Source organism: Pinus tabuliformis, chromosome J, assembly GCF_031772625.1.
Source record: "Pinus tabuliformis cultivar Carrire ecotype Pingquan chromosome J, CPIR1, whole genome shotgun sequence".
NCBI classification, from domain to species: Eukaryota; Viridiplantae; Streptophyta; class Pinopsida; order Pinales; family Pinaceae; genus Pinus; species Pinus tabuliformis.
In genome coordinates this window covers 231,375,940-231,448,028 of record NC_142295.1, presented here as the reverse complement: position 1 = coordinate 231,448,028, position 72,089 = coordinate 231,375,940, and the positions used below count along the sequence as shown (strand labels likewise).

At 37.9% G+C, this 72,089-nt stretch overlaps 2 protein-coding genes and 3 pseudogenes across 3 annotated transcripts; 4 read left to right on the top strand and 1 right to left on the bottom strand.

Annotated features, from left to right (window-relative positions):
- Nucleotides 1-685, top strand: part of LOC149226580 (aquaporin PIP2-1-like) — an 8,794-nt pseudogene extending 8,109 nt beyond the window's left edge.
- A 14,785-nt stretch (nucleotides 686-15,470) lies between these two features.
- Nucleotides 15,471-20,079, top strand: LOC149226579 (aquaporin PIP2-1-like; annotated as a pseudogene).
- A 19,488-nt stretch (nucleotides 20,080-39,567) lies between these two features.
- LOC149226578 (uncharacterized) lies at nucleotides 39,568-40,635 on the top strand. Its single transcript, XM_089380237.1, has 3 exons — nucleotides 39,568-39,682; nucleotides 39,836-39,939; nucleotides 40,024-40,635. Exons 1-3 carry the CDS (start codon nucleotides 39,568-39,570, stop codon nucleotides 40,633-40,635), a joined length of 831 nt encoding a protein of 276 aa, XP_089236363.1.
- A 6,222-nt stretch (nucleotides 40,636-46,857) lies between these two features.
- Nucleotides 46,858-48,282, top strand: LOC149226577 (putative aquaporin PIP2-8; annotated as a pseudogene). Its single transcript, XR_016247059.1, has 4 exons — nucleotides 46,858-47,131; nucleotides 47,237-47,532; nucleotides 47,657-47,797; nucleotides 47,932-48,282. The product of XR_016247059.1 is annotated as a putative aquaporin PIP2-8 (transcript).
- Nucleotides 48,283-50,289: 2,007 nt separating this feature from the next.
- On the bottom strand, nucleotides 50,290-51,747 carry LOC149226576 (uncharacterized). Its single transcript, XM_089380236.1, has one exon. The coding sequence runs from the start codon at nucleotides 51,745-51,747 to the stop codon at nucleotides 50,290-50,292; it is 1,458 nt and encodes a 485-aa protein (XP_089236362.1).
- Between the last annotated feature and the right edge of the window lie 20,342 nt (nucleotides 51,748-72,089).

The window sequence follows — 72,089 nt, the reverse complement described above, 5'->3', positions numbered from 1 at the left end:
ATTATTCCAATTTTTTTTTTAAATGACAAAAATCAATTTTTAAATTTTTTTTGACTGGTAAAATTTTCTCCCTACTTCCTTGACGTGCCAGAGACCCTTTGAAGGGCTCTGATGTGTTCAATTTTGATCCCTGCACCACTCCCACATCCCTGTACATAACACAAATCATACTCTGCCACCCTTGAAACTCTCTCTCTCTATATATATATATGAACCAATTGGTGTTATTAAATATTCATTCACTGTTGGAAATTACTAATATGACTAATTGGTTAATGCAGGTTTTGGCTCCCACTCCAATTGGGTTAGCGGTATTCTTGGTCCATTTGGCAACCATTCCCATCATAGGCACAGGAATCAACCCTGCCAGGAGCCTTGGCCCCGCTGTGATATACGGCCATCAAAAATCATGGGACGACCTTGTAAGATTTATCTATAATTCTCTGTTTGGAAGCATTGCATTTTACTGATCTAAATAACTTCAAAGAGGAGATTTATATTAATAGAAATGAAATTTGATGGTGACTTATCGTTTAATGGATTGAATGCATCAGTGGATATTCTGGGTTGGTCCGCTGATTGGAGCTGCGGTTGCTACGGCGTATCACCAGTACCTTCTAAGGGCGGGTCGTTTGGCCTGAAAAACTCGGGATCGTTGCGTAGCCACCCCACCAGTGCAATATAGAATGAAAACTTCACAGGACCTCTCTTACTATCCCACATTGCAGTTCAATAAGTGGACGTTTATATTGTAAGGTCTACACTTTGGAGCTTTAGTAAGAATATAAATAATAAATAATGCCATGAATATCGTGCTGTTATTGTTTACAACTCCCTCTCGCAAATCTCTGATTTCAAGTCGAACTCTGTCTTGTAAAATGAGTTTCATACCATGAATTTATTCTTTAATTTAACTCCTGTAAACATAGTGTTTGCGTTGTAAATGGCTTCATTCTTTAATTTAACTCTAGTAATTTCTTGTCAAATTAGTTAACTCTAATCATTTCTTGTCAAATTAGTTTCAAACTATGAATATTGTGTGTTACTGTTGTTTAAGGTTTCATTCTATTAAACGTAATTGTGGATTAATACTTATTTTTAATACTAAATTTAACTCTGATCGGTTTTTTTAAAATTAGTTTCATATTATGAATATGGCGCTGGTGTTGCTTAACGCTTCATTCTATTAAATTTAATTGTGGAATAATGTTTATCTTTGAAAATTTAACTCTGATCAGTTCTTGCCAAATTAGTTTCATGCTATGAATATTGAATTGGTGCTGTCTAAGGCTTCACTGTTTTAAGTTTAAATGTAGATGAATGCTTATCTTTGACTACTATGACTCCGAAGGAACAGACAAGAGTTGCGCTTAACATCAATCCAAATTAAACTGCTGATTACTGCGTGAACATGCATAAAATTAAATAATCCTGTCACTATAAGTGTTAGGGAAACTTCTTAAAGCCTCCCACTAGAGCAAAGATTCACTACTAACATTCATGAAATCTATATCCAAGTATTTAGATAACAAATGGAATTCCAAATAATTTTAATATGATAATTACACAATATTTGAAATTTATATCCAAGTATTTAAATAACAAATAGAATTCAAAATAATTATAATATGATAATGGCACAATATAACTTGACATGTCTAAACCAACTTAACGATACACTTTTACTCTCAACCCTTTTTTTTTAACATTTAAATATAAAATTTAATAAAAAGTAAATTCTACACAAATTAATTAATCAAGGCCTTACTAAAATTAAAATATATTATTATTTATTAATGGTTATTAAAATATATTATTATTTATTAATGATTTAATTAATTTGTCTTTCTACATAGAAAGTTTAATATGGAAGAAATGTTATCACGTAACATTACATTTAAAAATAATAAAATACTATTTTAATTTAACAAATTAACAAATAGTAATAATAAAAAAATTGATTTGTCATAACTAAAATACTTCAAGTTGCACCTTAATTTCACATAAATCTACATAGAGATATAAAATAACAAAAAATAAAAAATAAAAAATATATCTTTTAATATAAGAAAGAAATGTAGTTTATTCACTACTTGAAAAAAAAAATAAAAAATTAATATGAAGAAATAGTATAATTGATGTTATATGATCTATAATTCTATATTCAGTTTACATGTGATATTTAAAACAAGAATATATTAATAATAATCAAATATTATACTATTAATCGTAACTAAAATATTTCAATATCTATATTAAATACTAGCACAATCACATTAATAAATATAGTTAATATACATGCGCCAACTTAATATATCTTATATTATAAATCTAATATGCTAAATTAATGTATTAATATTAATATTACACAACTAAAAATAAAATTAATATTAATATTAATACTGTTAATATATTAATATTATAAGTCTAGTATGCTAAATTAATATATTAATATTAAATATTGTTATTAATATTGTTAATTATTTAAATAATAAATAATTCATTTAATTATTAAATACTTAAGTTATTCATTATTAATAATTAAATATAAATAAAGAATTTATTAATTATTAAAAATTAAACACTAAAATAATCATGGTTGACTATAATTGACGATGGTTGGCCATGATTGATATTATAAACCGAATGGATTGTTATTATAAACCCAAGGAAATAATAAACCCAACGGATTGGACCCTCATTGACCATGGTTGACCATGATCGACGATGGTTCATGATGGTTGATTTTCATATTGAGACAATATGTGTCAGAATGTGATGTTGGACCAAGTTTGACCATGGTTGTCACAATGTGACGTTGGACCATAGGACAATCTTTGACACAATGTCACCATGGTTATTGACCATAGTTGACCATGGCTGATTTTCATGTTGAGACAATCTTTCTCAAAACACAACATTTGACCATAGTTGACGATTGTTGAACATGGTTGGCTATGATTAACCATGGTTGACCATGATAGATATTATAAACGAAAGGGAATAATAAACCCAAGGGATTGATATTATAAACCGAAGGGAATAATAAACCCAAGGGATTATGAACCCAAGCGAATAATATTAAACCCAAGGTATATAAAACCTAAGATGAATATTGTAAATACTAAAATAAATGTGGCTGACCATGATTCACCAAGGTTGCCTATGATTTACCATGGTTGACCATGATTCACCAAGGTTGCCTATGATTTACCATGGTTGACCATGATTGATATTATAAACCCAAGGGATTGTTATTATGAACCCAAGGGATAATAAACCCAAGGAGTTAATACTAAAATCTCAAGGGATTATAAACCCAAGGGAATATTATTAAACCTAAGGGACTAATATTATAAATCCAAGGTATATAAACCCTAAGATAAATATTGTAAACACTAAAATAAACATGGTTGACTGTTATAGACATTTTTGTGCCTTACAGCTCTGAGCATGAAATGTCCATAAACCAAGGGCTCCTAAGTCCTTAAAAGCGTTGTTATTACTCCTAAAGGAACAAGGTCAACAAATTACAGCTTCTCCCAGAAGTTCTCCACCAGAAACTGCTCAGAACTAGTCAAATCAGGATCATTTCAGCTACTCCACTAGCTAGCTGCGTTGCAAAGCACCCAAATACACTAGCTAGGTGCGTTGCAACGCACCTAAATGCACTACCAGGGTGCGTTGAGCGGGAAATGACAAGTGGCAGAGTCATTCCACGAGGTGGAGAGATAATGGAAGCTTCCAGAATCTTCTCCAATGACACTTGCCTCACTGAATTCGACCAGTGATGAGTAAGACGCTCTCAGTCTCCAAGTGGAAGCAAGAACTGACAGAGAAAAGCCACTAATCAATTCATGAGCTGACTCATCCTCTTTGCATACATCTATATATGGATCCCTCACCAAGAGATCCAGAGGCTGGAATATTGTACATTGCAGAGAATTGCTGTTGGTTTTGAGATAGATATTAGAGTATTGGGTGATTTATGCTTTGTTGGAGGTGAAGAGGGGCTTCTCTCTGCTGGGAGGTTGATGTTGGATCAGGAATCATTGGTTGTAACTCCTCCTGGACCTTCTTGTTATATCAATAAAACTATTTGAGTTTCTCCTACATGCTTGTGTATCAGTGATGTTTGTTACATTTGTATGTTTAGCTTAAATCTAATCCTAAGCTTTTTATGAGTATGAACCCATGTCTTTGTATAGTTTCCTTCTTCTGTGATCTTGCAGGTATTTGGTGAAGCTAGGCAAGTAAGAGAGCAGGTAGCTGGGAGCTGTCAAAGAGAAGAGAGATTGGATCAAAGGACTAGCGCAAGACACAGGTTGGTTCATTCTATTTCTCTTCGTTTATAGTTCATAAAGGAGAATACAAGAGTAGTTTTCTCTGTTTGTTTCTAAGGTCACTGTCACACCTAGGTGGCATAGGGTCGTTCTGAATAGACACTTTTCCCGTTAACAAAATGGCGACTCCGCTGGGGACGATCGTCTAGTTGGTTTGTTTGTGTTTCTCTTGTTGTTTGTTTCATAAACTTAGAAGTAGCGAATCGAACTGCATTTGCCATTAACAAATGCAAAGTAGACATCTGCTGCTTCAATCCATTCATTAGATCTGTTTATGATTTGAACAGCTGAATCACAAATGATCTGATTGCCCTCTGTGATAGCTCTTAAAACTTCATTAAATCTACCCTCTGATTGTGCATTACTGATTGCTTTTACTCGGCCAAAAACCATAGATTAAACTGCAAACCGTGACCCAGAACCCGGATAGAATTCTCGTTTCTGCCCCAGCGCAGGTACTGTGAAGAGTTCCTGCATTTCAGCGCAGTTCCCGAGAGGGCAACCTGCGTTGCAATCCAGTTTCTCTGTGTACCAGGTGCGTTGATCAGCCTAGCCCTGTGCAGCTGAGGTTCTTTGCTCATTTTTTCCAGTTTTGCCTCTGATTTTTGCAGCCTGTGATCAGTGTGTGTGTCTGTTTAAGAACCCCTTTTCTTTTCTGATATTTCGCCTCAGTTGTATAAAAGAAACTGTGGACGTTCTTTGTGTGTTTGTTACGTCATTTACAGTTTTCCATTGCAAAAGTAGAATAGTCATACTGTCATCCTTTGATTTAGATCTGTCACAAGTGTCAATTTTGATCATAGGAGAAAGTTTATTTGCTGTTGACAGTCGATTATGCTTTTACTTTTGCCTTTGGTTTGAATTTGTCACTTTCTAGTGTCGAAACGAGTGTTTATTTCAAAATCATAAAGTGTCGTAATCGTCTCCACCTTTTTTATTTCGAAAAGAAATTTGTTTGTGTTTTTCACTTGAAAGCGAATTCAGATTTGTACAACAACTTTCTTTTTAGGCATCAATATTAAGAAAGTGAAAAACAAAACACATGCATGTGCATTTGCATATTGACAGTCTGTTTGGCTTGATTTAGGAAAAGTGCATTTACAGTGTGCTCTTTGCTCTTTGCGAAAAGATTGTCTCTTTCTTTTCCCTTGTAGCTAGGATTTTCATTGCTGAAAAGAGATAAAAGCTTGCTTATCATCTTTAGATTGCATTTTAGGAATTACATCTACATCTCGTGGTGAACCCAAAAGGCAAACTTCATAAGAAAGATCAACTTAAAATAAATTCAATGAACTTAACAACGCTTTGTAACTTAACGCACAACATTTAGAGGTCTAGGCTAGAGACGTATTCCGGCGTCATAAAGCCTGGTAACTGTTGTCCTCACTGATGGTTGGGTGATTCCTTCACTTTGAGACGATAAGTGCCAGTACGGACTTGTGCTCCCACGTACCGTCGAGTATATATTGGGAGAACCCTATAGGCTTAAAACCTTTTATCCATAGGAAGCCGTGTCGGCCGCCCTACTGATTGCAATGCACCGAACACAGCATTCGGGAAGATTGACTGCCATACCGTAAAAAGTATTCTGCAGTTTTGCGATTAGTTTGGTACTCCCTCTACCTAGACCTCTAGAGCAGTCCCTTTCGTTCCTTTTCAGACTCCTTAACGGAAAAGGTCCATCTGAGCACTTGTCACTTCAAGCTCATTAAAAATCGAAGGAGACTAGAGTCATCTTTTGTTTTTTCTCGACTCTTTAAAACTGAGAAAACAAGTTGTGTCAAAGCGTGTTAAAATTTATTTTAAACGGAATATTCATACCCTTTTCCTACGTTGATCTTTGGGTTGAGAAAATGGAGCCTACCAACCAAGGAATTCCCCTTGGTGGAAATCCTAGTCCCTTCTCCTCTTGGGGAGATGTTGGTGCGCCCCATATGGCCACATTGTTGCTTCCAGGACTGACAATTGGCTTTCCAGTATGGCTCTGCTCAACCAATGTCGTTCAGAACACCATTATTCCTGAATAATCGAATCAACAATTAGACGAGTCCAGAGTTACCCACCAGCCTTCTACTTCCTATAATTCTTCCTCTCCTCCTTCCTCTTCGCTTGATGGAACTGGTAAAGCTAAAAACCAAGTTCCTAAGGAGAAGAAGGGAAAGAAGAAGAAAGAGAAAAAGAAGAAGGAGCCAAAGGCGGATGGGGGAAAACGAGTGTCGTCTAACGAAAATCTAGACAGAGCACCGACCAGGCCTAAATCGCCATGTGTCATTTGCAAAGGAGACCACTTTCACAGAGATTGTGCTTGCATCCCTCGGATACTAAGGGACTGGTCTCCTCGTTTGCACAATCCGGTGTCATCAACCTCTGGAGATCATGTTGAAAGAACACCGTCAACTAGTGAAAGTGAAGCCCCAGGACAAAAAGGGAAAGCTAGATTTCCTTGTAAACTGTGCGAAGGTGACCATGCCCTCCACCGTTGTCCCTTCTTAGACGAAGCTAAAAGAGTTTTGGATGATCGTTCGGTTTCACCGTTACGACTTCCTCCTGGATATAAAAAACTCTTGCCGGGTCCGTCACTAGTTGAGAACCCAGCTGGCCCGCTCAAGTGGTCGGCTGAAGCGCTTATCATTGAAGATAAACCAACTGAATCCATACCAGATGAAAGTCAAAAGGTCGAGGCGGCAGTTGACCCGGTCTTGCCTTCAGAGGTTTTATCTTCGAATGATACAGTCACTGAAGAGAACAAGGATGACACCATCCAAATTCTCTTCATCAACACTGACTCCGACGAACATGGGGGCAATCCACCCATTCCTTTACCGCAGGAAGGAAGTTCGTCAGAGCCATACCCGGACGTCTACTCGGTCCCACCTCCAAGCAACCTAGTTGTCTCCTTCAACTGGAATCAACTAGGCAGACCCCGTTTTCCAGCAAGCATACCATTCCGAATTATCGTTCAAATATATAGAATGGTCATGGCTGGTACCATCATAGATGAGGGGGTTTCTGTGAGTATCCTTTCCTCTATTGCTTTGAAAGCGCTTGGTTCGCCATCGCTGTTGCCTGAGATGAGAAATCTGATAGGCTTTGATAAAGGAACCAGACGACCTTTAGGGATCCTTCCCGACGTGCCCATAACATTGAGAAGGAAGACAGTTCGCATGAACGTCATGGTCGTTCAAGGACCCTTGGATTATAACCTACTCCTTGGACGAGACTATATTTATTACATGGGAGCCATCGTCTCCTCACTCTTTATAGTAATGTGTTTTCCGCACGAAGGAAGAGTGGTCAAGCTCGTAGACCAGCTTTCATTTCCCGAATCACGCATAGCAAATAGTCATATACCATCCCTAAATGGTCTCTTCATGCAAGAAATGTCTCAAGTCCCAATCCGTCATCCCGATGAGCGTGAGTAATTCAGAGGGATATGACTGAAACCCAGGGGGCATGCGTCCTGGTCTGCTTCGGCAGGAAAACTTCAGGTATAGGGTAGGTTTCCGCGGGAGAATATGACTAGTTTGTACCCCGTCCGTCGGTGGAAGAGGGGTTAGTCTAGAATAAGATTCTCTTGTTAAAGTTATGTGAGTTGACAGACGGAGTCACTCACCGTTGTTTATTTCGGTAGACATCGCCGAAGAAGTGTTTTGTTTACGCCGTAAATAGAACAATCTTTGGGTAACCTGTAAGAGGTAGGCCTCTCCCGGGAAAACAAATGTTTTAACGGACTGAAGTAGAGGTAACTTTGAAACTCTGTTTTATACCTGGGGGAATGCAAACCTTTTGGAGTGCAAGCAAGGGGCAGTTATTTATTTTTTAAAATTTTTAGGTCCTCCCTTTAAACCCGTAGGCTAACCCTTTAGACTCGTAGGATTAGTCGTCACCAAACTTGCATAAAGAAAGGATGTGGGGCAAAAATCTAAAAGTTGTCGTTTTTATATGAGACATTCTTATCATATGACTGGATTAATCGAGTATTTTTAGCACATAGTTCAAGCTCGTTAAAAAATAAATATAAGACCGAGCAAATGTTTCCACCCGCGTTTAAGCTTGTTAAAAAATGAACTATCCTCCCGGTAAATAACCACCGTGAATGAAACATTTCAGCCATTAAAGCCTTGGTCGTGTTTGCACCGTCACCTCCACTTTTCCATTGGCCGATCATTCACCTCCATTTGATTGTTTACCCATTTTGAGGAACAGCTGCGAAGAGTGATTTCACTAGCCATCCTTGTGACACTGTCATGATTGGAAAATTCCAAACCTTTTCTGGAATCAGCTGCTACCCATTTTATCACTCGTTCCTCAAAAGACGAGTCTTCTTTAAGCTCTTTTCATCTAACTCGTAAAATATGAAAAGATTGACGAGTTTTGGCCTTCCAGCTCGTTAAAGCGACAGGAAGTGCTATCCCTCCTCTAGATTTTAATCTTTTTGGACCTGAGGGATTATTGCACAAAAAGATCGAGCGTTTGTTTTGTTCGACTCATTAAAACTATTGAAAATTCATCCCTTCTGTATTGTTTTATACTTTTTCGGACTTAAGGGATTAGATGACGAAAAAGGAATTTCGGAGTTACCTTTACGTACCTTTTCAGACTCTCTAAAAATGAAAAGGACCGAGTTATCTTTGTCGTTAGACTCGTTAAAAAGATTAATAGCGACAAACTTGTCTTTAGACGAGAACGAGTTTCACTATCGCTAGGATCGTTAAAACATAGCGATGGGTTTGCCCGAAGGGCAAATTATAGAACAAGCATATGTTATCCTCCTCAAGCTTGACAAAAATAAAGAGGTACTGGTCAGCAATGACTGGGGAAAAATTGGGAAGAAAACTCAAAGAAACTTTGTTGGTAGCAAGTCACTCTTGAACATGACACTTCCACTCCGTGCCTGAATCGGGTTGGGTTGTTTCATTCACCGGTCACATCACCATGGTCACGCCATACCATCCACATTTGGGGTAAATGCTACCAATCCATCACATAAGTGTCACCGACATGTTCAAGAGAAGTCATCCAGAGAAGTCACCCGTGTCCCATCCACTACCATACATTATACTTCATTCCTTCATGACCGCCACCATGAACCATATATCATCAGATCGTTTTCACCTCCATCAAAATCATTTGCTCCGTTCCGTGTCATTGATGTGGGATTCATTAAGGCCCTCCTTTGACGGATTGCTTCTTGTCGACATCAGCTCATTATCCAAGAAGTTGATCTAGGAACACCCCATTCAGTACTTTGAAGCTTGCATGCCTCAATGGCAAGTTTCTCACTTCCGGCGACAGGTATACATCAATGACCTTCGACCGAAAGATTTTGCGTGGTGTTTGACGCCAAGTCCTTTATTCACACCACGTGAATTGTACTGCAGTACCTTGAGGGTCATTATCATTATCGGTGATTCCTCTCGCGCTTGTTAACGGTTTACATCATTGACTGGTAATCAAGCGATGTCTTTCCATGTTCGACTTCAAAACATTTCTCACATGGATCGACTTGTACTTCGAGTGAAGATCGGACGAGATTGAAGACCCCGGATCTAGTTTCATCCATCCGGGCTGCGATATATATTCAGGAAAATAAAGACATTGAAATGTACACCATTGCAGCACAGATAATCATCCTACCAAAAGGATGATGACTCTATCAGAATCATCAGTCTACCGTCAGACGATTATCTGTCCTATGTACATGAAAATGAATTTATAAAGTTGACCATGGGAATGCCTGCCTCAGCTAGATCATGAAAACAGTATGAAGATAATGTATTGTATTGTATCTTATTACAGGTCTCCTCCCAGCATTGAAAGAACTTCGGATCCTCCTAATAAAGCATTTCACCCGATAAACAGCCTCATACTTTAGGGGGCAACTGTTATAGACATTTTTGTGCCTTACAGCTCTGAGCATGAAATGTCCATAAACCAAGGGCTCCTAAGTCCTTAAAAGTTTTCTTATTACTCCTAAAGGAACAAGGTCAACAAATTACAGCTTCTCCCAGAAGTTCTCCACCAGAAACTGCTCAGAACTAGTCAAATCAGGATCATTTCAGCTGCTCCACTAGCTAGCTGCGTTGCAAAGCACCCAAATACACTAGCTAGGTGCGTTGCAACGCACCTAAATGCACTACCAAGGTGCGTTGAGCGGGAAATGACAAGTGGCAGAGTCATTCCACGAGGTGGAGAGACAATGGAAGCTTCCAGAATCTTCTCCAATGACACTTGCCTCACTGAATTCGACTAGTGATGAGTAAGAGGCTCTCAGTCTCCAAGTGGAAGCAAGAACTGACAGAGAAAAGCCACTAATAAATTCATGAGCTGACTCATCCTCTTTGCATACATCTATATATGGATCCCTCACCAAGAGATCCAGAGGCTAGAATATTGTACATTGCAGAGAATTGTTGTTGGTTTTGAGATAGATATCAGAGTGTTGGGTGATTTATGCTTTGTTGGAGGTGAAGAGGGGCTTCTCTCTGTTGGGAGGTTGATGCTGGATCAGGAATCATCGGTTGTAACTCCTCCTGGACCTTCTTGTTATATCAATAAAACTATTTGAGTTTCTCCTACATGCTTGTGTATCAGTGATGTTTGTTACATTTGTATGTTTAGCTTAAATCTGATCCTAAGCTTTTTATGAGTATGAACCCATGTCTTTGTATAGTTTCCTTCTTCTGTGATCTTGCAGGTATTTGGTGAAGCTGGGCAAGTAAGAGAGCAGGTAGCTGGGAGTTGTCAAAGATAAGAGAGATTGGATCAAAGGACTAGCGCAAGACACAAGTTGGTTCATTCTATTTCTCTTCGTTTATAGTTCATAAAGGAGAATACAATAGTAGTTTTCTCTGTTTGTTTCTAAGGTCATTGTCACACCTTAGTGGGATAGGGTCGTTCTGAATAGACACTTTTCCCGTTAACATTGACCATGGTTGATTTTCGTAGAGAGACAATCCTTGTGAAAATGTGATGTTGGACCACAGTTGACCATGCTTAACCATGGTTGATTTTCATATCAAGGAAATTTTTGTCACAATGTGACATTCGACCATGGTTGAGCATGATTGACCATTTTTGAATTTATAAAACATGGTTGACCATGATGGGCCATCGCTGACCATGATTATCATATTGAGACAATCTTTGTCATAATGCGACATTGGACCATGGTTGAGACAATGATTGATTTTCATATTGAAACAATCTTTGTCACAATGCGACATTGGCCAATGGTTGACCCTAATTAACCATGGTTGACCACAATTGATTTTATAAAACATGGTTGACCTTCATTGAATAATATTAAACCAAAGGGACTAATATTATAAAGCTAAGGTATATAAACCCTAAGATAAATATTATAAACACTAAAATAAACATGGTTGACCATGGTTGATTTTCATATTGAGACAATCCTTGTCACAATGTGACATTAGACCATGCTTGACCATGATTGATTTTCAAATCAGACAAATCTTTCTCACAATGCGACATTGGACCCTAGTTTACCATGATCGACGATGCTTCACAATGGTTGATTTTTATATTGAGACAATTTGTGTGAGAATGCGACGTTGGACCAAGGTTGACCATGATTTTCAAAATGTGACGTTGGACCATAGGGACTAATATTATAAACCATTGGTATATAAACCCTAAGATAAATATTGTAAACACTAAAATAAACATTGTTGACCATGTTTGACCATGGTTGGCTATGATTGACCATGGTTGACCATGATTGATATTATAAACCCAAGGGAATATTAAACCCAAAGGATTATACTAAAGCCCCAAGGGATTATGAACCCAAGGGACTAATATTATAAACCCAAGGTATATAAACCCTAAGATAAATATTGTAAACACTAAAATAAGAATGGTTGACCATGGTTGATTTTCATATAGAAACAATCCTTTTCACAATGTGATGCTAGACCACGGTTGACCAAACTTAACCATGGTTGATTTTATATTAAGACATTTTTTGTCAAAATGTGACATTCGACCATGGTTGAGCATGATTGACCATGGATGACCATGATTGACATCGTTGACCATAATTATCATATTGAGGAAATTTTTGTCATAATGAAATGTTGGACCATGGTTGAAACAATGGTTGATTTTAATATTGGAACAATCATTGTCACAATGCAGCGTTGGCCAATGGTTAACCCTGATTAACCATGGTTGACCACAATTGATTTTATAAAACATGGTTGACCTTCATTGAATAATATTAAACCAAAGTGACTAATATTATAAAGACAATGTATATAAACCCTAAGATAAATATTATAAACACTAAAATAAACACGGTTGACCATGGTTAACCGTCACAATGTAAAGTTGTATCATGTTTTACTATGCTTGACCATGATTGATGTTCAAATTGAGAGAATATTTCTCACAATGCAACATTGGACCCTGGTTGACCATGGTTTTCCATGTTGACAATATGTGTCAGAATGTGACGTTGGACCAAGATTGACCATGGATGTCACAATGTGACATTGGACCATGAGACAATCTTTGAAACAATGTCACCATGGTTATTGATCATGGTTGACCATGGATGATTTTCATATTGAGACAATCTTTGTCGAAATGTGACATTTGACCATGGTTGGCTATGATTGACCATGGTTGACCTTGATAGATATTATATACATAAGGGAATAATAAACCCAAAGGATTGATATTATAAACCCAAGGGATTAATACTAAAACCCCAAGGGATTATGAACCCAAGCGAATAATATCAAACCCAAGGGACTAATATTATAAACCCAAGGTATATTAACGCTAAGATAAATATTGTAAACACTAAAATAAACATGGTTTCCCATTTTTGATGATGGTAGGCTATGATTGACCATGGTTGACCATGATTGATATTATAAACCTAATGGATTGTTATTATAAACCCAAGGGATTAATACTAAAACTACAAGGGATTATGAACCCAAGGGAATATTATTAAACCCAAGGAACTAATATTATAAACCCAAGGTATATAAAGCCTAAGATAAATATTGTAAACACTAAAATAAACATGGTTGACCTTAGATTATCTTCATATAGAGACAATCCTTGTCACAATGTGACGTTGGACCATAGTTGACCATGCTTAACCATGGTTGATTTTCATATCAAGACAATTTTTGTCACAATGCGACGTTTGACCATGGTTGAGCATGGATGACAATGTTTGTATATAGACAATCCTTGTCACAATGTGACGTTGGACCATAGTTGACCATGCTTAACCATGGTTGATTTTCATATCAAGACAATTTTTGTCACAATGCAACATTTGACCATGGTTGAGCATGACTGAGCATGGATGACCATTTTTGACTTTATAAAACATGGTTGACCATACTTGATAAAGGTTGACCATGATTAATCATTGTTGACCATGATTATCATATTGAGACAATATTTGTCATAATGCGACGTTGGACCATGGTTGAGACAATGATTGATTTTCATATTGAAACAATCTTTGTCACAATGTGACGTTGGCCAATGGTTGACCCTGATTAACCATGGTTGAACACAATTGATTTTATAAAACATGGTTGACCTTCATTGAATAATATTAAACCAAAGGGACTAATATTATAAAGCCAAGGTATATAAACCCTAAGATAAATATTATACACACTAAAATAAACATGGTTGACCATGGTTGATTTTCATATTGAGACAATCCTTGTCATAATGTGACGTTGGACCATGGTTGACCATGGTTGACCATGATTGATTTTCAAATCGAGAGAATATTTGCCACAATGTGACATTGGACCATGGTTGACCATGTTTGATTCTCATATTGAGACAATATTTGTCACAATGTGACGTTGGACCATGGTTGACCATGATTGAATTTATAAAACATGGTAGACAATGGTTGGCCATGGTTGACCATGATTGACCATGATTAACCATGGTTGACTATGGTTTACCATAGTTGACCATGATTGATAATAAACCTAAAGGAATAATATTAAACCCTAGGAATATGAACCCTTATATCAATAAACCCTACGAATATGGACCATGGTTGACCATGATTGATGATGGTTCATGATGGTTGATTTTCATATTGAGACAATCTGTGTCAGAATTTGATGTTGGACCAAGGTTGACCATGGTTGTCACAATGTGACGTTGGACCATAGGGACTAATATTATAAACCCAAGGTATATAAACCCTAAGATAAATATTGTAAACACTAAAATAAACATGGTTGACCATGATTGACCATGGTTGGCTATGATTGACCATGGTTGACCATGATTGATATTATAAACTCAAGGGATTGTTATTATAAATCCAAGGGAATATTATTAAACCCAAGGGACTAATATTATAAACCCAAGGTATATAAACCCTAAGATAAATATTGTAAAAACTAAAATAAACATGATTGAGCATGGTTGACCATCGTTGATTTTCATATAGAGACAATCCATGTGACAATGTGACGTTGGAACGCGGTTGACGCTAGACCAGGGTTGACCATAAGGACTAATATTATAAACCAAAAGGTATATAAACCCTAAGATAAATATTGTAAAGAATAAAATAAACATGGTTGACCATGATTAACCATGGTTGGCTATCATTGACCATTGTTGACCATGATTGATATTATACACCCAAGTGATTGTTATTATAAACATGTTGATGGTGCTAGAAATCCATCAACCAAGGGGATCTCCCCGATATTAAGTCCCAACTAGACCTCACACCATTTGGTGTAGGAGTCCCATCCAGTATAAAGACGTGGTTTCCATACACTTATAGATTTGCCTTGGCTCTAGCTGTCAGCACATGAGAGTGTTACGCTAGTATCTTCAATCATCAAGGTATGTGTGCCTCATGAGTGCATAATGTAACTCATGTCTAGGTTCTGTAGGTTCTTGTGAAACTGGTCCCCTGACTGTTACAGCAAATCCAGCTCGCTTATTCTCTACAGTCATCTGACGGCTACGGTACGTTAGGTCTCCTCAGTACTATATAACCGACCGTCTTAGTCTGTAAAATCCACACAGTGGAGTATCCGTTATTAGCAGTACAGTTTTTGCTGTTAAGCTAAGGAGAAGAGCAGGATGGCAGCGATGCAAGTAGAAGGCGGAGAGAAACCGACAAGGGATTACGAAGATCATCACCCCACCCCTTTTTTGGATTCGCTAGAATTGAAGTTGTGGTCGTTCTACAAAGTCGCCATAGCTAAGTTCGTTGCTACGCTGCTTTTCCTCTACATAACACTCACAACTGTTGTTGAAAACAAAGCAACCAAACGCACATGTGGCAGAGTGGGGTTGTTGGGAGAAGCCTTCGCTTTCGGAGGAATGATTTACGTTCTCATATACTGCATATCGAGAATTTCAAGTATAAGAAGCCAAGCATATTCGGCAGCCCTGATCATAATCTGATTCCATATTTCATGTAAATATACTGAAATATCACGTTAATCATCAATGCGTGTGTGCAGGGGGTCACGTCAACCCGACAGTCACGTTTGCACTGTTTCTTGCCCGGAGGGTCTCTTTTCCTCGCGCCCTGTTGTACATTGTAGCTCAATGCCTGGGTGCCCTATGTGGAACTGCCCTTGTGAAGGGCATTCAGGGGAGTTTATATGCCTCCAACGCAGGTGGATCCAACTCTGTATCTTTCGGTTATTCCAAGGAAACTGCCCTTCTTACGGAGATAATTGGCACGTTCGTCTTGGTTTACACCGTCTTCTCTGCAGCAGACCCCAAGCGCAAAGCCCGCCACTCCCACATCCCTGTACATAACAAAAATCATACTTTGCCACCCTTCAAACTCTTTCTCTATATATATAATCCATGTGGATGTTGGTGGCCACCCACCTATCCCATTTGGACCCCCACAACTGTCTCTTTCAGTTCTTCAGTTTCCTTAATTATAGCATAGTTTACTATTTTTAGCAGTTTTTCGGGTCCTAAACTTCCGAAGCCATTTTGAGGCCCTAAACGATGTTTTTTGGGAAATCCACCGCCAGCAATTTTTCTGATAAAAATCGTCTTTTCCGTCGTAGTCCTCGGAGAGATCTTTCCAACGGGCTATCATGCGCGTCAAACGGAGATAGTACGACCAATTCGCGACCCTAGGAAGTTGATGTACCAACTTACCCAAAAACGGGGCCCACAATCTGGCGTTTCATCTTCTAGGGTTAGGTTTTGGAATGTGAAGGGTTTTCCATTGTTTCTCAACAATAAATAGGCCCTCGAGCCTCATTGTAACACAATTCGAAATAGTTCAGAGGCATGTAGCCGACACATCTCTTCTCAGAGATAAGCTACCATCGCCCTAGCTGGTTTATTTCTATTTGTAAGCATATTTCAATATTCTCCATTAATGAAATGAAGTATTATTTCCGCTGCATCTCTATTTTTATGGTTATCACATCTCTATATTTATGGTTATCTCTATAATCTATTGCGTTCTTGCTTAAATCCGGATCAGTGGTATCAGAGCGGTCTACTTTTTCTCTGTTTTTCTTTGCATGTCCCCAACAAGGTCAGGATATAAGGAGTTAGGGCTTGAATTGGTCAAATCTTTGCAAGACCAGCCTCACAAATCTCGACGACCTCCCATGGTAGATGAGAAGAAAGACGAGGGGGCAGGAGATCCTATCAGAATATTGCTCGAAGAAGCCCTCGAGCGACAAAGGAATGCGATGATGGACAGCTTTGCCCAAATCCTTCAGCGGCTACCTAGAGGCGATGCATTAGCTTCCAACAGTTACTCTGGAAATGCCACACCATTTAAGGTACAAGTAAATTTTGAAATCCCCATCTTCGAGGGTCAAATAGATGCAGATGCCATAGAAAAATGGTTAAATCTGCTCGATGGGTATTTTTCTGTTCATGAATTTTCAAGTCGGGAAAAGATTGTTTTCGCTCTTCTCAAAGCAGCCCCCCACGTCAAGGACTGGTGGGAAACCTACTGCGAACAGAAAGATGAAAGTACAGGCTCACTGTTTTCAGCCGCACCCACTTTGAATGACTTCCGGGATGCCATCAAGGAGCAGTACTACCCTGTCAAAAGCTATGAGGACAAATACATCAAATGGACCACCCTACGGCAGGGACGAGATCAAGATGTGTCGGAGTTCACAAACATTTTTCATACCCTTCGCACACAATTGGGTATCAAAGATTCTGAGCTGCATCTGGTACTCAAATACCGTGGCTGCCTACACAGATACATCCAAGAAGAGATGGAGTTCTTGAACATCTCCTCACTTGGCACAGCATACCGATACACTGTCAAAATCGAGCAAAAGTTCAAACAGAAGAAGCGAGACTTTGCATCTGTAAATCCAAAGCCCAAAGGACAAAGCCAAGGCGGGGTGACCCAAGACAACCCGTCAGAAAAGAACAACACCACGAAGCCGAAGAAGGACACGGGAAAGTGGTGTGAGTTCCACAAGAGTCCCACTCATAACACAAGTGAGTGTCGGACCAAGCAGTCACTGGTGGCCGAGGTGAAGGCTTCCGAATCAGATGCATGTTCCGACTCTGAGTTAGAACCCGACAAGGGGAATGACAAAGAGAAGCAGATCATTGATGTGGATCCCAACGCCACTGTTGCTACTGCCAAGATCCAGAAAAATGAGCCCGAAGATCCAGAGGAGGGGGAACGGCTTTTCCACTCACAGATGTGGGTGAAGGGTTCGTCGCTGCAATTCATTGTCGACAGTGGCAGCCAAAAGAACGTCATTTCAGCAGAGGTCGTGAAGCCGTTGGGCCTACCAACTACACCACACCCACAGCCGTACAGTATCGGTTGGCTTCACAAAGGACGAGATCTAAAAGTTCGCCAGCAGTGCCGCCTTCCCTATAGCATCAAGCCCTTCACAGATGAGGTATTGTGTGATGTTACACCTCTGGATGTTTGTGATGTACTATTAGGCCAGCCATACTTGTGGAGGCGACATGCTATGTATGAGTCAAGGCCTCGCGCTGTCATCATTTCTTTGGATAATTCATTATACAGGATACCAGAGGTAGCCCCACCTACCGCCACCTCTTTGATTACTGGTAAGAAAGGCAGCAAGCTCATCTCACAGACTAGGAAATTTATTTTCTGTCTGGTTCGCTCCCAAAATAAGGGGAATATTGTTGCTACATCCATGACCCCCGCGAAGGGTTCCTCCACACAGCAGCAGCCACAGAGGGATACAATTGTGACAGAACACAGGAATAACTTCTCCTTACCTGGAGGGGTACCACACAAGTTTCAGGTGGACGACAAAGTTTGGTTACATTTGCAGAGGGAGCGCCTTACCAGAACCCATCAGAAACTCAGAGCACTTCGACATGGTCCTTACACCAGTAACAAGGCTACGGGAAACAATGCTTTGAAGCACAGCGTTCCTCCATTCCTCCGCTTGCACCGAGTGTTCAATGTGGACCGTCGCCGACCATGCTCCCCACCATTTCTGGACACATCAAAGATTGCAGAACAGCTCACCAGAGACCCAGCTCACCAGAAGCTCCCTCATCTTAGGGTGGAACTCAACGCAATGGGGACCATTGCTTCCTAAGGGGGGAGGAATGATCCATGTGGATGTTGGAGGCCACCCACCTATCCCATTTGGACCCCCACAACTGTCTCTTTCAATTCTTCAATTTCCTTAATTATAGCATAGTTTACTATTTTTAGCAGTTTTTCGGGTCCTAAACTTCCGAAGCTGTTTTGAAGCCCTAAACGATGTTTTTTGGGAAATCCACCGCCAGCAATTCTTCTGATAAAAATCGTCTTTTCCGTCATAGTCCTCGGAGAGATATTTCCAACGGGTTATCATGCGCGTCAAACGGAGATAGTACGACCAATTCGCGACCCCGGGAAGTTGATGTAACAACTTACCCAAAAACGGGGCCCACAATCTGGCGTTTCATCTTCTAGGGTTAGGTTTTGGAATGTGAAGGGTTTTCCATTGTTTCTCAACAATAAATAGGCCCTCGAGCCTCATTGTAACACAGTTCGAAATAGTTCAGAGGCATGTAGCCGACACATCTCTTCTCAGAGATAAGCTACCATCGCCCTAGCTGGTTTATTTCTATTTGTAAGCATATTTCAATATTCTCCATTAATGAAATGAAGTATTATTTCCGCTGCATCTCTATTTTTATGGTTATCGCATCTCTATATTTATGGTTATCTCTGTAATCTATTGCGTTCCTGCTTAAATCCAGATCAATATATATGAACCAATTGGTGTTATTAAATACTCATTCACTGTTGGAAATTACTAATATGACTAATTGGTTAATGCAGGTTTTGGCTCCCATTCCAATTGGGTTAGCGGTATTCTTGGTCCATTTGGCAACCATTCCCATCACAGGCACAGGCATCAACCCTGCCAGGAGCTTTGGCCCCGCTGTGATATACGGTCATCAAAAATCATGGGACGACCTTGTAAGATTTATCTATAATTCTCTCTTTGGAAGCATTACATTTTACTTATCTAAATAACCTCAAAAGGAGATTTCTATGTATAGAAATGAAATTTGATGTTGACTTATCGTTTAATGGATTGAATGTATTACAGTGGATATTCTGGGTTGGTCCGCTGATTGGAGCTGCGGTTGCTGTGGTATATCACCAGTACATTCTAAGGGCGGGTCGTTTGGCCTGAAAAACTCGGGATCGTCGCGTGGCCACCCAACCAGTGTATTGTACTAGAATGAAAACTTCACAGGACCTCTCATAGGTAGGGTAGTGAAGCACTACCCCATGAAAAAGTTTAGAATGGTAACATATAGGCCTTCCTCCCTACATGAAGACAACTCCCATAGCATACCCACTCATATCTGTCTCCACTTCAAAGGGCCACTACAAGTTTGGTAATGCCAGAACTAGTGCTTCACTGATCTTCTTCTTTAACTCATCAAAAGCCTTCTGCTGACCTTTCCCCACTGGAAACTCTTGCCACTTGCTATTATGGCATGGAGCGGTGTTGCTACTGCTAAAAACGAGGCTATGAATTTCCTCAGTATGCTCCAATGAAACTCCTAACCTCAGTAACATTATTAGGCACCAACCATTTCAAATGGCCTCCATCTTGGAAGGATCTATCTTCAATTCTCCTCCACCGATCACATATTCCAAATACACCAAGGACTGTTGCGCAAACGTGCACTTCTTGAGATTTTCCAGCAACTGGTGCTTCTTCAATGTTTCCAGCACCTACGTCAAATGTGAAATATGCTCCTCCCAGGTAGAACTATATACCAGTATATCATCCAAATAGACAATAACAAATGAATCTATAAAACAATGTAGTACATCATTAATTAATCTCATAAATGTAGTTGGTTAATTACATAGGCCAAAAGGCATAAGTAACCACTCATACAAACCTTGCCTAGTTTTGAAGGTGGTCTTCCATGTGTCTTCTTCTTTGACTCAAACCTATTATATCCAGACTTCAAGTCCAACTTGGTGAAATAATTTGCTTGCTGCAGCTGATCTAGTAGATTGTCTATCCTGGGCAAGGTGTATCTGTTCTTGACCATGATTTTATTCAACACCTTGTAATCTATACACATCCGCCAAGTCCTATCCTTCTTAGGCACAATGATGATGGGTGACCCACATGGTGATGTACTCATTCAAATGACACCATGTTCCAGCAGTTGCTGCAACTATTTCTTCACCTCACTTGCTTCTATAACAAACTACCTATAAAACTCGATATTTGGTAATGGGGAGTCGAGCAATAGCTGGATATTGTGCTCCACTTATCTTTTAGGGGGTAACCCTTTAGGTTTTCGGAACACATCCTTGTATGTATGTAACAACTCCTCCAATTGTTGTTTTTGTTTCTTAGTACACCCCTTTAGGGATGCCTTACCTCTTATTAACTCCTTTATGAACTAACATTCTCTTAAAATCAATAAAACATACTTCTTGCTAGAACTGATCAATTTCTTGGTTTGGTTGGCAATTACTAATGAAATTTTTGACTTGGCTTTATATGCATTTATGATGAACCATTTTCCATCCTTGATGAGCCAATATTGGTTAGCTCTCCTCATGAATATTGCATCACGCATGTACATGTACAGACTCTCAAACACGACTCCACATACATCAAGGGGAACAACATCCAGATCTACTTCATCAATAAAATCATCACTGATAGAAAATCCGATTTTACATTGTTTTGTTACATTCAGTTTTGAATCCTTATGTACCCATCCTAGTGGATATGGGTTTAGATGACCATGAACTTCCAACTTCTTGACTAGATCTGCTGCAATGAGATTTGCTTGAGATCCTGAGTCAAACAGAGCATCAATCTTCATCTTCTTGACCTGTATCTTTACATGGAAGAGTTTGGTCATTTCTTTCTCTTCCTACTGCTGAAGGCTACTCAAATTCACCTCCTTCTGCACTTATGTACAGGAAATCTTCTCATCCATTCTGTGACTTGTTCATCGAGCCACAAAAACCTCACCTCTACAGGATCACAAGGTTCATTTATAGATTCGTTGCTGATAATTTGGGTTTTACGATTTTTGGCCTCATCGATCTAGATCCCTGTAATCTCCACACAATACCTAAAGAAACCCTCTCTGATACCAAATGATCCACAAACTGTCATGGATATTGATCGAAATCTGGATTAGGGGCAAAATTTTACTCAAAAATCAAATTGCTCAAACTCGCTCAAAAAATGAACAGCCGCGTCTGTCTCGATGATATGATCCCAACGCAACTCGTTTCACTCAAAATGGAGCTTGTATGAGAAATATAGAGATTTTTGTCTTTTTTTCCAAATAGAAGAATTTTGCAAAAAAAATTACAGTCACTGCCCAGTCAGCAGTCTATACTACTGACATGGTAGGTGACTGTGCAGGTCAAAATTGGGTCAACAGTCAATGAGGACACGCCAAGTGGTGCTTTATGATTGGTCAACAGTTTGATGTGTTGGGTTTTTTATTATTATTTTTCCAATGGGGGACAATGAGAAGGTGGCATGTGGCATGCCTAGAGGCCACCACGTGTCCCTCCCCAAGGGCCTAGCAAGTTGGGGTGCAGTGTAAAATGTTTTTGGCAGGTCGGTGGAGTCGAACTCGTGACCTCACCCACACAAGCCCCGTGCTTTACCACTATGCCTCCACCATATGACTTAACAAAAAATGGGCTTGATTTGTATTTAGAAGGGTAGCATGTGGTGGTTGGGGGAGGAGAGGGCCAACCCCCTCTGCATATGAACGACACCTCAAAACCAAAGGCCAACACTTAATGCTAACCATGCATTTAACGTGCTAAGTGGGGATTAGCACTAATTAAAACATGCTTATCCCTTAATTAATCATAGATTAAGTTGGTGGTGGTTTTAGCAAGCTCGATAAATCCAGTGCTGCTCCAATTTTGGCAGGGCTAACTGGAGTTTCTCCAGATTTGGTGGAGTTTTCCTAGGGAAAATTAAAGAGACCATAACTTTTGCAAAAATCGACCAATTTTGGACCAAAAAGAGTCATTCCTAGATGATGTGTATGTTCTAAACACAATGGAATAGGTTGCAGAGGCAGAAAGGCACTTGTCTACATGATTTGTCTAGATCAAAGTTTAAGGAAGCGTAGGGCCACCAGGAGAGGAGGTCAAGCCTAGATCAGCTGAAGTCCAATTGCAGATCTTGGATAGTCATTTTTGGGGTTTTTTGGTCTTCTGAATCCAATGGAGTAGGTTGCAAAGCCATTGGAGCATTGCAGGTGCATGTAATCAGAGAATTAACCATTAATCCAAAGAGGGCCTAGCCATTGAAGTAGGTCCAAGGAGATGTAGCCCAGGAGGGGTGAACTCCTTTATCAGCTTTGTGTTATGAGTTGTTGTGTTTTACTTCTCTACAATTTAATTGTTGTATATGTGTTTTAAATAGCTAATTAACCTCATAAATTGCTCATAAAAGACACTCAATACTTGACACATAATTCCTCACATTTTGGTTAATTTGAGATGATCCTAAACACATTTTTTTTTAATATTGATGAGGGAGCTTGCATAGCATTAACAAGTTTTCCCAACATTCAGATCAAGTTGGTATTAGAGCAAGGTTAGCTCATTTTAACCCTAAGATGGTTTGCCAAGGTTAGCTAGAAAATTAGTTATTGGTTTTGTATTTGTGCAAGGAGAATTTAATTATGTGCAAGTTTATGTGTGTAAGCTAAAGAAGGGAGATGCTCTGAGATGCTTCTTTGTTGAGAAACTTTTTGAAGCTTTTTGATGCATTACAAGTGTGATGGTAGCTTCAACAAGTGATGTTTCTAATCCATCTTTCTTAGCAAGACTCTTTGATAAAGAGATATTGCAAGAGCTTATCATCATGAGAGATATGGTGCAAGAGATGAATGAAGATAGGATTCAGAACACTATACTTCAATAGGATTTGATTTCCATGAAGGAGGAAAAGCAAGAGCTTCTTGAAAATATGCATGAGATGGAGATTCAACTCCATGAGGCCAAGGAAACCCTAGCCAAGTATGTGCATGAAAATGAGGTATTCAATTCAAGTTTATCTTCAATTTCCCCTCAAAATGAATGTTTTGGTGATTTCGAAAGAAACACTAGAGGAATAAGGTCCAAAGTATTGATGAATATGGGTTATGACGGTAAATGGTTAGGAAAACATGCACAAGGCATAATTGAGCCAATTGTTGTTGAGGAAAGGCCTAGGTATTTGGGTCTTGGTTATGGACAACATGATGGAGAATTCTCTAAAGCCAAGGGGGCACATGAAGGTGTTCCAAGGAGGACTTCATTACATGTTCATTACCTCAAGCTTGTGAAGTTTTTGTTCATGAGGAATGCAAAATTTTTATACCCACTTTGCAAGAAGATGCTCATAAGCATGCAACTAGTGGAAATCACAAACAAGAGGATGTTCAAATATCTAATGTCATTGAGACCATTGTTTGTATTCTGAAGAGATCCACTATCCACCTAGATCTCTAGTCAGTTTATACCCACCTATCCCACCTAGATCTCCAGTTATTTTCTTTTGTTTCCTTATTTATTTCAGCATTGACTATTTTTAGTAGTTGTTTGGTTCATGAACTTATGGATCAGTTTTGACCCCCTAAACGCCTTATTTTTTTGAGGTACATTGTAGGCCCATATTTGTTGGCAGGGGCTTGCAGTAAAACCTGTAGTGCTCAAAGAGACCTTTCCAACAAGGTATCATACACACAAAACAAAGATAATATGACCATGTTATGACCCCGGGAAGTTAGTTGCCCAACTAACCCCAACAGGGCCCACAAACTCTTGGCATTACATCTCATGGGTTAGGGTTTTGATTGTATATAGTTTTATCATGTTTTTCAATAATAAATAGGCCCGTGAGCCTCATTGTAACACAATTCAGAGGCATGTAGATGCCCAATATCTTCTCAGAGATAAGCTACCATCGCCCAAGCTAGTCTTATTTCCATTATGTTTGTAAACATATTTCAGTATTTGATATTAATGAAATGAAGTGTTATTTCTGTTGCATCTTTGTATTTATGGTTATATCTGTAATTTGTTGTGTTCCTGTTTAAATTCAAATCAACTTATAAAAACTATAGATGAAAACACCATAGAAATAGTTATATTAGGTGTCATACTTATTTCTATAGTAATGGTTGCACTGATAAAAGTTGGGGCACTTAATTGGACACCTTAATCTAAAGAAATGATAGGGACTATGGAGAATATAGTTGTATAAATTGTAAGTGCAACAAATATAGGTGTAGCTACATTAGTTGCATTTCTAGTTGTTGTAATAATGGATGCATTGATAGGAGGGGTATCATGACAAATTGGTGCAAGGAAAGTAGATGTGGTGGTGGTGGAAGGGTGTAAAGAAAAGGATACTAGGAAGTCGAGGTGATACATTGTATGATAGGGGGAAACACCATAGAGGAGGAACTAGGAATGCCAAGGGCTTGGGGTGTAGATCGAATAATCGAATTTGGCATATGATGTGAACTAAATGGAATAGGTGAAAGATGGAATTGGGTGGATATATAAGGTAAATGGAAAAGGAAAAACAACAGTTGCATAAAAATTTATAATATGTTTTATTAGTACAAAAAACATCAAATTGGACTAAACTAAGATAATGAATTTCGCATTAAAAGTAGAAAAGTAAAAAATAGTACTTTAAAGTTATGATTATTAAATATTTTTCAATTATGCAATTAAATATATGACCAATGATTTAGCATCAATTAAAAATTGTACAACCTGATTTATAGATCTCTCATGGATAGGATCCTCCTTTGAGCCATAGAAAGTATGACTACAATGAAAGAATAGATGTGGTGCAACTAAACATGAACAAAAAATATTAGCTTGGCTACACAGATTCAATTTTTTATCATCAGTGTGGCCTGATGACCCTACACCTAGAGGTCTAAGGCACTCCTCTAATGGATATTATCTAGAGGTTGCCACAAATGAACTGTGTTGCACTAAACTACTTGTGGTGTGTTATCATGATGCTAGTTTCATCAAGGCAATCCAAAGTTGAGATGCTAGTGGGAGGGGGTGAGAATATACTTATGATCAAGTGGCCTTCTCAATGGATTAAGCTTTGAATTTGGTCAATCAAAAATAGAGTCAATACCAACCCCTTGGTGTTGGGTTGTGTTATATTCTTTCCACGACTAGCCCACGTAGTTAACCGGGGAGTTAGAGGGGAGCAGAGCCCCCCCTTCGTTGCACCGATTGCGTAGCGTGGGGAGTCACAGGGGGTTTGAGGGTTGTAGGTAACCCCACTCGTTGCCCAAGAAAATTTTGGTTTTGGACCCTATGTTAGGTTGGGCGAACCTACCTATGCTTTTGTGCATGATTTTCGCACATGGTTTTGGATGCGATGGTTTTCGGTCAATGGTTTTGGACGTGATGGTTTTCGGTCCATGGTTTTGGACGCGATGGTTTTCGGTCCATGGTATTGGATGCTTTGGGATGTATAAATATGTATTGTAACATTGAAAGGAACATAATGAAAAATCAAGCTGGTAGTCTCGGTTTTGGGATCAAGGGGAAAATCTCGGTGTATATGCATTTTATGTGTTATGCTCTCGCATTTTTTATTTTCTGTGTTTTATAATTCATATGCAGGTGATTTTTGTATGGGGTTAAAACCTACATTTGGTATCAGAGCTGTTTTTGGCTTCAAGGGGATGCCTTTGTTGCTGAGGGGTTTCGCTCAAGCCTGTGGTAGAAAATATTTAGTGGGAGATCTGCACGATCGATTATGGTGGTGAAACAATATGGCGAGCAGTGGAAAGATAGAGATCGAGAAATTTAATGGTGAGAGTTTTGAGTTGTGGAAACTCAAGATGGAGGATCTGTTGGTGGATAAAGATCAGTGGATCGCAGTAGATCCAGGTACTAAGCCAACGGGAGTGTCCGATGAAGAATGGAAGAAGTTGGATCGGAAGGCAAAGAGCATAATATGATTGTGTGTCTCAGATTCAGTATTTTTGAATGTATCAGGGGAAGCTACAATGAAGGCTTTGTGGGGCAAGTTAGGGACTTTGTACCAATCTAAGTCTCTGGTGAATAAACTGTTCCTATGGAAAACGCTATATAACCTGAGGATGAAAGATGGAGACATGGTGGTAGAGCATTTGAATGCGTTTAATACCGTGCTAAGTCAGTTATCGTCTATTGATATCAAAATTTCAGATGAAGATAAGTGCATAGTCTGGTTATTGCAATAGGTAGCAATCCAACTGCCTTACAGTTTGATGAAATAGTCTCATCCTTACTAACGGAGGAGATGAGATGGAAAAATATGGAGAGCCATAATGGTGATGCATTATCTGTATGAGGACGGTCCTAGAACAGAAACAAAAATAAGTCATCGAGTGGGAGATCTAAATCTAGAGGGAGATCTAAATCTCCAGGAAAACCTGTAAAAGTGGTGTGTTGGAAATGCGGAAAGGAAGGGCTCTACAAAAGGAACTGTAAATCTAAAGCTCCTGATAAAGGAAAGGGATCTAATAATGCTCCTTCTGCAGAGGCGAAACCACCTCAAATGAATGTGGGGATGTGTACTTGGCTTCTTCAAGTACACATGTATATCATGAGGCATGATTGATTGACTCGGGTACATCCTTTCACTTCACTCCCCATAGAGAGTGGTTTTGCAAGTATGAGAAATACGATGGTGGTGATGTCTTCTTAAGGGATGATAGGAAGGCTAGAATTGTTAGTCGCAGAAAAGTAAAGTTGAAGTTGCAAGGTGGAAGGGTTAGAACACTTCCAGGTGTTTTGCATATTCCTACATTGGCCAAAAATATAATTTATGTAAGCAAGTTGGATGATGCAAGTGTAAAAACAGTGTTTGAGAAGGATACTTGCAAGATGGTTTGGGGAGCACTGGTATTGATGCGGGGAGTTGGGACTGGAACTCTGTACAAGCTGTAAGGTAGCATTGTTGTTGATGGGTGCAATAGTTCTGTGGTTCCTGAAAGTGGAGTAGAAAAGCTAGTGGTATCTGGAGAGAAGACCATGATGTGGCATCAAAGTCTTGGACATATTAGAGAGAAGGGCCTTCGAATACTTCATGGTAAAGGTATGGTAGAAGGTATGAGTAATAGCTCTCTGGATTTTGATTTCTGTGAAAATTATGTATATGGGAAGCAGAATCGGGTGAGTTTCCCCTCTGGTGGTAAGAGGGTGAAACAGATATTAGAGCTTGTGCACAGTGATGTGTTTGGACCTGTGAAGGTTCCATCACTAGGTAAGTCTGTGTACTATGTATCATTTATAGATGACTTCTCAAAGAATACATGGATATATTTCCTTAAGAAGAAATATGAAGTCTTTGACAAGTTTAAAGAATTTAAGGCTCTGGTGGAAAACCAGATAGAGAAGAAGATAAAGGTGCTGAGGACAGATAACAATGGAGAGTTTTGCAGTAAGTAATTTGAAGAATTTTGTAAGAAGTGTGGTATAGCACGGCAGAAGACTACTCCATATACACCTCAGCAAAATGGAGTTGCAGAAAGAATGAACAAGACATTAATGGAAAGGGAAAGAAGCATGCTTAGTGGTGCTAGGTTAGGATAAGAATTCTGGGGAGAGGCGATGGAGACATCATCTTACTTGGTCAAAAGATCACCTTCATCAGCGTTGGAGGATAAAACTCCACAAGAGGTATGGACTTGTAAGAAACCCTCACTTTCACATCAGAGGTTATTTATATGTGATGCATATGTACATGTTCCAAAGGAGAAACGAACCAAGTTGGATAGTAAATCTGAAAAGTGCATCTTTATTGGGTATAAGGATGGTTTAAAGGGTTATAAGCTTTGGAACCCAGTAACAAGGAAGGTTGTGTACAGTCAAGATGTGGTGTTCAGAGAGGTGAAAGATGTTATTAAACATGAAGTCCAACCAAGGGAACCTGAGAAGATAGAGTTTGAGCTAAAGGAGGAAGAATCAAACTCTGTAGCAGAGGAGGAATCAGAAGATGAAGAGCCACAAACTCTGGGTGTGAGAAGATCAGTTCGAGATAGAAGGCATCCAGAAAGGTATAGTCCATCAGCTTTCCGTTCAAATTTTTCTTTATCTATTACTGATGTTGATCCCAGAACTGTGAAGGAAGTAGTAGATTCAGAGGATGGAAAACTCTGGAAAGAGGCCATGGTTCATGAAATGGCATCTTTGCACAAAAATGAGGCTTGGGATCTGGTGGAGTTACCATCTGGAAGGAAACCCATTGGCAGCAAATGGGTGTTCAAGAAGAAGACAAATACAGAAGGAAAGGTGGAGAAATACAAAGCTCAGTTGTAGCAAAAGGTTATTCCCAAGTGCCGAGAATTGATTTTGGTGATATTTTTTCTCCTATTGCCAAGGTAACTTCTATTAGATTACTTTTATCTGTTTCTGTTGCTTTTGATTTTGAGGTAGAACAGATGGATGTGAAGACAACATTTCTTCACGGGGATCTGGAAGAGGAAATCTACATGAAGCAACCTGAAGGCTTTGCGGTGAAGGGCAAGAAAGAACTGGTATGCAAGTTAAAGAAGTATCTGTATGGGTTAAAACAGTCACCAAGGATGTGGTATCAGAAATTTTATACATTTATATGGGGATTTGGCTTCACTAGAAGCAAAGCAGATCACTGTGTGTATTTTACCTTAATTGGTGACCATGTTATTTATTTTGTCTTGTATGTGGATGATATGTTGTTGGTTGGAAATGACAAAGAAATTATCTAGGATTTGAAGACCCAATTGTCCTCCAAATTTGACATGAAAGATCTTGGTGCTGCAAACTATATTTTGGGCATGGAAATTAAAAGAGATTGGAAAAAGAGGAAGCTTTGGTTAAACCAGAGGAAGTATGTCGAGACAATATTGCAAAGATTTAATATGCAAGATAGTAAACCGATGAAGGTTCCTATTCGTGTAGGTGTAAAGTTATTTGTTGAACAATGTCCCAAGACACAAGAAGAGGAAGAGGACATGTCCCGTGTTCCATATGCAAGTGCAATCGGTAGCCTGATGTATGCAATGGTCTATACTAGACCAGACATTGCACATGTAGTGGGAGTATTGAGCAAGTTTATGTCAAAACCAGGAAAGGAGCATTAGATAGCAATGAAGTGGGTTTTCAGGTATTTGTAAGGCAGTAGTGATTATGGTTTGTGCTACCAAGGAAGACTAGGATTGGACAGAGTGTTGGATATTCGTGGCTTTGTTGATGCAGACTGGGTTGGAGATATGGATCAGAGAAGATCTACAAGTGGGTATGTGTTTAACCTATTTGGAGGTGCAGTCAGTTGGATGAGTAAGAAACAATCAGTAGTGGCACTATCAACTACAAAGGTAGAATACATGGCAGCCAATCATGCAAGCAAGGAAGCAGATTGGTTGCAGAGATTGTGTTCAAGTATGGGGTTAGTACAGGGAGCTATAAGGACAGAATGTGACAGCCAAAGTGCAATTTTCTTGGCGAAGAACCGTGCTTATCACTTAAAGACAAAGCACATTGATGTTAAATATCACTTTGTGAGGGATATGATAGAAGACAAAAAGGTGTTGCTAGTTAAGGTGGACACTTTAAAGAATACTACAGATGCATTGACAAAATCTGTGAGCTCTGAGAAGTTATCTTGGGTTAGAGAAACAATGGGCATTACAGGGCTGGATAAATGACTAAGCTCTCTTGTGGCCCCTTGTGGAAAGAAAACAAGAAGTGGGAGAATGTTGGGTTGTGTTATATTCTTTCCACGACTAGCCCACATAGTTAACCAGGGGGTTAGAGGGGGCCAGAGCCCCCCCTTCGTTGCACCGATTGTGTAGCGGGGGGAGTCACAAGGGGTTTGAGGGTTGCAGGTAACCCCACTCTATGGGGTCCAGGGCAGCGCCCCAGAAAATTTTGGTTTTGGACCCTATGTTAGGTTGGGCGAACCTACCTATGGTTTTGTGCATGATTTTCGCACATGGTTTTGGACACGATGGTTTTTCGGTCCATGGTTTTGGACGCGATGGTTTTCGGTCCATGGTATTGGATGCTTCAGGATGTATAAATATGTATTGTAACATTGAAAGGAAGATAATGAAAAATCAAGCTGGTAGTCCCGGTTTTGGGATCCAGGGGAAAATCTTTGTGTATATGTGTTTTATGTGTTATGCTCTTACATTGTTTATTTTCTGTGTTTTAGAATTCATATGCAGGTAATTTCTATATGGGGTTAAAACCTACACTTGGAACATAATAATGTTAGAATAGTTCACATGGGTACCAATTATGAACTCAACTCATAATTTGCAAAGAAAATATATTGATACCTCCCTTATATCACAAGGAGTTTTATCAAAATCCATAAACCAATTACTCATCCAATTCTCTTGTCCTAGATCAAATGTGCACCAATCCATGCAAAGACATATCTTCCTTGGATCAAGAATTTGGTTAGATCTAGGATTAATAAATAACTCCACAATCATTTGTTTGATGATATCCAAATATGTAACTTACTCTTTATTAATACGACTAGAGTAAAATTCTCTCATCTTGGCTTTATATTCACTTACACTTGTAAATTGACTAAGGGCATAGTCAATCTAGATAATAATGCTCTCAATGATTGTGACTAATGGAACTTGAGATGGATTCTTAATGCTCCTAAACTTGTCAATCAATATTTTTAATTGATTTAAGTCTTTCATCATTTATATTTGTGAATTGAGATTTTTTTATTAAATTAATGTTTTCTTATAACTTTATTACAAAATTCATTCTTAATTTAATTTTAGATTTTCATCAACAAACAAATTTATCGATCAAACAAGAATTGTAAACTCAAAATGAGAACTCTAGCCAAAAAACTCCAAAAAGAAATGAAAAAATAGTCTGAAAACAAAAATTGTTGATGTTACATCAACAATTTTATTTTTCAGGGTAAATTTTCAATAATTTTTAAAAATGGCAGTAAAAACCAATAAAAGCCATTTTTTGTGCAAAGACACCCTAAAAACAAAAAGTGTTGATGTTGGAATAGCATCTTCTTCTTTTTTTTCAGGGTAAATTTTCAACATTTTTTAGAAATGGCGTTAAAGATAAAATATCATGACTCTGAAAAACCTTAAAATTCCAACAATTTCCAGGCATGGCATTAAAGATAAAATATCACATCTCTGAAAAGCCTTAAAATTCCAACAATTTTAAGCCATGGTATTAAAGATAAAATACTTATAATTGTTTTCAATCATATCATTAAAAATAAAATACCATGACTCAGAAAAACCTTAAAATTTTGATAATTTTTCAACCATGGAATTAAAACCAAAGATCATGACTACAGAAAACCTTAAGTTTTCAACATATTTCAACCATGACATTATGGAAAAATTATATGACTAAAAAAACTTTAAAAATGAACACCTAAATGAAAGAGTCATTATACCAAGAGTAATTTCTTTTTTAAATGCTAAAAGTATAGTTATTTTAAAATCTTAAGCTAAGACAACTTGACACATTGCAATTAAAAATCTACCATCAAATTGACACGTAGTCTAGGCAAACTCAACTTATTGCAATGAAGACCTAAAAATTAACCATGAAATTGACACATTGTGGAGGCAAATTTGATCCATTATAATAAAAACTTTAAAATCAACTATAAAACTGACACATCATGGGGTCAGGTTGCTAGTCGAAGATTGAAACAGACCCTGTAAAAAAAACTAAAATAAAACAAAACAATAAATAGATAAGAAAATACAAAACAAAACAAAAAATAAAAATAAAAATAAAAAATATTAAAACTAAAAAATAAAAATTTTAAAAATAATAACAAGTAAATAAAAATATATGGTAAAACATAAAAAAATAAAAAGACCAAATCTAAAAGAATATATTAAAAAGACAAAAAAAAAACAAATATAAAAAAATGTAAAAATAAATAAATTTTAAAAGATCAAAATTTAAAAAAAAAAAAAAAATATATATATATATATATATATATATATATGTATGATGATGATGATGATTAACGTCCACTAAGACCAATATGGTCTATCGGGCCTTAAGAAAGAAACGGTTAATTAGGATTATTTAAAATTTTATTTATGTGATCAAAAAGGAGGGAAAGAAGCATTTCGAGGTCACAGTAGTTTTGTTGACTGAACAAGTCGAGGAGGTTGGTCGTGGGGAATTTTTTTTGGAAATAAGAGTGGATGTGAGTAAGGTCCGGACAATCTAAGATAAAATGCTTTTCATCTTCGACTCTCTTAGTATTGCAAAGGAGGCATATTCTCTCATCCCAAGGTATCTTTGGAATAGACCAATGTCCAGTTTCACTCTGAAGATCATGAGAATTAGTTCTAATCCTCGCAATATTCATTATCTTCTTAGTGTTGGTTAGATAGAAAGGCAATCTTAGTTAGCAAGTGTGGGGTTGATAACCTCCTTATCGTATCTTAACTTTAGTTTCCCCTCTAACTCCTTATCACTCCACAACTTATCCTTAAATTTAGAAGTAATGGTGTTCTTAATATTATCATTATTCTCCAAGATGATCTCCTCCTTTATCTCCCAATGATCAAGCCAGGACATGGCATCATTATGCCACCCTTACTTGAGTCGAAGGTGGTTCTGACTAGAGTTAGAAGCAATTTTTGGGAGTCTCTTAGCTTCCATGTTGTACAACCTCCTCTTATACATCAAACACATAAACAAAGTCATGTATTCAATGGGGGAAAGGCTAGACTCAATTAAGATAATAGGGTAGGGAGTATTAGCTTTAATATTGAGGTTGAATGTTATGAATTGCTTTTGGAACATTTCAATATTTCTCCATGAATCTCTAAATATAATGCAGCCCCACACCTCACATCCATATAAAATAACAGGGGTGACGAGATTCTCAAAGAGGAGCTTTTTTTTACTCCAAACCTAAAGATCAGTCATCTTACAATTGTTTTCAAGCTTATAGTAAGCTTTCCAACCTCCTATAATCCTTTTCTCAATGCTATAGTTTCAGTTGAGTTAATGGTGGATGTCAATACCTAAATATTTGTAAGAAGAAACATTCTCTAAGTAGTTGTTATCATACGTGAAATTATCATAGGCGGTCTTCTTGGATTTAATAATCATAACTTTAGTCTTGTTAGTATTAACAGTCATACCCATCTTGGAACATTAATCTTGGAGGGTGTTAAGTTGCTTATTAAGATTGTCAAGACTCCTGGAAAGAGGAACGATATCATCAGCATAAAGAAGAAGAGTAATGACTATGTCAGTGAGCTTGGGTCCTTCACAACCAGCAACTTCTAAACATTCCTCAAACTTGTCAATGTAAAGGCTAAAAAGGGTAGGGGATATGGGATACCCTTGCATAACATCGATGTTGCATTTAATATCAGTAGACCAACCCTCGGTGGTCTTAAGCTTGGAAATAACATTCTCGTATAATCTAATAACATTGACCCTTAACTTGGGAGGAACCATTATCTCATCAAGCCTTTTCCATAACTTCTCTCGAGGAACCATGTCAAAAGATTTTCTAAATTCAACAAAACAACAGAAGAGATCATTCTTACTGTTACAAAATCCTCGACAACGATCCTAAGAATGAAAAGGTGGTTGATCATAGAGTGATGCCTTCTAATTCCAGCTTGTCTAGTGGCGCTTTTACCATGGATTTCAAGCCAAGTGTTAATCTTCTTTTCCAGAATGAGCCCATACAGCTTGGCTAAAATGTGGCTAATCATGATAGTCCTATAGTTAGAGGGAACATTTTTATCCCCACTTTTAAATATAGGCATGATAAGGCTTTGCGTCCACAGCTTAGGGAAGCCTTGTTTAACTACCAAGTTGAGGAGATTGTGCAAGTGCGGGGTGAGGATGGACCTCCCAATTTTGAGAATTTTAGCTTGGTACCCTTCAATATCCCTAGCTTTCCATATCAAGCTTCTTAATCCCAAATTCCATGTCCTCCAAAGAAAAGGTATCTCCCTCTATAGGAGTGCTTTTGATGTAGCTCATGGTGTCCGAGGAGTCATAAAGATTCCTAAGATAGACATCACATTCCTTTAAGGGGATCAGATTATTTTCTTTCGATTTACAGACAAGAATGTTCCTCCAAAACTTTCTAGGCTCAACTTTAGAGAGGTTAAGAAGATGATCTTGCCTCTTGTTTATATACTCTCTTTTTTTCCTTTTGATAAGAGCTTTGTACACCTTGATTTTTTCATCCTTAATAGTTTTGTTGGGAGCATCTCTAATCGTTTTCCTCGCAGATTTACAATCATTGTCATACCACGGGTTGGAAGTCCTATTGTTCTTATTATATGATACCTCCTTAGAGAAGTTGTTAATGGTAGTGGAGAGGATAGTAGTAAAATTGCAGTATATGTGATCAATATATATATATATATATATATATATATATATATATATGAAAAACAAGAAAATATTTCCATAAAAACATAATTTGAGAAATGAAAAGAAATTAATACCAAAAGTACAAAACAATAAATAAAAAATAAAACCAAATTAGATAACTAAAAAAAATCATTAAAAAAAATAAATAAATAAATAAAAGAAAACAAAAAAAAACAAACAAACAAAGAAACATAAAAAAATATCATTAAAATAAAAAACAATATTTAATAATAATAATAAATTAAATTAAATAACCATATTAAAAAAAAAAATTAAAAATGAAATATTTTAAAAAATAAAAAAATAAAAACATTGAAAATTTCAAAATTAAAATAAATAAACAAATGCACCCCCTCTCCGCCTTGGCCCCTCAAGGACAAATTTTATTTCTTTATATATGTGTGTGTTTGTGTGTTAATTTTGATTTTTTTCTTCTTTAACATGATGTTTGATTTTTTTTTGTCTTTTTTTTTCATATATTTTTTCATATTTGATTTTTTTATGTTTTAATATATTTTTTATTTACTTAATATTGTTATTTTAAATTTTAGAAAATTAAAATTTTCATTATGAAAAAAAAAAACATTGTAGAGAAAAATAAAAAACACGAATTTGAAAAACCCTTGAAAAACAAACATGGTAGGACCACTGAAAAATAAAACAACTTTAAAAATAATTAAATAATCAATATTTTATAAAAAATTAAGAAAACAAAAATTAATATTTTTTGCTAACTTAATTCATTATCAGTTTGATTCATAACCATGTTAATACTCAATCTACCATTAAAAATAACAAAAATTGAAATTTGTATTATTTCATTACAAACAAAAGGAAAAATAACTTACCTCTCAAGCAATTGAGAGGTAATATCTAATACGTGGTTCATAGAAAGGCGGGGTTGTAGTTTCCCGTGGCAGAATCACCTAGGCTCTCAACTGAAGGTCAGAAACACGCTGAAGAGCATGGCAGAAACACCAGGGATTGACTCGCAGCGATGTCCAGGGAGAATGTACCGGGAGAATGGCATTACTACACCATTGAATGTGGATATGAATGTTACGCGGTGGAGGACTTAGGTGGTGACGTAATCCTAACTATCATAGATGGTGCATTAATCTAATTCCCTGACTTTCTTGGTTTATTTTTCATATTTTTCACTTGTTATTATTGGTTTTTTCTCGCAGTAGTGGATACAGGGTCTACATTATCCGGTTTCTTTGGATTGCTAATATGCCAGGCACCTTTCTGGATCATATTACATCCCTCGACATATCTAAGTCTTCCCATATTTTGATGATTTTTCTTATTGCTGCCTACATTATTTTATGCATCATTAAAACCCACTTCCCGGTTGGACATTGGCAGACTGATGCCAAATTGGAATGAACTCTTTTCACTAATCTGGCCTCATATTCCACAACAGGAGGGTAATCCTGGAAATTACTATACTCTATGGAATAGATGGAAAAACTCTTTCATTATTACAAGACCCTACAAGGAGTTTGGATTTCGTGTATGTAATAGGTGGTGGTTTACGTGGGGATGTTTTTGTTGTTGCTGCTGCAAGGAATGCTTATGACATATTTTTATTGACAGATTGCTGATATATCTAGATGCCCAAGCTTGTTTGGGTTAAACAGGATTAGAGTTTCTGGATCTTGTTTCAACCAGCAATCTAACTTCACATCTTCACTTGGAACTGTTATCATCGACTCCATATTCTCGGAGTAGTTCCAATGGTTCCACGGGTGGTTTTTTTCCTCAGAAGACCGACTTGATTAACCCACTGGTTTTCCTCTTTTAAACTTCTATTGGTAGGGGGAAGATTTATGTGATTTGACTTGGGTCCGCATCACAATTCAATTCTGCTGCCAAAACTGTCCCAGGCATGATTTCAAATTGATATGTGGTGCAGCTGCAGGTGTTATATACTTTTCTTTTAAATAACCATACTGATTTGGTTTACTCTACTAAGCTACATTGGGACAACTTTGTACCTCAGTCTATGTATTATGGGTACGTTTTTTTATGAGACAGATGATCTTTTGGACACTGTTGTAATCCCAAAACATTCTCTTTTGGGATCCACTGCTGATTTCACCTATTTAAGTGTCCTTTCTACTTGAAGACCCTTTATAGCTATTTAAGACCATACATGCCGGTCCTTAATTTCTATTTATGTTAATAGTTGTGCCGACCTTGACATCATATTGTACACTCATTCCGGATGGTCCCTTTCGAATCAGACACGTCGGCTCAAGAAGCGTTCATCAAGGCCATGTTGGAGGCTGAGTCTAAGTATCCACAAGGCATGGGAGTTGAATGGGTAGGTGGGCCAGCACAACCACACTCATGGTGCCCGGAAATGACTCCTCTGTGGAGGCCAGGTGGAGATCATGCAACAACTGGTGTACAAGTGCAAGGTCGGGAGGCTAGTCATCAACGTAGCAAGAACAAACAACATTCCATTGATATTGCCACCCGGGCTCCTATGCTATGTTTTGGCTACAATGTTCTCATTGACAGAGTTTCCATTCTGAGCAAAAGGGTGCTGGTAGGTAAGTGATATTTCTCTGATCCAAGTGAGGGAGAGATGCGAGACTAGATAGCTTCAAAATGAAAATCGTTGTTAGGGTATATGCCAACGGTAGTGAGACTGATGGGGGGTTGTTATAGATTCCACTTTCTCAGTGAAGAGGATTTGCAGACAATTAAAAAGAAATTGCAGATAAAGGGTTGTAGCTTCTTAACATTGCATGCATGGTATGTGGGGTTTAATCCCCTGAAGGAGACACCCAAAAACAAGCTTATATGGGTAAAAATACCAGGTTTACCTATTGAATTTTGGACTATGCAAGTTCTGACGGATATTGGTAATGCTATTCATCGATGTTAATACGTTGATCCACATTGTTTGGGGGCAAAAGATAAGCAAATCTCTTGTATTTTGATCGAGAAAGACTATTATGGTACCTTTCTAGATCATATTGAGATTAAATGGGAAGATACACAATTACATCAATGACTGGACTTTTGGAGCATTCCTTTCCGGTGTCTTATATGTCACCACATGGGCCACCTTATGGCATAATGTCCACGCAAAAGAAGTGGAAAGTGCATGTTTGACAGAAGAAGGATGGGTGATGAACAACTCAAAGGTGTCGGTTTGCTAGGTTCTCGAAAAGATGGCTACGAAAATACTCCTATTTTGAAAATGGCGACGCATCCCCTAGGTATTTCACATATCACTACTACTACTTCTGCTGGGATTTCTCCTCCATTAATTTGTGTTGAATCTGTGTCGGTTCTGGTCCAATCTTCCTCTTGGACATATGAGGACTCTAGCTCATTAGAAATGGGAGTGAGATCCCTGCCATTGTCAAATAACATTCCCCTTATATATCAACTTGAGCCCCTCCATACCTCCACTTTTCCAACTCATAGTCTACCTTACATGGTACCATCCACATCTCACATTACCTATATCCCCTCCCCTAAACGTCACCCTACTCCCATCACAGTTCCACCTTGCATTGATCGACCCACCTCTCCCATTTCACCTGTTGCCTCCCCCACCAACTCAGTCGACAGTGAAATTCATTTTCTTTTGCAGTGGAAGACATTAGATTTGCACATGCTTACTATCCACAAGCCATCTAGATCCACATCCCTTGTCATTAGCCCAACATCGGCCAAAAATATTACGGTCCGACGGAAGAATAGCCGAGACAATCGACATTTCCGGGGATGACCCCGGAATATCCCTTTTGATTCTTTTGACTCACGTTCTTTAACAGATGTCCCCATTGCGTCTTCATCCTCTCCACGTGCCCTTAGAGCAAAGTAGCCCATAACCGATGTCCCATGAACTACATCTTGTCTATGAACATCAAGGGATTGGGGCTGTCCAACAATTTTTTGGCCTTAAAAGGGATTTTCCTTTCGACCCACGCTGTCATTATTCTACTACAAGAGACTATTCACTCCGCTGGCCAGGTTATAAAGTATTTTAGAAAATTGTTACCAAACTAGTATATGGTGGCTTCAGATGCAGACAACTTGTCTAGGGGACTTGTTGCGTTACGAGGCCCCCGATGGGTCAAGATGAAGGCCTATTCATGCATTGCTGGTATGCTTTTGCCAGGTAATATTAGAGGTCTGCCTGGCCGGATTCACATTTTGAACATCTATGCCCCATACAGGGATAGAGGCTTATTCTAGAAGAAGCTGGAGGACTCTCAGATATTTGGATTATCCTCTCTGATCATGGCGGGAGATATGAACTGTACAACTGGTGTGGATGAGGTATGGGGAGGTAATGGTAGAGCAGACCCAGTTTTTGCTCAGATAAAAGATATCATTATTGATTATAACTTTATTGGTATATGCCCTTGTAAGTCTGGACCGACTTGGGACAATGGGAGAACGGGCAATGGCTATGTCGCCAAAAGACTGGATCGATTTTTACTCTAGGAACAAGTTGTAGAATGGCTTGGTTTTGTCCAATCGGACATTGTCGACATTTTCATATCAGATCACCAGCCTATTACTCTTGGCTGGCATCGGGGGGATGTTCGCATTGGTATGCCTTTCAAATTCAATTGGGTATGGTTGGCGGACCCCGAATTTGACAAGCTGGTCAGGGAGCACTGGAAAAGGAACACATCAACTTCCTCTTCCCATATGTTGTGTATGCTGCAAAATCTTTGTTTCCTAAAACAGGTGGTTAAAATATGGGAGCTCAAGCAAATCTCATTACGAAAAATGGAATTGACTAAGATATCAGAGGCTTTGTCATCTTTGCGACCTCAGCTATTAACACAACAACTATCCGGGGTGGTTCGGGATAAAATACACTCACTGGAACAGAAAAGGAAGCAGATCTTGAAGCACAGGGAGGTGACATGGCACCTTAAGAGAAGGGATATTTGGATACGAGAAGGTGACAAAAACACAAAATTCTTCCATAGATTTGCAAACTATAGAAGGAAAATCAATTCTATATGGGAAATTGTCGATGAAGTGGGAAATAAACATATAACACAACAGGGGATTAGCAGAGAGGCGACCCTGCATTTTGAGAAGGCCTACAACCGTAGGGAACATGAGAATGTAGATGACCAAATTTGGGGGATAGAGGAGTACCCACATATGTTCAAGGAGGAAGAAAACAACAACTTATGCAAGGAGGTTTCAGAGGAAGAAATTTGGGGGGTTCTAAAAACCATGAAGTGTGATAAGAGTCCTGGCCCAGACGGCTGGATGGTTGAACTATTCTCTCATTTCTTCGACATCTTCAAGGGAGATCTGGTAAATATGGTGCAAGAATCATGAGACAGAGGTTATATTCATCCACACATCAACTCTACATACATAGCTCTGATTCCAAAGAAGGACAAATCGGTTTTTTTATCAGATTATCGGCCCATTTCTTTATGTAATCTTATCTATAAGATTATATCAAAAATGATTGCCAACAGGATGAAGGACACACTATCGAAGTACATTTCTCCAGAACAATATGGTTTTTTACAAGACGGCCAGATTCATGATGCAATGGCAATCGCACAGGAATGCTTGCATTCTATACATGGAAAAAAATTAATCGCAACCATCATGAAAGTGGACCTTCAGAAGGCATGTGATTTCCTTGACTGGGCGTTTTTGAGGTTGATCCTTCATAAAATAGGATTACAGTGTAGAGGCATAGAGTGGATAATGGCATGTGTCACAAATGTTTGATATGCTGTTGTGATCAATGGATACCCAACTAGATTTTTTGGTGTTGGGAGAGGGCTCAGGCAGGGGTGTTCCCTCTCACCATTGTTGTTCATATTGGCGATGGACAGTCTTAGCTTGAAGATAAAAAAAGCAGTGGAAAGTGAAGTTTTCGGGGCACTGAGTTTGGGCAGGGATATCAAAATCTCCCACAGCTTCTTTGTGGATGATGTTTTGATCATGGGCTTGATTAAACGAGCTGACTGGTATGTACTATCACATATCTTTAAAATATTCAAGAGGGCATCGGGGCTCATTATGAATGTACACAAATCTTCCATTTTATATGGCTCCTGCAACATGGATGACATTGCATTTATACAAAATCTGTTTGGGATTGAGGCAGTCTCTCTGGAAGGTGGTATAAAGTATTTGGGATTTCATATCAAACCTAGTAGATATCGAAATCAGGACTGGATGTGGCTGATAGATAAATTCTATAAAAGGATTACAGGTTGGGAGTTTAGATGCCTCTCCCTGGGAGGACGTATTACCCTCACGCAAGTTGTCATTACTCAATTGGGAGTATATTGGGCTCATTTATACCATCTTCCTAAAGCTATTCTACAGAAACTGAATTGTCTCACATCTTAGTTTATTTGGTCGGGGATGACATGCTCCCACAAATGCCGTCTATCCAGACTGGTGCTGATTACCTTGCCTAAGCGTATGGGCGGTTGGGGTATATTAAACATGAAGCTGTTTGGATGGGCTCTTCTGATGAAAACGCTGTGGAGGGAAATATTCGATGCTGGAATATGGGGTTGTATTGTCAGGAAAAAATATTTAAAGGACAAACCTTTTACTATATGGATGCGTAGTGGAAATATCAGAGTCTCTGTTGGCTTGGCTATTTGGCGAAGTTTATGTAAAATTAAGACCTTTTTCTTAAGGAGCTTGTGTTGGCGTTTGGGGTCGGGACACCGTATTATTATGGGACTAGATCAGATTATGGGTATCAATACACTTGATATGGTTTCTATGGAGCTGATACAGAAACTAAATAGGAGGGGCATTTTTTCTAGAATCAAGTGATTCAAGAATGGCAGGGTCATATACCAATTTGGAAAAATGATGGAGATCTAGGATTGACGGACCAGATGGCACTTGAATGGGAACATGTCAAGCAGAATATGAAATTGACTGGTATTTGTTGGGATGCGAAGGGTGATCAGATTACATGGAATGGGAAGATGAAGGTTGGAGGAGTGATGGTGGTGGATGCATATAATTCCCTTTGCAGACAAGAGACACAATCTATTGAGGTATGTTGGTTCTACAATTTTTGGAAAACCAAGATGCCTATCAAAATGACTGCTTTTATTTGGCTTGTATGGCATAATAAGAATCTTATATGGGGGAACCTAAAAAAGAGGAATTGGCAGGGGCCAACATATTGTGTACTTTGTAGACATGTTGGCAAAGATAATACACATCTATTCCTAACATGTCCTGTCGCCAATATGATTTGGGAACATATTGCTGCATATGTGGGTTTTCCCTACATACATTTTGATAATATTGAGGACTGTTTGATTTGGTGGAGCAATAAAAAACCATCTTGGTGTACGATTCCCCTTGCCATCTTCTGGGAGATATGGAACAATCACAACATAATTATTTTTGAAAATGCCTTGGGTAATGTTACCCACATGCTGGACAATATTAAGAAGTGATATATGATTGGCAGTTTATAGGATAGTGGTAAAAATAAAAAAGTAGAAAAGAGCACTGGTTTTTTTGATGGGGCGGAACAAAGAGGCATATGTGGATGTGGTTTCTGGATAAAATTCTCAAAGGTACAAGAGTACTGGGTACACTAGGGAGCCGGTAGAGGCTCGAATATGAAGGAAGAAGTGATTGCCTTATGGGGATTATTATGGTTCACTACTTTCCTCAACATTCCAGTTATTCATATATATGGAGACTCTAGGACTACTATTGAGCACATTCATGGTAAAATCAAAATTAAACAACCTACTTTGAATGGATGGCTATGCCAAATAGAGCACATTTGGCATACTTTAAAGGACTCAACTCTACAGCACATTGGACGAGAACATAATCAAAATGTAGATGGTATGTCAAAGAGGGGCTTACTGGATGAACTAGACGGTATGCATATCAACATTGTGATGGATGGACACATAATGGATGTTGGTTTGCTTTCTTTGCCCAGATAAATCATCTTCTAATGCAAGGAATCAGTCATCTATTATATGTTGTTTTTTGTATACTTTTTGTGATTTTGTGAATACTTACAGGATGATATACTACTAGCTTTCTTAATGCACAGGATATGTTTTTCTTTACAATGACATGCAAAAGTTGTTTCTTTTTCTGCAGATGTGGTGCAAATAATCATGTACAAAGATGCTCTAGGATGAGATACTGTATATATTAAATTGACTCCATATGTAGGTTTTAATTTTTGCTTACAATGACTACTATGAATGTAATATGTTGATGACATATACTGGGATTGCTAATGACTCCAGTTATTTTACAAAAACAGTGATCATGATGAGATACATCATATCGAACATATACACTATATTTTTGTACACTATATTAATACAACTGTTTTTTCCTTACTGGGAAAAAAATATTCTATGAATCTCTAAAGCTTGTGAGTTGTAAACAATCTCTACAACTTTCGCTTAAAGATCTTGAAAGAGGAAGCGTCTTCTACCTCCGTAGACAGATCGAAAACAGTACAAATCCGGCAAAACAATGAAACCACTTGCCTGTTTTTTTAATGCACTAATACGCTTTATTTTTAAAAAATACTCACACATTAATGCAATCCGAAGCCATGTCAAAAACATGACAGGGTCGTTATGAAAAGGACTTTCTATTCCATCTACTTGCTAATATGACATAGAGTTTATAAAGAGCAGGTGTATTAAATTTTAAAAATAAAATATTTTTTAAAATATTAATTGTTTTAATAAGAGTTTATTTTGAAATAAATTTTTTAAAATTTTAATTTAATTGTTAATAACTATTAGATGAATGGTAAGAATTTAATTTACACATAATATTTTAAGATATTTTTAATAGTGTAGACAAATTAAAAGTTGAATTTGTCTAAAAAAATAGCTATTTTTATTTTGTTTTTTAAATAAATTTATTAATTAAAAAATTATTTTATGAAAAAATGTCTTATAAAACAAATGTTTATGGCAGCTTTCTACTTAAGTTAAAAATTATGCTATATGAAAAAATACATAAAAAATAAAAAAATAAAAATAAAAATTATAACCTATATTGGTTAATGTTAGCTAAATTAATTGTGGTTAATAGGTAAATGGAATCCTATAGTCTTGCTTTGTGAGGAACTCATAAATTGAGATGTGAAATGGATAAATTAATTGTTTGTTTAAACTATGGTGGGAAATAACTGATGATAGATATGTTATTTACTTCCTTCAAAACTTACAAATAAAAGATCACTACACAAATATCCAAAAATAATGTATAAATATTGCAACCATATCCATGAATTACTGCATAAAATATGTCCCGTAATAATCTACATGGCATTATCTTGTGCAAAGACTGCAATAAGACCTCTCCAATTAAATGTTTACAATTTACTTATTTTAATAATACTGGAAAATCAATTTATCTTTTTTCAAAGTTAAGCATTGTAAGTTGCATTGGTAAAAAGGTATTGATCCATGTATTATAAATAGTCTATTTACATATTAAGAATCTCAAATAAAATAGAGTTAATCTCAGTGGTCAAAAATTTGGTTACACGTTTTCTCATATATATATATAATTATAATTATAATTTCTTCTTACAATCTATAAAGAAATTTACCTAAATGTGTAAGTATGTTATGTTCTCAAAAAATAATAAAAGTAATTTTCGCTAATGTCAACAAAACAAAAACAAAAAATAGATAACCATATAAATAAATAATTAAAAATGGTGGAGAGGCTCATTGAGCTAAGAGACTCATTCTACAATCCAGTATGAGAGACGTGTAAGTATGTCACATCCTCAAAAAATAATAAAAATAATTTTCGTTAATGTCAACCAAAACAAAAAATAGATAACCATATAAATAAATAATTAAAAATAGTGGAGAGGCTCATTGAGATGAGAGGGTGATTGAGCAGAGAGAATTCTATGATCGAATATGAGGGACATGTGTAAGTATGTCACGTCCTCCAAAATAATAAAAATTATTCTAGCTAATGTCAACCAAAACAAAACAAAAAATAGATAACCATATAAATAAATAATTAAAAATTGTGGAGAGCCTCATTATATAATCTAGTATGAAGGACATGTGTAAGTATGTCACCTCGTCAAAAAATAATAAATATAATTTTGGCTAATATCAATCAAAACAAAAACAAAAACAAAAACAAATAGATAACCATATAAATAAATAATAATAATAATAATAAAATAAATTATAATCTATTTAATTTTTATGATTTTTTAAATTTTAATAATGTGATATATTATTAAAAAAAAAAATTGATGTTTGATGTTTATTATAGAGTAATTTTGATATTAATTATAAAATGATATCTACTAATATAAAATGATTTAATTTATATAACTAAACCAATAATATAATTTTTAAAACCAGAACACTTTTAAATTAAAAAATTAAAAAAAATGTATAATAATAAAATAAATAAAAAAGCTAATATTTATGAAATGATTTAATATAATAAAATAATAGGTTTATTTTTATATTAAAAATTTACCATATTTAAAATTAATCTTACTCGGTTTTATATATACCTCTAGAATGTAGGTTAAATTTTTAATTCAAAACATAAATTAATATAAAGTTTGGAATTTTTAATTATATTTTAATTTTTAAATTAAAATTCAATGTTTTAGTGTTTTCCCGAGATTTATTTTATGCAGATTGTAAACCTAACCCGTCAAGAGATATGGAGTAAAATTGAGTTAGCGAACTGACTACATATTGTGGATAAGAGAATCTACAATTTAGATTAAAAATTTCAAATTTATGTTTATGCTACATAATTTCCTATATTTTTCTTGAGTTTTTTCACCACTCTAAAAAGATGTATTCCCAAAGCGATAAAGCGATATATTTGCAGTGCGTATAAATAATTAAATTATTTTTATATGCTTAATAAATAAGTTGTTTTTAGTGTGATTTTTGGAAAAAAAAATTGGTGTTTTTTATTTATTTATTTTAATCAGAAATTTATTAAAATGAAATCACAAATTTGATAATTAACTCATACACAATCAAATTTTTCTAAATCAAATTTTTCTAAAGATTTTTACAATACTAAATTTATATATACACTCAAAAAACTAATTTAAATAATACAAATCAAAATTTCACCAAAAAATTATCCACCAAATTTCAAAAAAATCCAAAAAAAAATCAGACACCGTTAATAAATCTCTAAAGGGAACCAACTGAACAAGCGAATGCGAAATGTTGTTGTATCTCTAAAATGAGTTTAGAAGCTAAGGATGCCTTGATACAGCTTTACAAAATAATATAATCTCTAAGCGACATAAGTTCAGTGTTCTTTACTTCACGTAGGGAAATTTAGCTGAGCGGTACTCGAGACTGGTCCCCCGACTGTTACAGTAAATCCAGCTCGCTTATTCTCTACAGTCATTTGACGGCTACGGTACGTTAGCTCTCCTCACTGCTATTTAACCGGCGGCCTTCGTCTGTAAAATCCACACTGTGGAGTATCCATTATTAGCAGTACAGTTTTTGCTGTTAAGCTAAGGAGAAGAGCAGGATGGCAGCGATGGCAGTAGAAGGCGGAGAACAACAGAGCAGGGATTATGAAGATCATGCCCCCGCCCCTCTTTTGGATTCGCTAGAATTGAAGTTGTGGTCGTTCTACAGAGCCGCCATAGCTGAGTTCGTCGCTACGCTGCTTTTCCTCTACATAACACTCACAACTGTTGTTGAAGACAAAGCAACCAAAGGTAGATGTGGCGGAGTGGGGTTGTTGGGAGAAGCCTCGGCTTTCGGAGGAATGATGTACGTTCTCATATACTGCATATCGAGAATTTCAGGTATATAAGAAGCCAAGCATATTTGGCAGCCCTGATCATAATCTGATTCCATATTTCATGTAAATATACTGAAATATCACGTTAATCATCAATGCGTGTGTGCAGGGGGTCACGTCAACCCGGCAGTCACGTTTGCACTGTTTCTTGCCCGGAGGGCCTCTCTTCCTCGCGCCCTATTGTACATTGTAGCTCAATGCCTGGGTGCCCTATGCGGAACTGCCCTTGTGAAGGGCATTCAGGGGAGTTTATATGCCTCCAACGCAGGCGGATCCAACTCTGTATCTTCCGGTTATTCCAAGGGAACTGCCCTTCTTGCGGAGATAATTGGCACGTTCGTCTTGGTTTACACCGTCTTCTCTGCAGCAGACCCCAAGCGCAAAGCCCGCCACTCCCACATCCCTGTACATAACACAAATTATACTCTGCCACCCTTCAAACTCTCTCTCTCTATATATATGAACCTTGGTGTTATTAAATATTCATTCACTGATGGAAATTACTAATATGACTAATTGGTTAATGCAGGTTTTGGCTCCGATTCCAATTGGGTTAGCGGTATTCTTGGTCCATTTGGCAACCATTCCCATCACAGGCACAGGCATCAACCCTGCCAGGAGCTTTGGCCCCGCTGTGATATACGGCCATCAAAAATCCTGGGACGACCTTGTAAGATTTATCTATAATTCTCTGTTTGGAAGCATTGCATTTTACTGATCTAAATAACCTCGAAAAGGAGACTTCTATGGATAGAAATGAAATTTGATGTTGACTTATCGTTTAATGGATTGAATGTATGGCAGTGGATATTCTGGGTTGGTCCGCTGATTGGAGCTGCGGTTGCTGCAGTGTATCACCAGTACATTCTAAGGGCGGGTCGTTTGGCCTGAAAAACTCGGGATCGTCGCGTGGCCACCCAACCAGTGCAATGTAGAATGAAAACTTCTCACTATCCCACATTGCAGTTCAATAAGTGGACGTTTATATTGTAAGGTCTACAGTGTGGAGCTTTAGTAAGAATATAAATAATAAATAATGCCATGAATATCGTGCTGGTATTGTTTACAACTCCCTCTCGCAAATCTCTGATCTCAAGTCGAACTCTTTCTTGTAAAATGAGTTTCATACCATGAACATAGTGTTTGCGTTGTTAATGGCTTCATTCTTTGATTTAACTCCAGTAAACATAGTGTTTGCGTAATAAATGGCTTCATTCTTTGATTTAACTCCAGTAAACATAGTGTTTGCGTAATAAATGGCTTCATTCTTTAATTTAACTCTAGTAATTTCTTGTCAAATTAGTTAACTCTATTAGATATCATTTTTGGGATTCAACTGCGTTAAGTAAGTCATTCAAAAGTATGACCATTTCCATGAGAGGTAGTGGAGGTAGTCGTAACTGACTAGGGGTGAAGAAGTGGGATTGAAACTAGTGAAATGTGGAGAACGAATCACATAGCATCAATCATCACTTCCGGGGCTTGTACCCGGTAACCAGGGCTTCCCAGGAGGTCACCCATCCCAGAACTCCTCTGGGTCAAGCGCGCTTAACTGTGGAGTTTTCCCCACAATCAAGCCCACTTAGCTTGCTACCCCATTTGCAAAACCTTAGCAAGTATTGTGCCTCATGAACCATTCAAGTAGAGATCCCTTGACTCTTTTTGAATTTAAGTATGGGGGATTTACGCAGTGCATTATATTAGATATCATTTTTGGGATTCAACTGCGTTAAGTAAGTCATTCAAACGTATGACCATTTCCATGAGAGGTAGTCGTAACTAACTAATTTCTCATGATTTTTGAATAGTTCACTTAGCACTCATTGCATCGGGTGATGCTCACAGGGGTGAAGAAGTGGGATTGAAACTAGTTAACTCTAATCATTTCTTGTCAAATTAGTTTCAAACTATGAATATTGTGTGTTACTGTTGTTTAAGTTTCATTCTATTAAATGTAATTGTGGATTAATACTTATTTTTTAATACTAAATTTAACTCTGATCGTTTTTTTATAAATTAGTTTCATACTATGAATATGGCGCTTGTGTTGGTGTTGCTTAAGGCTTCATTCTATTAAATTTAATTGTGGATTAATGTTTATCTTGGAAAATATAACTCTGATCAGTTCTTGCCAAATTAGATTCATGCTATGAATATTATTTGAGGCTTCACTGTGTTAAATTTAAGTGTGTATTAATGCTCATCTTTGACTACTATGACTCCGAAGGAACGGCCAAGAGTTGCGCTTAACATCAATCCAAATTAAACTCCGTGAACATACATAAAATTAAATAATTAAATAAGCCTCGCAATGAAGCAAATATCCACTACTAACATTCATGAAATCTATATCCAAGTATTTAGAAAACAAAACAGTATATGAAATTTATATCCAAGTATTTAGATAACAAATGGAATTCCAAATAATTTTAATATGATAATTGCACAATATAAGTTCACATGTGTAAACCAACTTAACGATTCACTTCTGCTCTCAACCTTTTTTAATAAGAAGTAATCCCCACAAAAACTAAGTAATCACCACCTTACCAAAATTAAAATATATTATTATTTATTAATGGTTTAGCAAATCTATCTTTGCACATAGAAGCGCTCCGTAGAACGATAGGGAAGAGATGTTATTTTAATATGCATTTTAATTTTATATAAAGATATAAAATAACAAAAATAAAAAAATAATTTATCTTTTAATATAACAAAGAAATATAGTTTATTTTTTTTTTCCAAAGGAAAAAACGAAACTTTTTATTAAGACAATAAAAAGTTTATATTGCATATGCTGACGCATCTCTGTTCATAGTGTGTGACTATTTTCTCTGTTTTACAAAAATACTTTTCTGTCTTTTGCTTGTGACCAGTTTCCCTTAAGAGGCGAAACTGTCAATCTGATTCATCTTTTTTGCTTGTTTTGTCCGGAACTGAGGTTCCCTTTGTCTAAAAAGCTTGAAACTAAAGACTGTTCAGAATAACTGTCCAAAAAAAGAATTGGGTCTCCTCAACAAAGAGGAAAAACAACCCGTTACATGAACATACATATTATATAAACTGTCATATTTACCATAGCTTAAAAGTCTTAGTTTTCCAGAAGTGTAAATTTTAGATTTTGATATGAAAAAGAAAACGAAAAACGCTGCCAAAAGTTCAGAAGAGTTGATCATAAGGAGGCTGTTCGGATCTGCTGATTTGACCTTGATTTTCCTCTAAGATTTTCCAGCTGCCCAAATCCTGCTGCAGACCTTCTTTAGAAAGCTTGTCGGCTGTATCATTCCTTTCCCTGAAAATGTGACATAGAGAGAAGCTGTTAAAATATGATTTTAAAATCTGAGTTTCCTCCAGAATTTGTTTTAAGATTTGATTTCTGCATGTGCTTTGACCGTTTACCCATCTGATCACATTTAGGGAATCTCCAAAGATCTGAATTGTGAGAGCGTTCCTTTGAATAAGCCAGCATAGAAGGAATTTCAAGGCGAGCATTTCTGCATAGTTGTTTGAACCTGTTCCTATTCCTACAGAAGCTTTAAGGATGTGGTTTGACTTTTTGTGTATGACTAGGCCTGCTCCTGCTTTATTGTTTTGAGATGCTCCGTCAAAAAAAACCCAAGGGATTCCTTCTGTTATATGAACCTCTGAGACGCTTCTTTGAGGATGGGTTTCCTTAGGTTCTGGAATACTAGAAAAGATAGAAATGCTATGGATTGCTGTGATGGTCACTGGGGTTTCCTTGTCCTGGAATATGCTCCTGTTCCTAGCGATCCATACCCCCCAACTGATGATTAAAGGTAGATTGCGCATGTTTCCATCTGAATATAATTGCCACCACTTCTTCCATGCCTCTTGCACATTTTCACCTTCCCATTCTAGCTTTTTGTTCAGGAGATTTCCTGCCTCTCCCCAAATCTTAAGAGTTTCTGGACACTTGAGGAAGAGGTGATTTATGGATTCAGCTTCTAATTTGCACAGAGTGCATCTCCCAGGCCCGTACATATATCTGGATTGCAGTATGTCCCAAGTTGGGACTTTACTTTTTAGAATGCACCAGAAAAGGATTTTTGACTTTGGAGGGCTTTTAAGTTTCCATAGCTGTTTCGGCCACCATTCCAGCGCTCCCCATCCTTTCCTAGACATGAGGAATTTGTAACCACTTTTTGGAGCATATTCCCCCGAGTCTGCATGCGCCCATATTAACTCATCCTGGCTGTTATTCAATCTCACATTGGATCTAGAAAGTTCCTGGATAAAAGCTCTCCATTCGTTCCTCCATCTATGATCTAATTCTAGATCTTCTTCACTCTTCCATGCTTGTCCCCAAATGGTTGAATGTCCCGTTTTTTCCACTTGGCTTAAAAAGAGTATACCTTTATCTTCTAAATGCTGAGCTAGGCCAGGAGGGAGGACATAGTTTTCATTGCAGCCTACCCACGGATCCTTCCCGATCTTTACCTTTTCTATGTTCCCAACCTTCCATGCAAGACCTTGCTCTATCACCTTAAAAGATTCCACTGTTGCTTTCCATATTACAGAGACGTTCTTTTTGTTCTTGTCTGGGTTCCTGATCCACTCTTCTAGTGGAGTTGGGTCGATACATTTTCTTTTTACCATTCTTGTCCAGAGATTTTCCATCTTAATAAGTCTCCACCCTTATTTGGCTGCCAATGAGAGACTAAAATCAGGGAGGCTTTTTATCCCCCAGCCGCCCCAGTCTTTTGGCCTCGCCACTTTCTCCCAGGCAACCCAAGGTAGAACCGTGTTTTCTTTTGATCCTGCCCATAAAAATCTGCTACAAATTCTCCTTATTTTCTCCAGTACTCCTTTTGGAACCCATGTTAAAGCTACCCAGAACACTGGTATGGCTAGTAACACAGATTTTATTAGCGTCAGTCTCCCTGCTCTGGATAGCCATTTAAAACTCCAGTGGTTTATTTTTGCTTCAATTTTTGCGATTAACCAAGACCAGTCCTCTTTCCTGTATGCGTTCGGCTTCAACCAGAATCCTAAATACTTAAACGGGGAATCCATATTGCACATTCCATAAGGGAAGAAAGAGTTGAAACGAGCTTTTTCTTGTCTGTTTAGGCCTTCCTCTATAATCTGAGATTTCCTGGGGTTAATCTGCATTCCAGTTGCTTTCAGGAAAAGGTCAAAAATGTTTTTTAATTCCTTAATTTCATTTGAGGCACCATTTGTAAAAACCAAAATGTCATCTACAAAGAGAAGGTGAGATATGTGCATATTTACCGCTGCCTCTATACCTTTTACCTTACCTTCCCTTTTGGCTTTTTGAATCAGCTGGCTTAATCCTTCAGCGACTAAGAGAAATAACAGAGGGGACAGGGGGCATCCTTGCCTCAAACCTCTCTGTCCTTTAAAGAAGGGGGTGGCTGCGCCATTGATGAGGATTGCATAGCTGACATCTGTGATACACCCCATAATCCATCTGATAAAGTCCACTTTGAATCCTAGGTGCGTTAAGAGCAGACGAATATATATCCAATTTATCCTATCATATGCTTTTGATAAGTCTATTTTGATGACTGCACCCTTCTTGTTTTTCTGCTTTACACTATGGAGGACCTCCTGTGCCACGCCAATTGCTTCATGAATTTGCCTTCCGTTCAAGAACCCAAATTGTTCAGGTGAGATATGCCTTGATAGGATTGGTTTGATTCTGAGTGCAATCACTTTTGCAATTATTTTATAGATGTTGTTGCATAAAGAAATAGGTCTGAAATCCTCAAAAGATTCCGGAGCTTCCTTTTTTGGGATGAGAGCTATGAAAGTTGCATTGAAAGGACTGTAGATTTCTCCCTTCTTTCTTGACTCCTCTACTACTTCTGTGATTTCTTCTCCTATCTGCTCAAAAAAGTGTAGGAAGATCTCTACTGTCCAACCATCTGGTCCGGGGCTCTTCTCTTTTGCCATAGATTTTATGACACTTTCCACCTCCTCCTTTGTTACAGGGTCCATTAATTGTTCCGCTTCTTCCTCCTCCACATATCTATGAAAGCATTGCGCTGTTTGAATGACCTCCACAATGGTGATCTCACCATTGTCTTTAAATAAAGATTGGAAGTGATTCAGCCCAAGAGCAGATAAGGCTTAAAACGTCTTAGCCTCCCCTCCTTCATTTTTTAAGTTCCAGATGGTATTTGCACTCTTCCTCCCTTTTGCATAGTTATGGAAGAAGCTTGTGTTTTCGTCCCCTGCTTTGAGCCAGATTGCTCTACTCTTGAGTCTCCATTCCTCCTCCTTTGCCAGCAGAATTTGATTCTTGTGCTTCTCCAGGGCTAATATTTTCTCTTTAGATTTCTGTGTCGCATAGCCATCCGCCTCTATGCTTTCAAGCTTTTGAAGGTCCTCGTTTATCCTAGATATTTCCTCAGTCTACTTTGTTTTTCTGTCCTTTGCCCATGAGATTGTTGCCTTCTTCAATCTTTTGAGATTTTCCATGAACAAGAGTCCTTTATTCTCTTGTGATCTTCTGTCTGGGTGTATCCAAATTTCTTTGAAGAGTTTATTGAAAGATTCTTCTTGGAGCCAGGAGGCATTAAATTTGAAAGGGGCAGGAGGTTTTGGGGGAATTTTGGAGAGCTCAAGGTAGATGGGGAAATGATCTGAAGGTCCCCCTTCTTCAACCCATTGCCTAAATAAAGGAATCATAGCTGATAAGTCCTCATTGAGTAAGAAGCGGTCTAGTCTCTTCGCCACCCTTGCTTCTCCTACTCTTCTATTCCTCCAGGTCAGCTTTAGCTTGATGAGATTAGCTTCTATCAGATTATTTGATGCTAATAGATCCTGGAAAAAATCTGTTTGCGGATCCTCTCTTGCAGCTGGACCCCAAGCCTCCGCCCTTCCTATTGAGAAATTTAGATCGCCTCCCAACACCATGTATTTACTCTTCAAAAGCGAGTTCGCCATCAATCCGTTCCAGAAAGGGATCCTTCCCTGGCATGGACCATATATATTTAGGATAGTTAGAGGAAAATCGAATTCTGTAGTCTGGCATTCAAGTCCCATCACCTGCTTCATTCCCCATTGGTTTCTGAGCTTGATTCTCCCTTCTCTGTATCCTACAGCCAAACCTCCTGAGTGACCATCTGAGTCCAAGGCTGTAAATTTCCACCCTGTAAGAAGAGCATTTAGCATTGTTTCGATTTCCACTCCATTCCCCAGGGTCTCCTGTAGAAGGAGGACATCCGCCTTGGAGTTCATAACCATCTCCCTGAGAGCCAGTTTTTTGGGTTTACTGGCTAAACCCCTATAGTTCCATGAGGTTATGATCATTTTAGTGCAGATTCGGGGCCTTGCACCACTCTAAGTGCCCCTGTAATAGACTGTTGCTTCCCGTCTGCCACATCGAATTTTGCCTTAACTTGGGCCATGGAGAGATTAGATTTTCTTCCCCTTTTTTTCCTAGGGTGACTCTAAGGGATGGATGGTTCAATGCCTCCCATCGATGACATGGGAATAGGTTTATTATCCTGAGAGCGGAGATTATAAGGGCATATAGGTTGCTGGGCCGGAGAGGAAGATTCAGGGCAACACCCATCACAATTCAGATCTAGGGAGGGGATAGCAGCTGAAATAATTTCAATACAGTTTTCCAAATTACAATCATCCAGATTTGCATTTTTAACATTTTTTCTAGAAAAGGAGATTTTAGAGAGAGGATCAGGGGCTAGACATTCATCCAAACATTCATCTTTATTTTCTATATTAAAAACAGGAGAATGTTTTGGATCTAAGCTCGTACCCTTTGGATCCTCGACTGGGCTTGGGTTTGAACTCGGAGGTGCATCTTCAGGGCTCTCCTTTGCGGTCCCGTGTTCCGGTTCTTCTTCTGCCATTTTGCTCGGAGATTCCTGAACCTCTGCGCTCTGGTACTGCCTCCCCTGCTGCGTGTCTAAATCCATAATTTCATCTTCCTGATCCTCTGAAATCTCCATGTTTTTCCGAACCTGGAAGTGCCTATTATCTTTTTCTGCCCTCGTCCTCGTTCTCTGGAACCTCCTCCACCGCCTGCCTAAGGGGCATTCCTTAGCCAAGTGCCCATACTCATGGCATCTATGGCAACGGAAGGGCAGAAATTCGTAGTCCAAGATTTGCTCGAAGACATATTCTTTATATTGGAGATTTATCTTCTCTGCTAATCCTCCGCTTGGATTAAGGCTGACGAGAATCCGTGCCATTGCTCTATTGTGCGTTTCCTGGAAGGACATGTCTGCCTCCAAGTATGTGCCCAACCTGTTCCCAATCGCCTTGAAGACCGACTCGACCCAAAGGAACGATGGTAGCCCGGGTGCTCTTACCCAAACCGGGAAGACATCAGCTTTTTCATGGGCTGCATCGAACACAGGGCTGCATTTTTTGAACAGCACCGGAATGTTTCCGAGTGTCCAATTTCTCTTCAACACCCACTCTGCTGCTCCTTTATTTTCAAAACGCACCGAGAACCATTCTTTTGCAAGAGTCAAAACCCTGAAGTCTTTGATTAATTCAGATTGCCAGTTCTGCTTCCCCCAGGTTTGGATGAAATCAGATGAGAATTTCTTGCCCCTTGCTCTGCCGACCAGTGTGCATTCTGCTACCTCCAGCGCCTCTTCGATTTGCACATCCATGCCCAACACCAGGTTCCCTTCTACCTCATGGGATTTTATCACTCTCTGTTTTTTCCTTTTCCCCCCTGGATTTTTTGTTCCTCTGGCAGTGTCTCTTAAAACCTCGTTCTCCTCCTGCCCTCTTTGGGATCCCGGTCCGGTGGACAGGGTTGGAGATCTTGACTCCAGAGTGGCCTCTACCGAGGTGTTTAAAGAAAAATTGAGGGGCTCAAGGTGAGATTGGTTTATTACCTGAAAACCCTGGAGTGCTCGGTTGTCATCCCCCCTTAGATCCTGGTAATCTTCAAAACCCTGATCCTTCCGCCCGACTTCCTTTGGACTATTTGAACCCTTTGCAATGGAGACCCTTGTGACTGGTGCAATTCTTCCCGTATCGCCTTCGGAACTTTGCCCTAGCTTCGACCCGAGATTGACTATGTCTTCTAAACCGCCAGAGAGGATCAGACCTGCGAACCCGAGTTTCCCTTTGCTGCCGTAATGTGGTTTGAGAAGACCTGCATGAGGGTCTTCCTTGCTCAGCCTTTGAATCTGTTGCAAGAACTTACCCCCCTGCTGCACCACTGCCGCTCCTTCCAACTCCTTGGGCGAATTTGTGAGGGTTTGGTTCGATCTTTTGGATTCCGGAAAAAACGGAGGAGAAACTAGGGTTTCCACCATTCCAAAATAACGCTCTATGTTCTGAGCGGTTGGATCTTTCCCCCAGACGGAGAGAATGTCTTCCATGGCTGGGTCTAAGTCAATGCTCTCGTCTGAGTTAACCATGGTTACTATCACTGATCACAGGTTGCTTGTCGGCTATCGAGATCGGAGAAAGCACTGTCCGTTTGTTTCTGTTCCCTTTTTTCCCCCTGTGGTAAATGGCCTTCAAGTTTTACAGTTACTGAACCCTCCAGGTGTCTTTTGCACGGCGTCCTCAACCTCCACCTGCCGTCCCCCTGGCGCTCTTTACCGGTGCGGACGAACGACCACTGCCTCCTTCCCTTTCATAGCTATTGGGCCCTAGGCCTCGGCCCTACGGCCCTAGGTCCAACACTATGCCAGCTGCCGAACCCTTCCTTCTTCAGTCGCCATCCTCCTCACCTTCCACATGCAAATTTTCTACCGGCAATGCAACAAGGACTTATTTTCCAATAATTTATTAATTTTGGTCAGGACTCGGAGGAGTTGGTGATTTCCACTGACCAACTATGGCCATTTCTTCTGCGATTTCCAATATCATGCTTTGGTATCTGTCTTGGTGTTGGCAGTCAAGCCATTCTTTGGAAAACGCTTGCAGCAATACCGTCCATGGAGTTTTTACATGTTCCTGAAATTATCAATTTGGTATTGTGGTGTCTGGGACTTGTGAGAAATATAGTTTATTTATTATTTAAAAAATATGAAAAAATAGTATTATTGATATTTATATAATTTGTAATTGACTTTATATTAAATTTACATGTGATATTTAAAACAAAAATATAGTAATAATAAAAAATATTTTACTATCAACTATAAATAAAATATTTCAATCTTCGTATTAAATAATATAATTTTATATTTATATTTATTAAATAATATAATTTTATATTTATTTCTATACGTAGAAAAGGGAAAAAATTAATATTAATTTTATATCTATTTCTTTATATAGAGAAGAAAAAACCTTTTATGAAGCATAGATCAGCCACCTCCCAAAGAAATTAATAACTTAGTAGTAAGTTTACATCAATGTGTGGTGTATCCTTGACGCTAGAATGACCAACATGTGAGTTTGTGAAACACCGTAAATGTAACCTGAGAGGCTTACTTCAAGCTCTGGAATCCCTCCAACTGCGTGAAATTTTGACGTGAGTGAAATATTTAGTGATGCATTGTTGAGGGGCTTGGATGTCGAAACGCTAATCGCATATATAAAGATAAAATTACATCTATGTTTATATAGTATAGGGCCATATTGGGAGGAAAGGGTAGCTCTATATAATATCTTTTTGGTAAAAAATTGTAAATATTCAATTATTGTTGGTAATTTTTTGGTTGTGACTTTTGTAAAGGTAAATATGTATATGAATATATATATAAATGTTTTCTAATTTGTTAAACTTAAATAACATGTGTCGCTAATTATAAAGTTATTTGGGAAGAGATGGTGAGGAAGTTTACACTTCGGTTGGTTGGAGATAGTTAGGGGTAAGGCGGTTACCTACCCAAATTGCTCTTGTAAGCAAATTCTCTCGAAAGAAGAGAAGGGGGATGCCAATAGGATTAGACAAACTTGAGGCTACCTGGAGAAGAGATTTTGGATTGAAGGGTTTTGGTAAGGACTTTGTTAACAAGAGGGATTCTTGAGTTGATTTAGTCACTCGAATTCCATGTAAAGCTTTGTGCTCGAAGTGAGAACTTTAGACTAAGTTTGGATGGGACCAGATAGTCTTGAAATTTAAGTTGTGCAGGTCTCTATTTTAACCAAAACCACATGTGAAGCTGATAGACTCAGTAGTGACTAGTCTCATTGGTTGGGAGGAGGATTTCTTCCCTTGTGACTTTGCAGGTGAATAGAGTCAGTAAAACAGACAAGTATTGACAAACTTGGTGATGTAGATGATAAATATTGTGTTCTTTCTTTTCAAAAGGATGTGATAGTTATTGTCTTGTTGGAAGACCTTTATCTAGTCGTAGAGTTCTCTAGAAACTGTGTGTAAAAGAATTTAACTTATATTGCATATATGATAATTTGTTATTTACATGTGTTAAGAGTGATCCTAGATTTGAAGTTGTAAATCTATTGGAAATGTAATTTTCATGAACAATGTTGAAATAAAAGTGACTAACTATTAACTATTAGAAAACCTCGGTCTCAAGAAGGTTGGGTTAGTTCTTGGGCTGAGCTAGGCGATAGCAGCCCAAAAACAATCCCTCATTTTAGTGAGGACTGACTATGAGAATGTATAAGAACAAATATTTATATGTATTCAATAGTCTATAAGTAATAACCACAACTGAAAGTAGAGAAACAGAAATTATCTTAATGCATTTTAGAAAAGTAACAAGCTAGCATGCAACCACAAAACTGTACAGGAAAAGAATTAATAACTCAAATTTAATTTTTTACAAGACGAGAATATTCTCCAATAAGGGAGGTACCTAATGCATAAAATAAAAGGAAGGAGACATATATAGAAAAGAAATCATGCTAGTAATTAAACATATCGAATTAATATATAGATCAATGAAACCATCGTGTTATTTACTTAAATTACAAATTGTAACTTCCACGGAAACAACCTTGATAGGGCCTGAAGGCTAGAAAAATATAACAACTGATATAATGTACACATCAAACTGGAAAAAACTTATCATCTTAAAGGCCACACAGAAAATATAGTACATGAATGATTCCAGATATGGAGGTCTGTCGACAATCCAAAAATATGAATAAGTCATAGAGAGTTGCCAACTTAAAAACCTAGACCCTAGACATTTTAGCCACTATATTTCGCTAATTAGGATTCAAAAAGAAATAATGAGAATGTATTCATAAATCTATTTATATTATACAAATGTTTGGTAAACCCTAATATGAGGTGGGTTGAAAACCCCACATTTAAAGACAACTAAAGAAATGACATAAAACCTAGGAGGGTTGAAATTGCCACTCCTATATACAACATAGGAGCCTCATTAGTAAATGGTGTTGAACGTGAATGCGAAAGTCACCAACCGGAAGCCATCTCCCAGCCCTTACCTACATGAACCAACTATGAAATTAAAACTAGATTAGACAGGTATTTAGAACAAGAATTAAGAATAATCCACCGAAGGGCCTACGAAAAAGTGACTTACCTAGGAACCTGTTTAATCTCAGATGAATGCACGGAGCCGCTAAGGGTAAGAATTCTCCACTTAGTTCATCTTCCTCTAAAAAGGGGTAAACAAAAGAACAACCTATAGTAGAAAGACCCTCAACTTACCTGCGAGGATGTCTTTGGTTCAATTCACCTTATTCTAGAGATTGAACTGCTTGCGAAACCCTGTAGTGCAAGAAAAGTTGTAACTTTATTATAGCTCAAGGGTTTTTGTTTTAAGAAACAATAGATTAAATTGAACTAGCACTATGATACATAAAAGAATAAAATTAGGACTTTTCTTGCATAGGATACAGATAAAAAAAAAAAAGAAAAAACGAGAATATTGACCTTACTTACCTATTAGTAAAGAAGATGCCATAACAGAGTGGTTCTGATTACAACAAAGGAAAACCATTTTACATTTTCAAATCGATCCATGCTTGAGAGGAAGGGCACACTGAGCAAATGTAGCACCGAGAGGTGGGGTGGTTACTCTATAACCACCACACCTCATCTTTACCATTGAATGGAACCCTAGAGGCTCACAGTAATGATCTATCACATTCACCGAGGTGTTATCATAACACCAGGTGGCAGTATGATAAAATAACTTCATGAGAGTTCAGGTGGCAGTATGATAAAATAACTTCACGAGGGTTCGATATGGCCTATCATACCAAATATTATCAAATCGCAGCGAGAATTATCTCAACCATAGAGTAAGAAATTTATCAACGTCAGGTCAACAATATAATCACAATTCCTCGTATAGATCCAAATATTGCTAATGTCACACTTCCAAACTTACATATGTTGAGAAATGGCAGCAAGAAATTCCAATTTAATTTGTCCTTGAATTAAACTGTGAATTAAAACCGAATTCTATTCTCATAGCAACTTGTAAATAGTTAATTAAGCTTAATTAACTTAATTAGCTTAGGAATTTAGATTTAGAAGTCTTTCCGAAGTCATGTACATGTTCTCCCTATATTATAGGGGTCCAGGATGAGTTAATTATGAGTTGTAATTAGTTAACTCAGTTTACTGAGTTAATTCCAGTTAAATTAGTTCCAAATTGTTTGAGGAACTAACAGTGAGTTAACAGTCAGTTGGTGCACTAATGCATTAACTAGTGCTACTCCAATTAACTGAAGATTCCCTCATCAAAAACTCATGCATGTCGATTCTGAGAAAGACCCAGTTGAGACTAGAGTGTAAGGACAATGTACTATTTGTTATAGAATTTTTTGAGTTGTACAGATGGTGCATGCAATTAGGAATTGAACCTAGAAGGGATTGCGCAGTTTTGGATGCATTGATTTCCCTTTAATATGTGTTAATCAACCATAGGAATTGCACAAGGAAATAGGGACTTGGAGAGCAGGAGAATTGGCTAAGTGTTGGCCAAGAGTTTGCTTGTGAGTTGGAGATTGATTTTACTGAGTGTTGGGATTGTTCTTGTGAGAACAAGCATTGTAATCTCATCTTGATTTTCTGATATATGCAATATAGATAGTGGAGTTTTAAGCTGTGGCTTTCCCCTAATATTTATTGTGTTATGTTTATTTGATTTTCTTCATCTTGTCGATTATTGTTTTGCTCGATCTTTATGTGCTTCCGTTGTAAAGAGTAGAAGTAGATTCTTGTCTCTTGCTTTAGTACATTGCATGAGCTTGTGAATCTACAAGAAAATCTACATGGTATCGGAGCTGAGAATAGTATCTTATAGGAGATTTTGAAGTTTTTGAGTTCAGGGTTATAGGTGAAATTCGAATTTTCATTTCATACTTCAGGATCGGCAGATGGCGTTCTACGGTTTGTGGCTCAAGTATGCCTTGGAAGGAAGCTCGAATTTTATAGCCTGGAGGGACATGATGGAGGTTGTGCTAGAAGATAATGACTTAAAGGAATTCATTGATTAAGAAGTCCCTAAGCTAGTAGCATCAGATGCACAGAACTTGGCCGAATGGAAGAAGTGTGTGGCGAAGGCAAGGCGGATAATCCTTGAGGGAGTTTGAGACCACATTGTCTCGAGTCTCCATGGCAAGGAAACTCCGCATGCTATGTGGAAAAAATTGATGGATTTGTATCAGAATAGCAGTGACCAAAGGAAATTGGCACTAAAGGACAAACTTCGAAAAATCAAAATGGAGAAAGGCGAGACTATTTCCAAATACTTGACCAAGTTCACTCAATGTCAAGATGAATTTGGAAGTGTTGGAATCATGGTTTTCGAGGAGGATATGGTGAGTCTTGCTCCTCTAGGACTCCCAAAGAGTTGGCATAGTTATCATGACTCTGTTAATGGTTGAGAGAAACTACCAAATTGGTAACGACTGTGGTTGGATTTGATGTAGGAGGAGATCAGGAGGAACACTAAGGATGGATCTTCATCAAAGACTGATGATGAAGAGAACTGTGCCTTAGCGATTAAGGTGAGGAAGGGGAAAGGGAAAGCTTCCCATTCCAAATCGGATTCTTATCATGGAGGTAAGAAGAAAGATATGACAAAAGTTAAATTATTTCATTGTCATAATATGGGACATTTTGCTAAAAATTGTCCACTCAAGAAGTCTAAGGAGAAGTCCTCGGGAGGAGCGATGGGTGAGGCTTTGGCCTCTCAATTCAAATTGGAATTTTCCCTCATTACATGCATGGTGTCATTAATGTTGGGAAGTGTATGGTACTTAGACAATGGAGCTTCATTCCACATGACTCATGACAAAGAGTTATTCAGTGACCTAGAGGAGAAAGATCTCTAGATGCATATCGAGATGGGTGACGATTGGAAGTATAGTGTTACTAGATTGGGCATGATTTCTTTTCAGAGGGAGCATGGGTCTCCACTCACCTTGAATAATGTTATGTATGTACCCGAGTTGAAGAAGAACTTAATATCTATTGCCATGCTTTAGGATGGAGACTATGATGTGATCTTCTCGAAAGGAAAGGCGTTCAACACATAGCCACGGCTCAAGTAAAGAAGATAGGGATTCATGTGAAGAATCTCTATAAGCTGAAGGTAAAGGAGTGTGCTACATTGAGTTCAAAAACAGAAAAGATGCAAAGTCGAGACATTTATGAGTTGTGGCACAGGAGATTGGGCCACTTGCATCATGGGGCTTTGAAGATATTACAGTAGATCTCTACCAGTCTTCCCGAAGGTACACTTGATAAAGTTGACACATGCAAGGGGTGTACTTTGGGAAAATACACCAAGTCTTCCTTTGGAGACAAAGACGGTCGAGAAGAGTCTATTCTAGAGAGAGTCCATTCAGATGTGTGTGGACCATTCTTGACAGCATCCATGGCCAAACACGGGTATTATGTTATATTTTTTGATGACTATTCTCATAAATGCTAGATATTTTTCATGTAGAAAAAGGATTAAACTTTCACAAAGTTATGTGAGTTCAAATCATTGGTGGAGAAAGAGTCAGGCAAGAAGTTTAAAGCTCTACGAAGTGATAACGGTGGTGAGTATGTCTCAAATGAGTTTAAGAACTTATGTGCAGTGGAAAGGATTAAACGAGAGTTGACAGCACCCCATAACCCTCAACAGAATGGGGTGGCCGAGAGGAAGAATATAAGCATAATAGGGGAAGTAAGGGAAATGTTGCATGATCAGGGCCTACCACTACACTTGTGGGCTGAGGTATGCAACACAGAATTTTACATTTAGAACCATAACCCACATCGGATACTTGAGATGAAGACACCTGAGGAGGCTTATTCTAGTATGAGGCCAGTTGTAGGTCACTTCAAGATTTTTGGGTCATCGGTTTATTGCCATGTGACCAAAGATGCACTAAAGAAGCTTGACCTGACAACAAAGTTGGGGATATTTGTGGGGTACACTGATACACCTCACAACTATCAGGTGTACATGCCGACCAGTCGGATGACAGTGGTTCGCAGGGATATCATATTCGATGAGGAGAAGGCCATGCGAGTTTCCCTTGAGAAGGAGCTTGAGCCAAATGCGAATGATGATATTTTAGCTCCTAAGGTTGAGGAGCCTCAGATTAATGTGGAGCAACCACATGTAGAGGTTCCGAGTGTGGAGACATCCACTCAAGCAGAGTCTTGCAGAGGGGGAAGAATGCACACTAAAGAGGCTGACAGATTGTTGGATGATGCATGGGAGAATGTGGGAGCACCTAATTCTCAGTGTAGGCAGAGGAGGTCACCTGAGAGGTACAATAGATACATGGCTCTTATGGGTGCATGTGTTGTGATAGAGCCATCTTCCTTTAAGGAAGCAGTGTAGCAGCTAATTTGGGTTGATGCAATGGTGGAGGAGTATGACTCCATAGTTAGAAACAGTGTTTGGGATGTGGTCCCGAGATCGGAGGACAAGTTAGTAGTGAGCTCATGTTGGATTTACAAGGTAAATCAAGTTGCAGATGGTAGTGTGGAGAAGCATAAGGCCAGATTTGTGGCCCGCAACTTTTCACATGTAGAGGGGATTGACTATGATGAGACCTTTTCTCCTGTTGCAACGTACTCATCAATCATATCTATATTAGCACTATCGACATAGATGGGTTGGAAGATCCATCAGATGGATGTGAAGACAACCTTCATCAATGGCATGATTGAGGAAGAGGTGTACATAGAGCAACCCGAAGGTTTTGAAACCTTTGACCATGAGTCGCATGTGTGCCGACTCAAGAGAGCGTTGTATGGGTTGAAGCAAGCACCCTGTGCTTGGTACACCAAGATAGATAGCTACTTCACTGGGTTGGGCTTCACAAAGAGTGAAGCGGATGCAAACCTGTACCACATAGTGGTGGAAGGTAAGTTGTTGATCATTGTACTATATGTTGATGATCTCATACTGATAGGTGATGAGAAGTTGATCAAATATTGCAAGGAGGACCTTGCAAGAGAGTTTTAGATGAAGGACATGGGTCTCATGCATTACTTTCTTGGTATGGAGATATGGCAGGGAGATGGGGAGTTGTTTGTATCTCAGGGCAAGTATGCCAACGAGATACTCAGGAGACTCCACATGGAGAGAAGTAAACCCATGGAGACTCCTCTAGCTGGTAACTAGAGGAAGGAGGCTACTACTTTAGGGGAAGTAGTGGAAGCTACTATTTATAGACAGCGTGTGGGTTCACTCATGTACCTGGTGAACACATGACCAGATATGTGGTATTCAGTTAACTAGCTTAGTCAAGAAATGGTTAGGCCTACCAAGTTGTATTGGAAGGCAGCAAAGCATGTGTTGAGATACCTCAGGGGCACTACTCAGTTTGGGTTATGGTACATATAAATAGAAGGAGTGAAGCTTCAAGGCTTCACCGATGCAGATTGGCCAGGGAGTCCATCCAACAGGAAGAGAACATCAGGAGGGATCTTCAGTATTGGGTCAGCAGTAGTTTCTTGGTACAACAAGAAACAGAGAACGATTGCACTTAGTTCGGCAGAGGAAGAGTACATGGTTGCAAGTCAGGCAGCATGTGAGCCTATCTGGATGAGGAAGATTCTGGTTGGTTTGTTTGGTCAGCAAATGGATCCTACTGTGATTTACTATGATAATCAAAGTTGTATCAAACTTTCTGAAAATCCAGTTTTCCATGATCGGTCCAAGCATATTGATATCTGATATCATCATCTTAGAGATTGTGTATTGAGGCAGATCATGTTGTTAGATTACATTCCCATGGAGAAGCAAGATGCTGACATCTTGACAAAGGCATTGTCAAGATGTAAATTCGAGTTTCCTAGAGACAAGATCGGGGTAGCTAATAATCCCTTTCTTGTTGAGAGGGAGCGTTGAGAAATGACAACAAGAAATTCTAGTTTAATTTGTCCTTGAATTAAACTGTGAATTAAAATCGGATTCTATTCTCATAGCGACTTGTAAATAGTTAATTAAGTTTAATTAACTTAATTAGGTTAGGAATTTCGAGTTGGAAGTCTTTATAAATTCATGTCTATGTTCTCCCTATATTATAGGGGTCGAGGATGATTTAAGTACGAGTTGTAATTAGTTAACTCAGTTTACTGAGTTAAGTCAATTTAAATTAGTTCTAAATTGTTTGAGGAACTAATAGTGAGTTAACAGTCAGTTGATGCATTAACGCATTAACTAGTGCTACTCCAATTAACTGAAGATTCCCTCATCAGAAACTCATGCATGTCGATTCTCAGAAAGACCAAGTTGATACTAGAGTGCAGGGACAATGTATTATTTGTTGTAGAATTTTCCGCGTTGTACAGATGGTGCATGCAATTAGGAACTGAACCTAGAAGGGATTACATAGTTTTGGATGCACTGATTTCCTTTTAAGATGGGCTAATCAGCCATACGAATTGTGCAAGTAAATAGGGACTTGTAGAGCAAGATAATTGTCTAAGTGTTGGCCAAGAGTTTGCTTGTGAGTTGGAGATTGATTTCACTGAGTGTTGGGATTGTTCTTGTGAGAACAAGCATTGTAATCTCATCTTGATTTTTTTTATTTGCAATACAGATCGTGGGGTTTTGAGCTATGGCTTTCCCTGGATATTTATTTTGTTATGTGTATTTGATTCTATTCCTCTTGTCGATTATTGTTTTGCTTGATATTTATGTGCTTCCATTGTAAAGAGTAGAAGTACATTCTTGTCTCTTGCTTTAGTACATTGCATGAGCTTGTGAATCTACAAGAAAATCTACAACATAACTTTAAATATTAATTAAAATTATTGAATGTTGAAATCAAAGTAATCCATGGTAGGACATATAATGTAGGACAAGTAATGCAAGTTAGCATAGGTGAAATGTTATTGAAAATAAATTTGTTTTTTTTTGTAAAAAAAATTAGGGGGTGTGTTACAGGTGGTATCAGAGAAAAGATGACTGCATTGTGGCCTAATTGGGCAACCAAGGTGTTTAAAAAATTGCATTTATGTTCCACACAAAGAAATGAGGAGAGGGAGTTTCAAAATGCCTATTGCATCTACTAGAGTCCCTATTGGTCCCAGCTCAATACCAGTATAAGGGGCAAACCCAAAAATTTGGGTTCAACTAAGAGAAAGACCCCGGACTACTACAACTATGCTAATGGAGACTATGCAACATTTGAAAACAGAGGTGGAAAAATTGAGAGCTGATAATGAACAATTGATGAGAGACCAAGAAAGAATCATTAAAAACTTAAGAGACTGACAAAATCAAAGGAACCCATCCCTAACTACTGATAACGGTAACTGGGAAGAATCTCATCAACGAAGGGAAAATAGTCCCCTTGAAAGAATTACTACACATCAGTCAGAAGGTGGAAGAGGCTCAGAGTCGGAAAATGAAGAATCTGGTAATACCTCCTAGGACAAGGCACATAAAGAAGAAAAAGACAGAAATTGGAATTACAAGAGGAGTTTAAAAAGATCAAACCCCCCACGTTTGATGGAGAATCAAAGGAGTTTGTTGAAGCATGGTTAGTTAATATCAATAAATACTTCTAAATCTACAAATACAATGACAACTTAAAATCATGTATGGAAATTTATCAATTACTAGGAAAGGCGACATTATGGTGGGAAGAGGTAAAAGAAGTTCAAGGCGTGGATGAACAAGGAATTACCTGGGAAACATTTTAGCAGTACTTCAAAAGCAAATATCTGACTGAGTGTTTTTATGATGATAAGGCCATGGAGTTTCATGACCTCTAACTAGTACAGCTGACAATGGACGAATATATAGCCAAGTTTACCTCCTTGTTGAGATACGTTTCTTACATACGTGAGGAAAAAGCGAAGGTACAGAGATTTATGAGTAGACTTCCTACATCTATTATTGAATTGAGGCTTCTGTCATCCATAATAGTTGTAAGCAGAACTTTGGCGAAAATCACATGAGGAAAGACCTTTGTCGACACGTTTCGAACCAACCAGTGTGGTTCATCGTCAGGACAAGTTGAAGAAACAGATCCAGCTAAGCATGTTAAATAGTCTGAGCAGAGACTCCAACGGCTAAATCGATCAATGACTAATTTTGACCTACGGACCCAGGTCAAAATTACGGTTCATTAAATTAATTTAATTATTATTTTTAAAATTAATGTAAAATATTTATTTAATGGTTAGTTTTGAAAATTAATTAATTTATTTGTTATATATATATATATATATATATATATATATATATATATATATATATATATTAAAGTACTAATAATAGGTTATTAATAAAAGTTAGGATTCAAAATAAATAAAATACTATTAGGGTTGGTTTAAGAAGGTAATTCACTTATTTATTTATTCACTAAATTTCCGTTACTATATATATATATATATATATATATATATATATATATATATATATTCCAATTAAAAAATATATAGTTAAGGTCAAAAATATCAATAAATTAAAAAATATATAGTTAAGGTCAAAAATATCAATAAATAAAATAATATACATGGTTAGTTAGAAAAGGTAATATTTAATTTAATTAAAATTAATGTGTTATTATATATAAGTAATTTTTTTGTTTAATTCAGTTATTTATTAATTAATATTATATTAGTAAAATAGTCTTGATATTAATATATTATTAAAATCGGTAGACAAAATGTCAATATTAATTTAATATTATTAATATTAATATTATTATTATTCTTATTAATATTAATATTGATATTCGTATCATTATTATTAATATTATTATTTATGGAAAAGAGTTAAAATAGGTAAGATAAAATGCTTTAAAGGTTAGATAAAAACTATAATTTAATTAATTTATTTAAAATTTTATATATATATATATATATATATATATGAAGGAATGTTTGGAATTTGATAATCCTAAGACTATGGATGAAGTAATACGCAAAGAGTGGATCTGTTACCAACAAATTAAGCAGAAAGGCAAGTTGGAAAAAGATGGACATATAAGAAAGGGGAAAAACATCCTAAAAATAATAAAGGTGAAGAGTATGCAACTCCAGAGGCTCATATAAAAATCTACAACACAAAAACTCAGACAGAGGTGAGCAAAATTTAATCCACATAATGAATTAAAAACAGGTGAGAAATCTAAGAAGGCTGTGTCGGTCTACAAGGCCCCCACTGCAGTGTTGGCGATCTAGAAAGCCCTGCTATATTAAAAATTACCCCTATCGAAGAAGGAAATAATGGAAAACACACATCCAGGAGGCATCTACAGTAGGGGAGGTCGCAAGGAGTCTTCCCAAGATCAATGATGCATTGGAAGATCATCAAACAAAGTATCAACTAACTAAGGTGGAATTTGAAGGATAAATTTTAAACCAAGTTTTGTCTATTTTAATCGACTTTGGAGCCAATCTAAGTTATATAAGTCCTAAGATAGTTGAATTATGTCGATTATAAACAAAAAAAAATTAAGAATCCTTAGCTAGTGCCATTAGCCACGGGAGCCAAAAGGAGAGTATTGGCTAAGGTGAATAGTTTCCCTGTTATGTTGGCAGACCAACCAATAATACCAAGGAAAAGACTGCAACATTAGAAAATTTACCCATTGTACAAGAATTTGCTAATTTTTTCCTAGAGGAGATCCCAGGATTGTCACCTAAATGGGATATATATTTTACTATTGAGTTGATTTTGGGAGTTTCTCTGGTATCCAGAGAACCCTCCCACATGAGTATTCCAGAGCTAATTGAACTGAAAAAATTACAGGAGCTATTAGATAAGAATTGTATCTGCCCAAGTGTGTCACCTTGGGGAGCTCCTGTATTTTTTGTCATAAAAAAAAGGATGGAACCTTACAAATTTGCATTGATTATAGACAATTACGAAAATTAAAATTTAAGAATAAATACCCACTACCCCAGATAGACGATATGTTCAATCTAGTAATGGGGGCTGTTGTGTTTTCAAAAACTGATTTGTGTTCTAGATATCAACAAATTCGAATAAAAGAGGAGCATATATGTAAAATTTCCTTTATAACTTGTTATGGACATTATGGTGTATTGTGGTTCTGAATGTCATGTACCTTGTGGTTCTAAAGGTTGTGTATTAACATTCATGAAATCTATATCCACTACTAACATTCATGAAATATATATCCAAGTCTTTAGATAACAAATGGAATTCCAAAAAAAATTAATATGTTAATTTCACAATATAAGTTGACATGTATAAACAGACTTAATGATTCACTTCTACTCTCCACCTTTTTATTTTAATAAAAAAGTAATCCCCACAAAAACTAAGTAATCAACACCTTACCAAAATTAAAATATATTATTATTTATTACTGGTTTAGCGAATCTAATCTATCTTTGCACATAGAATCACTTTATAGAACAATATGAAGAGATGTTACTTCTTTTTTTTTGCTAATGCAAGAGTCGTGCCTTCTATTCAAAATGTTCAAAGGGTAAAATTACATAAAATACAAACCACCACAGGCTAAACATTTTAGCCCTAGGTAAAAGCCTCACCAAAATAAAAAGCCGGCCAACTAGGTCCTAAAGACCCAAACATCAGACCCGAAGTAACTCAAATCCAAAATAAACAATGCGTAAATGGCCAAAATACCCGGACCCACCAACATGCATGATAAAAGACCCGGACCCACCAATAAGCACGTGGTTCCCTGACCGTTGATTCTCTTCGCCTGATCCAACGGCGGAGGATCAAATCGCATGAACCAAAAGCGCAGAGAATTACCACGCGATGAAGACCCAGACCCACAAACATGCCCGTTGTTCCCTAACCGTTGATTCTCCTCTCCTGATCTGACGGCGGAGGATCATATCACATGAACCAAAAGCATAGAGAATTACTGTGCGATGAGGGCAGTATTCTCTCCCCACCCTTGGCCACGTGTTGCTTGGTGAGTGGAATCGCTCCCAACTCCAAAAAACCGCTTCCGGCTTTAAGGGCATGTGATAAACCAGAAACCACCCCGAGAGCGGTAATGACACCACGGAAAGTAATGCGGGGGTTTTGAGTCTGCTGAGAAAGCCGGGACTCCGATCCCTCGCACCATCCCAACTCCCCAGGCACATGAACCAGAGGAAGATGTAAATCTTCTTACCATTCTTGATGTTCTCCATCCGGTCATCCAAGAACCACTGTCTACCGAGCCACTTCCACCTGAGACTTCTGGGTTTGCACTTACCATGGCTGAGGAGGCAGACAAAGACCTGCATCCCAATTGTAACATCACTTCTGAAATAATACTTCATAATGAATCCAAATCAACTAGACCCCATCTCTGCAACTCTATTTTGGAATACCATTATGTCCTCATCCGCCTGATTGAGACAATGCTCCCTCAATCTATTTTGAGGCATCTCTTGCCAACTCAACTTGACCCTGCTTTTGGTGCAGAGCACCCCTTGATTGGCTAGAATGTCTACCAATTTATTTTCCATCCTTCACACATGAGTAAAACTCACGATACGCAAGGACAGAAGGTGAAACTGAATCCTTTGAAAGACCTGAAGTAGCCTCTAGTGTCTTGAGACTTTTTCTGGCTCCATGCCACAACATATTCTCTTGATCGAGTTAATGATTAACTCAGAATCAACTTCAATTATTATATTCTGGAGATTGTCCTGTTGCAGGGGTTATAAACATTGCTCAAGTGCCATTAATTTCGCCATATTGTTTGTAGCTCTTCCCAAATGGCAATGAAAAATAAAAAGGATGCAGTCGTTTTCATCCCTTAACACCCCTCCAAAACCAGCAGTGCCCGGGTTGCCTTTTGAGGCCCCATCAATGTTGCATTTCAAAAAACCCTGAGGGGGAGGATGCCAGCAGTCCGACTTCTTGACCAGTTTCTTCACCTTCCTGTCCATGCTCTGTGGTATAAGCCCCTGCATACCCAACTAAAGAAGTATCTGCAATTCAGCTTCTGAAGGTGGATTCTTTGGGGAAGTTCGCACTAAAGTTCCCACCGTCTCCTTAAGCTGTCTTAAGATCTGCGCAATAATGTGCTGGGAGGAACTTTTTACATTCTTGAAGATTTTGTAGTTCCTTTCTTTCCAAACATTCCATATTATGAAGCTTGGAGTTAAAGCCCAAGCTGAGCGAAGAATTTCATAATCAGAGAAGTTTCTTCTCCAGTTATTCAGGGTATTGATAATGCTTCCTTTGTCCTGGTCTGTCTGTTTGAAAATTGTAGCAAAAGTATCCCACAACCTGGAGGTGAAAATGCAATTATTAAGAAGGTGCTCCATCATTTCCTCTTGGGATTCACAAAGCTGGCATCTAGAAGGTCCCAGAACACCCCTCTTCTGAATGTTTTCCCAGGTTAAAATTTTCTTATGATGTACCAGCCACATGAAGAGTTTGATTTTCATCCATCCTTGATGCCTCCATAGGTTCTGCCAAACCCTGTTCGGTTCATTGGAATCCAGCTCCAGGATTATGCGCTTTGCCTCCTTAAGATTGAAGGTACCTTCATTATTGTTGCCCCATCTAAGTTGGTCATGCCCCTCTGAAACCAGAATTTTCCTTTGGTCCAACATTGTCATAAGTGCATCAGATTTTGCTTTCAAGAGGCTATCATCC

What these genes read in the sequence shown, in the direction of transcription:
- LOC149226576 (XM_089380236.1), bottom strand. Translation starts at nt 51,747, where the DNA reads ATGGTAAAAAGAAAATGTATCGACCCAACTCCACTAGAAGAGTGGATC.
- LOC149226578 (XM_089380237.1), top strand. Translation starts at nt 39,568, where the DNA reads ATGGCGGGAGATATGAACTGTACAACTGGTGTGGATGAGGTATGGGGA. An exon ending in TATTGATTATAACTTTATTG is followed by an intron (nt 39,683 to 39,835) that starts GTATATGCCCTT and finishes TTTTCATATCAG; the next exon opens with ATCACCAGCCTATTACTCTT. An exon ending in ACCCCGAATTTGACAAGCTG is followed by an intron (nt 39,940 to 40,023) that starts GTCAGGGAGCAC and finishes TTCCTAAAACAG; the next exon opens with GTGGTTAAAATATGGGAGCT.